The sequence below is a fragment of the Leucopleurus acutus genome (assembly GCF_964270905.1).
Source record: "Leucopleurus acutus genome assembly, chromosome: 5".
NCBI lineage: Eukaryota > Metazoa > Chordata > Mammalia > Artiodactyla > Delphinidae > Leucopleurus > Leucopleurus acutus.
Window position 1 is genome coordinate 141,731,423 of NC_139147.1, and position 72,089 is coordinate 141,803,511.

At 43.4% G+C, this 72,089-nt stretch overlaps 1 protein-coding gene across 1 annotated transcript; it reads left to right on the top strand.

Moving 5' to 3' along the window:
* The first annotated feature begins 8,879 nt into the window (after positions 1-8,879).
* On the top strand, positions 8,880-34,996 carry NR1D2 (nuclear receptor subfamily 1 group D member 2). The gene is made up of 8 exons (XM_082839069.1): positions 8,880-9,149; positions 15,137-15,397; positions 16,317-16,405; positions 18,291-18,435; positions 20,266-20,888; positions 22,621-22,806; positions 25,200-25,410; positions 31,895-34,996. Exons 1-8 carry the CDS (start codon positions 9,134-9,136, stop codon positions 32,089-32,091), a joined length of 1,728 nt encoding a protein of 575 aa, XP_082695195.1. The 5' UTR covers positions 8,880-9,133; the 3' UTR covers positions 32,092-34,996.
* The last annotated feature ends 37,093 nt before the right edge of the window (positions 34,997-72,089 follow it).

Genomic DNA, 72,089 nt, shown 5'->3' on the forward strand with positions numbered 1-72,089 from the left:
TTCCATTATATGTTATTACAAGATATTGAGTAGAGTTCCCTGTGCTATACAGTAGGTCCTTGTTGGTTATCTAGTTTACATACAGTAGTGTGTGTACGTTAATCCCAAATTCCCAATCTGTCCCTCCCCCATATGCTATTTTTAGAAGCAAGTTACTACATCCAGTTCACACTCAAGGGGAGGGGGTTACACAGAGCGTAAATACCAGGAGGTGGGGATCGCTGGGGACCATTCAGAAGGCTGCTACCACGGCCCTCCAGAGAGCACTCCTGCTGCAAAGCCTCTGTCTTCCAGCAGAGTAGAGCGGGGCTTCTCAAACGTCACTGTGCATTCAAGTCACCTGGAGCCCCTGTTCGCATGCAGATCCTGATTCAATAACTGCTGTGGAGACTGAGATGCTACAGTTCTTACTGGACGCCAGGTGTTGCCACCGCTGCTCATCCAGGCCCGCACTTCGAATAGTGACGTGGCAGAAGAGCAACGTGCCTCTTGGCTTGATCTGAAGAAATTACATTTGGCCTCTTTTCTAAAATTCTCTCCTAAGAGCCTCTTCCCATACATAAAAGACCAACGCTAGTCCAAAAGCCCAGGACGTTAGTCACAGATTATAAAGTCTTTGGACCTCCCAGTACGTATCTGCATTGCCTTACGACAATGGAATTCGATCAACTATACTTCAATTAAAAAATACTAAAAATTTAGAATGGAAAAAAATGGAATCCAGACATAAAACGAACTGGTATGCAGTCGGTGAGTTAAGAGGTGAGGAATTCCGTCTCCAATTTTCTTTCTTTCCAATATAGAACTGTTTGATGAGAAGGAAGAGTGAGTTTTTACATGAATTGAGAGGCAAAGAGATGGTCCTGGATATTGCCTGAGATTTCAATGATCATACTATTCTTACCACTATTAAAACATTTTGTTTTTCCTACACAGTCAGAAAGGAGAAGGATCTCAACCTTAGAGATAAATTAATTTTCTTAGAATGTAGATAAATGTATAAATAATTGGTAAAGGCTCACTGGTGATAAGCATAACCAATTAATGAGAATAGCAGGTTTCTCCTATAGTCTATGGGCAGAAATGCACCCAGCTCTGAACTGAAATCAGAAATGCACCCAGCTCAGGAACTGAAATCAGAAGCCCAGTCATTGCAGGCTTTGCATTAGTGCAAAGAATTCTGGCATGAATTAATACGAAGAATTCTTTGCATTTAGAATTTTATCCTGTCATATTACATATACATATTACAGGGCAGAGATACTGCTCACTGGAGACATGGTGCAGATAACCTGGAAGGAGGCAGCCTCTAGCCGTATACACTTATAACATGGGTTATAATCAACATGGGCTGATCAATTCTCTGGTGGTAGATGCTACCAGTTTCTAAGCCAGTGTTCTCAAGCTTGAATGCACCAGAATCACCTGGAGGGTTTGTTAAACTACAGATTGCTGGCAACACCTGCAGAGTAACTGATTCTCTATGTTTGAGGCGGTACTCAAGAGGTTGCATTTCTAACAGCATCTAACATTGATGCTGATGCCACTGATTGAGGGACCACACTGTGATAACCACTGGTCCAGATTAACTTCCTCGGGAGGGAAGGAAGCCCTGAAGAATCCACCAGCTGAGAAGAATTGCTGATAAACTGAGGTTGAGGGGAGAGAAGCTGATTGCTGGAAAAGGAGACACCTGGGCCTCTAAGGGCCCTCTGAGTGTTGGTGAGAATTTGGGTTGGAGAACTTAGGAGAATGGTTAGTTAATGGCGTCACACCAGGGCAGATGCCACTGCTGGGAGGGATGCTCAGCTAGAGAAGTTTTCAAAAGAATAAATAAGAAGATTAGATGGGAAAATCAGTGAGAGGGTCAGCAATATGTATTGTTCCTCTCGTGAGATAACATGCCCTGTTGTTAGAGCTAGGTTTTGTACTTGATGTTTTTGTTTTCTTCACCCCAAACCCAGGAAAAATTATTGTAGGGTTTTTTTCTGTTATTTTATTTTTTAATTTATTTTTTAGTGAAGTATAGTTGACTTACAATGTTGTGTTAATTTCTGCTGTACAGCAAAGTGACTCAGTTTTAAACGTATACATATTCTTTTTTATATTCTTTTCCATTATGCTTTATCCCAGGACATTAAATGTAGCTCCCTGTGCTATACAGTAGGACCTTGCTGTTTATCCATTCTATATGTAATAGTTTGCATCTGCTAATCCCAAACTCCCACTCCATCCCTCCCCCACCCCCCTATTGTAGGTTTTTTTCTTTTCAAACTATGATACAGTCTTGAAGATGATCAGGTGTTTCTTATAGCCTTTTTATTTATTGAACTGCCATGCAACTTTTTCTTCTTTCCACTCTTATTTTCTTTTCAAATTTGCTTAGTATGTTATTAAATCAATGGAGCATTTAACAAAATTCAACTAGGGTGTCCATTAGATATTTTTCCACTCTATTCAATGAGGCATCTTGGCCAGATGGTTTCTGTTGTGAATGGTCTTGGAGTTTTCTATAATGTTGTATAGATTGCACTCATCATGTATAGACATCACCCTTTCCCTACTAGATTCTTCTCTGAGGGAGCTGTCCCATTCCAGTGCCGTCAGATATTATTGATGGTGGACAATAAAGGACTCAGAAGAGGCAAGAGACTGGGTCTGTATTTGAAAGGTCATCCCACGGACCTTCAGCTCCACAGAGCTGAACCTCAACTGAACGAACCATCATGTCGAGTGGGAGCCTATCTGTGCCCTCTTTTTGTCTGATTCATTCGTTTCTCTGGAGCATTCTTTCTCCTTATACTAAGCCTTAGAAAATGCCGCCAGGTAGAGGGGGTAAAAATATTCACTTTGAGAAATACACCATCTTAAAGCTGACACTGTAATGTGGTCCTCAAGTCAAGGTGGACTGTGTGTTCTTTAAAATTGTTCCCTGTTTCAACAACAATAGCTGCACAATATTTTCCCTCTCACATGCTATTTACAATAGGACCTTGATGCTCCTCTTATGAAGACAGGAGGTCTGTGCCCTCCCCTCACATCTGACTTCCTTTGTAACCAAGAATACGGCAAAATTGATGCTGCGTGACTTCTGAGGCTCGGTCAGAAAAGGTGATGCAGCTTCTGCCTTGTTTCCTGGAACACTTGTGCTGCCCTGTAGACCGTGTGCAGAAGCCCTGTAACTACCTGAAGAGACAGAAAGCCCGGGTTGACCCTCAGAGCTCCAGCTCCTGCTCTCTGGGCTCTGCCTACTGTCTGATTGCCATTCATGAGAGACTCTGAGCTAGAAATGCCCAGACAGGAGCAACTCCTGACCCATAGAAACCATCAGAGGTAATAAAATGATTGCTCCATTTGAAGCCACTGAGTTCCGAGGGGTTTTGTGACACTGCAGTAGTAACTGGAATACTCCCTATAAGAGGAGAGGATGTTAAAGCAGCATCAGTGAGGGGTCCTTAGTCACTCACAGGAAAAATGGGCTCTGGCCAGCCGAAGCAAACTTAATGAGATACAGGTCTAAGTTAAGAAGTTAGAATAGAACTGAAGACATATACTGTACAGTGAATCGATAAAGCCAAAAATCGAGGCTTTGAAACAGCTCATAAAGTAGATACGTCTCTAGTAGGACTGATTAAGGGGGAAAAAAGCACAAAAAAACAAAATTAAGAATGAGAAACTACAGACTTGATAGAGATTAAAGAGAATTAAATAACTTTATTCCAATAAATTTGAAAACTTAAACATCACGGACAAATTTCTATAATAATAATTTATCACAGTGATTCAGGAAGAGTAAGAAAGTCTCTAAATCTGTAATGATGAATATGGTTACCATTAGTTACATGTGACTCTGACCCCTGAAACATAGTGAGTGTCACTGAGGGACTAAACTTTACATTTTAGTTAATTTTAACTAATTTAAATTTAAGGACGGGAACAGTATAAAGTATTTTTCTGTTCAACACAATTTGACTGTTTTGGTAGACTATATTTCGCTTTATTGCATCTCATAAGATATCATCACTGCCTCGGAGTGTGTTAAGATGTGTGCCTTGTGGGCTTCCCTGGTGGTGCAGTGGTTGAGGGTCTGCCTGCCGATGCAGAGGACACGGGTTCGTGCCCCGGTCTGGGAAGATCCCACATGCCGCGGAGCGGCTGGGCCCGTGTGCCATGGCCTCTGGGCCTGCGCGTCCGGAGCCTGTGCTCCGCAACGGGAGAGGCCACAGCGGTCAGAGGCCCGCGTACCGCAAAAAAAAAAAAAAAAAAAAGGAATCTGCTTGCCAATGCAGGGGACACGCGTTCGATCCCTGGTCCGGGAAGATCCCACAAGCCGCGGAGCAACTAAGCCCGTGCGCCACAACTACTGAGCCTGCGCTCTAGAGCCCGCGAGCCACAACTACTGAGCCCACGTGCCACAACTACTGAAGCCCCCAGGCCTACAGCTCGTGCTCTGCAACAAGAGAAGCCACCGCACTGAGAAGCCCGCGCACTGCAATGAAGAGGAGCCCCCGCTCGCCGCAACTAGAGAAAGCCCGCGCACAGCAACGAAGACCCAAAGCAGCCAAAAAAAAAAAAAAAAAAAGTGTGCCTCGTAAACACATCACTCATCTTGATGGTGTCAATGGATTAATTCAGTTTGAATGACTTTTTTTTTCTATGCACAGATATAATATTTCATTGTGTTTAACTGAATATTTTATGAAGATATTAAATGAGAAGATGTGATTGACACAGTGATACCTATGTAAGTCATCATTGGTGATAAAGTTGAAATGTTTATTATTTATGTATGATATAATTAAATTATTTTTCTAGTTAAAAAAATAAGTATAGAAAAATTTTTGCTTACAATAAAGGCATGATTGGGCGATGATACAGAAGCTCGTATTATGACCAGAGCAGTAAAGAAAACAGTAAAGAAAAGAAAAGCAGTAAAGAAAAGAGCCCGGAAGAAGGTACATTGCAAATAGCATAAGGTTGAATAGCAATTGCAGTTTGCTGCGGGCAGAGGAAACCACCAAAGCTGTCTGTTGACATGTGATAATGTTGCTGCTCTGTGACATATATGATGTGTGTGCTTGTGTGGGTTTTTTTTTTCATTTTATTTACTTTATTTTTTTGGCCGCTGCACGTCTTGGCTTGTGGGATCTTAGTTCTCCAACTAGGGATTGAACCCGGGTCCTCGGCAGTGAAAGTGCAGTCTTAACCACTGGACCGCTAGGGAATTTCTTGTGCTTGTGTTTTAAACATTTCTCTATTTTCATTTCTAATAGGTGGATATGGATAAATATAGTCCATGAAAAAAGCACTCTGTGGTCTTCAATAATGTTAAGAGTGTAAAGTGGTTCTGAGTTGGAAATGTTTGAGAACTGCTGGTCTAGGGCACAGAGAAGGCAAAGTTGAAGTGGAAAGTTACTGTGGCACTGGGAACTAGCAGGGTTCATTAGAACAGTTTAGAATGAGGAATAACCTTAGACATTTTTCATTGGCCTTAACTTTAAGGAAACTCCATCTTTTTTCCTTTCTCTTTCTCCCCATATCTCTCTTTCATCCAGGTCCTCATACGGAAGTGCCCCACTTGGACTGTTGTACTCGAGTTTGGGATTAGAGGACTCCAATGTTTAGGCTCTCCTCTCCTTTATCCACATCCAGATTGAGCTGTCCTGTGCTCAGTTTCCCAGGGCCCTGGTGTCAGTGGGATATAAGGCCCTGGTGTCAGTAGCCTTCCCAGGAAACTTGCATTTTCTAGCAGATGACTTTTGAGGACACGGTCACTTCATCCAACAGCGTTATTATTTTCGTCAGAGGAAAGAGGAAAGCGTTAAGTAGAGACCCCCTCTCAGTAGCCTGGGACTTCCTATGGACTGAGCCATAGGCTCCAAAGGAGTAACAATGGAGGCTCCTTAGGATGACAGCAGCAGAGGCAATTTCCACTGCAGCTGTGGGCACTCTGGGGACCGTCCAACCCGGATGCCGCTCAGCATCTTCCTCTGGCACTGATGAGACCCACGCGTTTCCAGTGGCCAGAGGTGTGGCTGGTGACTGACCTGGGCTATAGCTTTAGAGTCTCTGATAGTTACCCCACAAAGCCTCACAGGATGGAAGCGGCCTTTAAGAGGTGTGAGGCCCATAGACACGAATTTTCGTCCACACGCATTATCGTGGAAGAGAGGGGCTTACTTCCTGTGCCATGGCTTATTTTTACTTCCACTCTTCTCCTTTTCAAATTTAAATGGCAGTATCTTCTCTCTCTCTAAGACAGACTTTACTTTTTAGAGCAGTTTTAGGTTCACAGCAAACCTGAATGGCAAGTGCAGAGTTCCCATATACATTCTGCCCCCCAAGACACACACAGCCTCCCCTCACTATCAACATCCCTCACCACAGTGGTACGTTTGTTGCCACTGGCGAACCTACGTTGACACATCGTCATCACCCAAAGTCCATAGCTTATCTTAGGGTTCGCTCTGGGTATTGTACCTTTGACATGTAGTCCCATTGTAATATCATCCAGAACGCCTTCCCCGCCCTAAAAGTCTTCTGTGCTCTGCCTTTTCATCCCTCCCTCCACCCCAACCTCTGGAAACCAATGATATCGTTACTGTCACCATCGTTTAGCCTTTTCCAGAATATCATAACATAGTTGGCCCTCTGTATATGTGGGTTCCACATCTCTGGATTCAACCAGCTACGGATCAAAATTCTGTACTACATGTTCATTGAGGGTTGGTCGCGTTCCTCACTCCAGAAACCAGGCTATTGGAATAGCCACTACCTGGAACACTGCCAGGTGCCCACGGCAAAGGGGCGAAGAGAGCACGGTACAGCATGCTGTTCGAGCTTTTGCTCAGAAGCTTGTAGGAAGCAAGTCACAAGGCTATACGGTTGGCCCTCCGGATCCGCAGGTTCCACATGCACGGATTCAACCAACCTTAGATCGAAAGTATTCGGAAAGAAAATTCCGTAAAGTTTCCACCAGAATGCTGGAAACTATTTCCGTAGCATTTACATAGTATTAGGTATTATAAGTAATCTAGAGATGACTTAGCGTATACGGGAGGATGTCCATAGGTTATATGCAAATACTACACCGTTTTATATGAGGGGCTTGCGCATCCGTGGATTTTGGTGTCCACAGACGTCCTGGAACTGACGGCCCGAGGACACGGAGGGAACCATACGGCACGGCCTTTTCAGAATGGGGTCCTCTTTACGACTTCTACCTTCTACACTGTTCACATCTGCCTCATTTTACCCGTGCAGAAGCAGGTGGTGGTTGGCACATAAAATAAAAAAGCAAGCTACGAAGTGTAGCCCGGGGAAGCCTTGCTCCAGCATCACAGAGGGTGATAAAGCCCTGAGGTAGGGAAGGAAGGAGGAGCACATTGTTCAGAGAGCTGTGCAGAGGCTGCTGGAGGGCCTGGAGAGAAGCAGGGGAGTGGGGGTGCCCAGAGTTTGTGCAGGCCTTTGCAGGGCAGCTTAAGGCACTGGCTTTTTCAAAAAAAGCAATAGGAAGCTATCGGAGGGTTTTGAGCAGAGGAATTAGATCTCATTTACATGTAAAAAACAACACTCTAACTGGGGAGAAGTGACTGTAGGTGGATACAGGCAGGAGTAATTCCCCTGTTAGGGAACTATTACAGTAGCCCAGGCAAGAGATGAGGATGGTTTGATCCAGAGTAATAGCAATGCTGATGGTGAGAAGCACAAAGACTGAAGGGAGAATAGCTCAGATCTGTTCGTGGATTGAATGGGGGTATAAAAGGCAAAAGAGAGAAAGACCGACGGAGGGGGAGAGACAGGAGAGTAGAGAAACCTGACTTGCTGGCTTCAGGAACTGGCAGATTTACCAAAAAGCAAAGATTGAGTTGGGGCAGTGTGTGTATGTGTGTGATGGGGGGAGGGGTGGCGGGGGGAGAAGAGATGGTGCACACGTAAAAGAGTCTCACACAGTACAAGTCCCTCAACGTTTTATACCGCAAATTTTCAAAAAGCAACTGGGAAAGACTTTTACAGTGAATACCCACAGACAACATCTCAACTACCACCTTACTGTACTTCTATCCATCCGTCCCTCAGCCCATCTTACTTTTGTAATGCATTTGAATTGCAGACATCAACGCACTTCCCTCTTCATACCTCAGCACGCGTCATTTGTTTCCAGCTTTTTCCTTGTGATGTAAAATTTGCATACAAGGCGAAATGCGCAAATCTTCAGCGTGCATTCGCCGAGTTCTGACACATGCATACGCCTGTCTGCACCTTAAATTTGAGCTGCCTAAAGGACATCAAGGTGGCATAATCAAACGGGCTGCTGGATGTCGGAGAGTGGAGCTCATTCAGCACACAGGTCTGTTTGAGCTCTTGGACTGGATGAAGTCACCGAGGAGGTGTAGAGGGAGGAGATGTGGGCAGTGTCCGCAAGGAGCCCGGCGTTCTGAGGTCTGTCGCGAGGAGAGCGGACCTGCGGGGCGGTCTGGGGCTGGCCCTGCCCGGGGCCTGAAAAGCGGGTCTGCTCGGCGCCACCCGACGGTCCTAGGTAACCATCGGAGGGGCCCTGAGGTGTCACTAGACGGGGGAGGGGGCGCAGGGTTGGGTAGGGGAGCGTGGCGGGGGACTCCCGGCCAGAGGCGGGAAATCGGGAGGAGGAGGGGAACCGGGGTGAGCGCGAGCGGGCGGCGGCGGCGGCGACGGCGGCGGCGGCGGCGGCGGGAAGGAGGGTGAAGAGGGGGAGGGGCGGCGGCGCGGGAGGGGCGGAGTCGCCGCAGCGGCCGGCCGCGGGGCGGGCGGAGGGAGGGGGTGTGTGCGCGGGTCACATGGTCGCGGCTGCCCTCCCCGTCAGCCGCCCTCGCCGCCGCGGTGCGCTGGCTGCAGGAAGCCGCCGCGCCGCCGCTTTGTTGTTAGGGGCCCCGCGAGGAGCGCCGTTCGCCGCCGCCGCCGCCGCCGCCGCCCTCTCTCCCCGCAGCCCGCTCTCCGGCCGCGGGGCCCGAGTCCGGGCGCCCCGCCCGTCCTGCCCATGAGGGGGCCCAGCGACCACCGCTGCCTCCGGCCCGGGGCGGCGCGGCGCTGAGGCGGCGGCGGCGCTGCCCGCTCTGCGGGATCGGGCGGCTCCGGCCTCCTCCCCGAGAGCACCATGGAGGTGAATGCGGGTAAGAGCCGACTGCGGCGGGTGGGGCGCGGCCGAGGGGCGCTCGGAGCCCGTTGGGCACTGCGAGGGCGGCGGCGGGGCCCCGGGGTGGCCGCCGCGCGCCGGGGACCCGCGTCGGGCTCGGCGCTCGTCGCCCGCCGGCCCGGCCCGCTACCGCCCTGCTGGCCGACCGCAACGCCGCAGCGCTGCCTGACGGCGCCGGCCCGGCCCCCCCTCACATGGCCCGGCCGCGCGAGCCACGTGCGCGCTGTGTTTACGTTCGGCGGCGCGCGGGCGCCGGTTGGCTGGGCGGGCGCGTGACGAGGCATTACATAATGGGTGCTGGGGCGGCGGCGGCGGGCGGGGACACGTGAGGCCGCGCGGCTCCGTGACCCACATTCCCGGGGCCGCAGGGACACGTGGGGGCGGGGGCGCGCGCCGGCCGTGAGCGCCGCAGCCCGTGGAGGCCCCGCCCCCGGAGCCCTCCGGGCTGTGACGTGGCCGCGGTCCCCCTCTTCGCCCGCGGGGCTGCTTGCCGCGGAGGGGGCTGCGCGTGCGCGCCCCGGGAACCCGCGGCTCGGCGGCCCCGAGCGGGCGCGGAGGCCGCAGTGTCCTCCGCCGGCGTGCGGAGCCGGGGCCTGGCAGGCGGGCGGGAGAAGCGCGGGGCGTGGGCGCGCTCGGGCAGGAGGAGGGCCCGCGGGGCGGTGTGGGGCTTCCCCGACACGAGACCCTCTGGGGTCGCCCGGCGGACGGGCGGAGGAAGGCCCCGGTTGTAGCGCTGCCTCGTGTTTACCAAAAAGAAAAAAAGAAAAATATCAGTTTTAACGATCTGCGGGGACGCGACTGACCTTGCACACCTTCTGTGATGAATACGCTCGAGGCGCCAGTCGGGACCGTGAGGGATTCCACCCTTAGCGAAGCCCTTGGCTCATGTGGGCGGTGACCCGGGGTGACTCCTAGGCCTCCTGTACAGCTGGTCCTTGTCAATTCGCTTAATTGCTTTAAACCCATGGGTCACTGGTCTTTCCTGAAACCGGTAACAGATATTTTTTTTGTCTGTGCTGCGTGGCATGTGGGATCTTAGTTCCGGGACCAGGGATTGAACTGGGGCCCCCAGCAGTGCAAGCACCAGTCCTAAACACTGGACCGCCAGGGAAGTCTCAGGATAACAGAATTTGACTCCGTCAATCCCTTTCTTGCTGCAGTTCCTGTTGCAACGCCACAGAGCAATACCAGGCTCGCTTCTGCCCTTTTAGCTGCCGCCCCTTCTCCCAACGAAGGGTAGCCCTTTACCTAAAGCCAGTGAGGTTGCAGAAACAGCCAGTGATTATTTTTTAAGTTATTATGTGTACTAAAACCATCCCTTGATAATAAATTGTTGTGAACGTTCCATGAACATTTTAAAAAAAAAAGCCATTTTCCTGTGTTTTAATTACCTGTGGGCCTACTTAAGCTTTGAGGATAGTTTAAAAATTTAAGTAACTCTTACGGAGTTAAACTTTTACTTGGTAAGGATTTAGAGTTTATGAACTTCTACCTCGTCTAACCCAGCGTGAATGAAGTCTTCCAGCTTCGTGGTCGGATAAGGTGGGCCGGCTCAAGTGATTAGAAAGTTTTTGTCTGATTTGAGCCTTCCTGGAACATTATCAGTGAACTTAATTTTGATTTTAAAGTGTGGCTACAAATTATAAAATTTCCTTACGATGATTGCTGACCCCCACCCCTCCCCTGTCGCCAGTTCACATCCCTTGGTCAGTGTTGTTTTTTTCTGATCATCATCCTTGTTACCCTTTGGGATGTGGCATCCAGAAGTGGAAGTTGTTGGTCGGTTACCAAGTTCCAAGCTGGGGATGCTGCTTGTAAATGAGTTCTCTGGCAGGCTCGGCTTTTGTAGCATATTGCTTTGCTGACTCACAGTAGCCTTGCAGTCAGCTATATTCTTCTCATGTGAACTGATTTGAAGCTAGGTTTCATCCGTTGTGCAGATAATTGTTTGAGCTGAACTGTAGGGGCTTGCCATTATCATCCTTAAATTTTCTCTTTTTCCATTTGGCTCCAAGTTCAAGCTGTCGCAAGCTGTCATCCAGTATACTATTTCTGCCATCCCTCTGTCTGAAGGAGTGTTGATAAGCATTCTCTTGAACTTCCTTCACGTTGTTGTAAATGTTGGCTGGGGTGGGGCCAAATTCAGTGCTGTGTGGCAGCCTCTGACCCCTCCCTTTGGGTCGATAACATTTTATTAGTCAATACTTATTCACCCAGTGACCATTTCATGTAACTGTCCTGTAAATCATGACTCACTGTGTCTCTGCCCTCTCCATGACTAATACAGAGGGGAGACAGTAAAGCTGTAGAAATTGACTCTATACATTTTTGTCACAGATTTTGATTGAGTATACCAAGTTCTTTAAAATAAATAACATATTGTACACACTTCATAACTGTGGCGGTGATGCACATTTGAAAAATTAGGAAAACATTCCCACATAGGCCATCGTTATCTTTACAAATCTGTAGTCTACTCTGTTTGTCACTTGGAAAGGGAAACAGTAAGATAATGGGAAGAATCAGAAGTGAAGAAGGAAGTTGCCTGACTCGTTGTTGGAGTTGAGGGAGTCAGAAGGTGGCCTGGAAATAAGAACCTCAGAGAAACCTCTGGGTCCATGCGACACGTTCAGAATTGAAGGCAAGAAGCGTGGAGAGAGAGGGTTAGTTTTGTTTGAACTATCCTGAGCCAACTCTTCCAGTATAATGACGGTAAAATAATAATCACCAGTATCTGTTGAGCATTTATGTGCCAGGCCCTTTACATGTGTTGCTACTTTGGTGCCTCACGTTAACTCTATGAAGGAAGGTGCTGTTGCCACCATTTGAAGATGAGGGTCAAAGTAAACTGAAGTGAGTAACTTACCCAGGCAAGTGGGAGAGCCAGATGCACATAATGCACTTGGGGAGCACAAGCTGTGCTATAGGTTGAAGCCCACATAACATTTGAAGGCATAGGCAAGGCTTGGTGGTCCTGTCTCCTCGGGGGTCCATGTGGTTTGCCGTGGTACAGGGTCATAGCTGGTGGAAAAGGAAGGGGTCAGTAGAGCTTCCCCATTTCATCATTCCTCTCTTTTAATCTTGTTGCTAGTCAGTAGGGGTTTTTTCCCCCAGACACTAGATTACACTTGCCCCCCTACCCCTTCCCAGGAATTTACATGGAGACAAGAACACTGTTTTACAAAATAAGACCTATTTGTTTTTTGTCACCATGGTTTTTGTTTTCTTAAATAACGTCTTCTGTAGTACATCATTTAATAACTTACATATTCTTTAAGATCCCACTTATTGTCACCTTGCTCATGATCTCTGCCCTCTATAGTGCTCTTGTGCTGTCAGCAGTTCACAGTAGTTTGTATGAAACATTGCTCATGTTGCATTGGAATGCCTGGTTAATAAGGCTGTCTCCCCAGCTGGCCTTTAAAGCCGTTTAGGGAAGGGACTATCTTGTTCTCTGGAGCCCTGACACTGGGATACAATTGGAAGTTTAGTGCTTCATTAGGTCCACTGTATCATCTTGTGAGTAAAAATTAGTAAAAACCTACTTTTAAAATGAGAAAACTAAAACTTCTTAAAGGTAAAAACGTTTGGTTCTAAGTCACTAGGCAGAAAAGTACACTCATGAGTTGAACTCAAGCATATTTTCCAGGATGATGGGCAGTGGGGGTGGGTGATGATGGGCAAGCCTAGAATTAGGGTAAGAAAACCCCAATATATGCCAGTACAGTAAGTGCTTCCCAGCAGTACAAAGTTTGATACTGTCTGACATTGACCACTGGGTAAGCCCTAGCCTGGGAACCTGGCCCAGCTCTAGGGTCCTTTTCAACTAAAAATAGAGAAGACTGTGCCTCAGCTAATTTTAGCTTGAGGCATCTAAGAAGTACATTCTGCCTGTTTCTGGAGCTGTTGGGACTTGCTGGTTCAGGGATTTTACCTTTCTTGTGTTACCATTAAAAACTGTCTCTGTAAAAATCACTTATTTTAATAATCCCCTTTTATGGACACCATTTCATTTCAATCTTATCATAACTCTGGCAGATATTGCCATTTTATAGAAGATGACTCAGGTTTAGAGAGATTGAAAGTAACCTGCTTGCCCAGGTCTTCTCAGTAAGAACTAATACTCTGTACTCTGGAATTAGCCTTGACTTTCAACCCTGGCCCTGCCACTTAGTAGCTGTATTAACCTCTCTGAGTTCCTCTTCTGTAGAATGGAAAAATGGAAGTTAATTTTATAGGGTTCTTGTGAGGATGAAATGTGGTGTGAAATTCTGTCATTTTATTCTCGGCATTCTTGGTGTCTTGTATTTTTCACTTCCCCTTCTTCATTGGGTTGAGGAACTGCTAGATGTACTCCTTACCTTCTAGGAAATGAAATTTTAATGTTTTTGGGTTACTAACTATCAGGTGGGTAGATTGGTGTCTGGTACATGCTGACACAACTAAATCAGTGTTGAAGGTCTTGCTAAGAGAATGTAGCTGCTTCTTGATGGGTCATCTTTGGTTCCATGGTTCTTGGCACAAATGCTTCCTGTAAATGACTGTTGATTCCCTAAAGACAGGAGTTGGATCTTAACTGGATTGATAATAGCCCAGTAATTTTTCTTAGATTTGATTTTGGAGCTTTCGCAAAGGAAGGTGTGTTCTGGGTAATTAGTACCTTCTATTGCCCAGTCAGTGCTTTAATCTGGTTCTTAAGCCATCAGGATAGCTCTGATCTCTAGAAGTTTATTTCTAAGCTGAGGTAGTTAGAAGACCTCATGGGTGTAAATGGCTGACTCAAATGCTGGCCCTGGGCAGGTCTAACTTCCTCACCTTTTATCCTCTTGAGATGTTAGTGAATTTACTACCTAAAGTGTTCTTTATAAAAGATAAATAGATGTGAGACCTTCCTGTGGGAATTTATTGAAGACTAAGGATAATATTTTTCTTTGTATCCTGTTCCCAGTGGAGGTAAGTGAGAAAAAAGTAGCAGTTTACTACCACCTGGAATTTCTAATATGACCTTTAGATCTATGAAGTTTTATGAAAACAGAGGGCACAGTGGTTTTACCCAGTAACACGACATTTGATAGACTTCCAGGTTAAAATCGTTTTTCTCTGGATTCACAGTGTATTAGAGATATTCAGGCAGTTAAGTCGGTGAAAAAAATCAACCTTGAAAACTATGGGCCAATTTGTGCTTGAGTTTACTAGTTATAGCCATTCTTAAACTTTAATATGACAAAGAATCGCCTGGAGAACTTGTTCAGAATGCTCATTCCTGAGGGTGCCTTCTCTAGTTTGGGCTTTGCGATAAGGGTGTCTGCAAGTCCAACGTCAGAAGTAGGTGGAGAAGGCAGTGTGTGGAACTGGGGTTTAGTGGATAGTCATAGAGTCTTTGGGGAACATCGCGACAGAAAGATTCTGGGGGCAACAGCTATGAAAGGTTTTCCATTTCCAGATAAACTACTTTATCCAGAGTTCCAGGTGTTACGTCTGTTCCTGGTTGACCTGTGTTTTAGCCAAGTGCTGGGGGAGCTAAATGATGAACCCATTGTTCTGGGATTGTTCCATGTAAAGGTATAATGAAGGACGCAGAGACAGGACCGGAACCCGATTTCTTCACGACCAAAACAACTTGATTACTCTAAACTGTGCTGTCGCTCAGGAAGGTTTTTCATTCCTTTTAGTAATAGATTGGAAAATGAAAAGCTTTAGGTTTGGATCTGCATGTGCTCAGAATGACAAAGCCAGTGAGAACCTGCTCGCATTTTAAATCAGTGGGAATTGTTTGGCTTTGAACTTTGTGGAAGCAAGAAGAATAGTAGGAAATAAGGAAGAAAATAAGTTACTTTTTCCTTGTGCAGTAATTTTAACCGTTAACCTGTCTCTAAAGTTAGTGACGTTACTGTTCAGATTTGCAAAAATAGAAAATATGTATTATCGAGTATCTAATAGTCTGATTTCCCCCATCTTTTCTAGGAGGTGTGATTGCCTATATCAGCTCTTCCAGCTCAGCCTCTAGCCCTGCGTCTTGTCACAGTGAGGGCTCCGAGAACAGTTTCCAGTCCTCCTCCGTCCCATCTTCTCCGGCTAGCACTAATGCTGATAACAACGGGAATCCCAAAAATGGCCATCTCTCCAATACTGAAGGCATCCTGAAGGATGATCGGATAGATTGTTCTATGAAAACAAGCAAATCGAGCGCACCTGGGATGACAAAGAGTCACAGTTCAGTGACAAGTGAGTTATTTAGTTTTCTAAAGGTTTGTGCCACCGATTGCAGGTGGGGCTTGTTTTATCAGCTGCTCATTTGGGGGGCCATTTTATTTTGGGGTATAATTTTCACTCCCTTCTGGGTAATCATAGTTCAGTAGTTAGGTAAGAAATCAGTGATGATCTGAAAAGTTGCAGCCTAGGGGCTGTCATAATTGGTTCTTGCTGCAGAGCAAGATCTGTGCTTATGTACTCTGTCTGACCATGTTTCCTTCGAGGGTAACCTCTTACCCCATTTCACAGTTATCTCTCTTCTGCACTCCTAGTGCCGAATCTGGTTTCTAGACGGAGTACTTACTCATGGAAAGGGGTTTGCTTTCATGAAGTTGGAGCTAGGAACATTTAGCGGATTGGGATATCCAAATGAGTCGTGGAAATTAGGATCCCTGAGTGACTGTGGAGGTGATGGGCTGGTACAGGGCAGGATCAGGCAGAGATGGGGCCTGACTGGGACCAGCAGGTGAGTTGAATTGAGTATTTGTACAGCAGCCTGTGGAGACACCCCTTTGCACCTTTTGTTGATTGACACCTTTGGCTAACTTCTTAATTCTTATCCAGCAGGATTGTTTTCTTAGCTCTGGTTGCATGTCTGATGTGAAGTAACTCTAGATTTATAAAATTTCAGTGTATGTTTAAAATCATCGGGGAAGGAAAAACTAGCTCTCTGAGATATTTTTGGCAGTGCCATAAACTGTTTAAAAGAAATTCATGATTTCTTTTGATATATCAATTTGCTGTAAAGATTTTTCTTTTACGTTATAAAAGTAGATTTGTATATTTTTAAAGTACTTACAGGTTGAACAAAATAAAATATTCAGTTGGAAAGAAAACAAACAATTTTAGTTTTTCTTCCAGCATTTCACTTTTGTGTCTGTTTGTGCCTTAGAATTTAGTGGCATGGTTCTACTGTGTAAAGTCTGCGGGGATGTGGCATCAGGATTCCACTATGGAGTTCATGCTTGTGAAGGCTGTAAGGTAAAGCATTCTTTTGTTTCTTTAAGCTACCGATTCTGGGATTAAAGAAATTGCAGTTAGTATTGCCAATTTACACAGTTGATAATCTGGGAGGAGGAGAGAAGTCAGCTGTTCCTCTTAAAGTTTTAAGCATTTTATGTAGTGTATAAACATAACTTGTTTTGAAAAATATATTTTAAATTCAGTGAAACTATTTCTTTTTTCTTTAAAATTTTGATATACATAAATTTGCTATCTCACTCAAACTTAAGTATAGTATGAAGTGTTTATTCATTAACGTGTCAGGCACTGTTCTAGGTGGTGGCGGACAGCAGGGAGCAGAGCAGATGAGGCGCTACTGCCTTTCTGGGACTTAGTTTAAACCAGACTTCGAGTAGGTCTCATCAGATACTTTGACATTCTGACAATGTCGGGTGCTAGGAGTTGGGAATAATTCCTAGATGTTTGTAAAAATGTGCTGTCTTCAGAAGTGATGCCAAGTAAGTAAAAGAGTCTTGAGTATAAATTGAGCCCTTGGGAAAACTCATTTATAAGTTTAGTTGAATATTCCTGAGTCAGATAATTCCAAGTGAGAAGTCTGTACCTCCTACTTATATCTAGGGAATCTCTCTTTTCTAATCTGGCACAGGCCTTTCTCCTGAGTATCTAAAATTAACATGGCCAAGACACGTGCTCTTGCTGTTCTCTGACTGAAGCAGGAATACAGTTTGGCAGGATGTGGTGGGTGAGCAAAACAGTGAATGTACATGATGAAAGAGAATATTTTCTCGGGTGGCTCTGAATGAATTGTGAATTTTGTAGCTCTTAATGGCTCGACCACCTCACAAGGCTACTCAGTATTTTGTACAGATGTAGCACTTTTCCACTGTTTTAAAATTCCATAAATAGTTCTTTTTTTTTTACAAAAATATGAAATAATGTGGGACAGGCATTAGTCTCACTTTATAGCTAGAGAAACAAAAGGACAAGCACATGAGCCTAGTTGTGTATTCCTGATAAATACCACGCATAATTGCTCTTAAAGATGTGTCTAGCTCAGATATTATAGTGTCCAAGTATAGTATTGCAGTAACAAAATATAAAAATGCTGTATCCCGTAATTACTAATATAGATTCATCAAATATGTGGTTAGTTATGATAGTCAAGGGAAGTACAGTTTAAAATAATTTTGGTAATTTTGATTTTGCTGAAAAAGTCAGGGGAACCATTAAGCTGGAGATCTTTGAAGACCACTCACAGAGCATGAACTTAAATCGTGTACTGAAGGCAGTTCTGTGTAGCCATCTAGCTGGGAACTGTCTTTCCTGGATCCTTAGTTGGTCTGTGGCGTGTGGTGTGACACTTAACCTGCTGCGGACAAGTAGCCAGGAACATCTGGCACATATAAGTAGGCCTTGCTGGTGTCAGCAGGTAATAATCCAGGAAAGACCGAGTTCTACCAACGTAATGCTTAGTTCTAGTGAGGAAGTTACGGTATGGAACACATTTCTCTGTCAGCTTGTTGAAAATGTCATTCATGTTTCAAGGGTTTTGGAATTTGTATGTGATTAAAGCGTGAGCCGGAGGGCATGCTGGCAGGCAGGGCTGGTAACAGGGTAAAGTGTAGGACGGGGGTTGGGTGGGCAGGGGTGTTCGGCGGTACTGAGATTCTCCAGCGGGAAGCATGGAAGAAGGGCTCTGCTTGGCTAGTAGGCACAGGTGCTTGCTGATGTCGGTAAGAACCCAGTTAAACTCTGTGTGTCAGTATTCTGCTTCCCTCAGCTCTAAGCCAGAGTTTCTTCCTGGTGGCTAGCAGTGTCCTGGCTGGTTAGGTGTGGGAGGACGCTCACAGGGAGTTCATCTGGATGTTTTTAAATGGATGGCTACGTCTTCCTTTGTTCTTAGGGTTTTTTCCGGAGAAGCATTCAGCAAAACATTCAGTACAAGAAGTGCCTGAAGAATGAAAACTGCTCTATAATGAGAATGAATAGGAACAGATGTCAGCAGTGTCGTTTCAAAAAGTGTCTGTCTGTTGGAATGTCGAGAGATGGTACGTCCCCAGTTTAAAGAGTGCTCTCCTTAAAGCGCGTGGAGCTTGGCCCTTATTTCTCAGCATAAACCGGAGCTATAAGCCGATTACCAATGGCCCCCTTGTGCTCAGGGTGAAACAGATTTTAGAAAACACATTTTGATGCCTTGTAGGATGCCAAATTCATTCAAGTCAAAATTCTAGCATCATCACCCCAGAAACAGCTTTTGGCTCTCTTCTTTTTTTGTTGCTTGCCTGTGAAAAGACCCATTTTTTCCCTATGCAATTTGAGTACTTTTTCTTTTTCCTAAAAAAAAAAAAAAAAAAAGAGAGAGAGATTTACTTTTTCTTGATATAGGAGTCCTTGGATTTTTCCCTGATCTCTTAGCAGTCCTGAGGAACCCATTCCTCCCTACGTGAATCAGCTCTATCACTTCTCAGTCCTGATATGACACAGTGCTTTTCGGGCACTGATTCTGAATACTTTGAAAGGAGATGCAAAATTGAAAGAGACATCAAGGTCTGGAGTGGAGGTGGTCGCTCATTTCTGGCATGATCCACTCCCGTGGAAAATAAAGGTTGTGGTGATTTGCAGGACCTTTAGTATTATTTATGGATGACGTCCCTGGAAGATGTGACTCTTCCGTCCGTTGTTCTTGGGAAATCATTTTTGGATAGTCTCATTGTGTTCTAAGTAACATAATAGAGGAGTATGAGGTTTTCAGAGGGATTGGCTTCGTAGAGTTAATTAAGAATTGCTAAGAATGAACCTTGTATTTATCTAGGGAAGGGTCATTTAAGCAGTCCTTTAGATTACTCTAGTATCTTACTGATGCAGAAATATAGTATTGTAATAAGGAGGTTCTCGAATGACAGGTTTCAGCAATTGATGTTTTGTATTTTCAGTTGCTTGAAAATTTTTTTTATAGCACTAGAAATACTAATCCAGAGTTGGTGGATATTGTGATTTCCCCAGAAAGAGTAAAAATGGCCATCAGTTGTACAGGAGGGAGCAGAGGTAGAGTGTGCACCATGATAAAATTGTTCGTCTGTGGTCATGACAGTGTCAGAGGCTGCAGTTAGATTAGTGAGGCTTTCTTGCTGGGTGGATATTTAATTTTTGTTATCTCTGTATAAATGTTAGGTGGAAAGAAGCTTTTTCCCCTCAGGGATATGAACGTTGGAAACAGGACTCATTCTAAGACTAGGCTCTAAGGTAGTGCAGGTCGAATGATTTTATTTTTGTTTCATTGATTTTAATTGAAATCCAGCAAGTTTATTTTCCAATAACTACATTTCTATTGACTGTGATTTTTCTTTTCTTTTTTTTTTTAAACATTTTCTCTTTTAAGAAGTTGGAAAAGGAGATCCCTTCATAGTTGGGTCTTGAGAATAAGGTTACAGAAATGAACGGACAGAGGTCATTCAGGGAGTGATTGTACCTGTGGGTTCCATCAGCGTTGGTGGATGTGGGTAGCTGAATCACGTGTGCCTTCTTGAGAACAGAGCCTTCCGCTTTCTTAGTAAGGTGCTGTATAGGAATGCTGGTCTGCTGCAAACTGATTTCCATCAGTTAATTTCAAATTTCTTTCTTAGGCTTTGTTTATAAAATACCCTAGAGATCTTCTGAGCTTTATTTTGAGAGAAAAGCGAAAAATTGTCTTCCTGCTCCCACTTCCTGTGGTACCAGAAAAACATAACCAGCAAGTTTAGGATAATTTGGGCCAGACACAAATGGATGTTCTTTACTCATATGACCAGAAGCCATAGCTATCAGAGCCAGTTTTGTGTTATTTTGTATAAACGGGTCTTATTTAGAAGGTAGATGTTAAATATCTTTTTCTTCAATAGCTGTTCGGTTTGGTCGTATTCCTAAGCGTGAAAAACAGAGGATGCTAATTGAGATGCAGAGTGCCATGAAGACCATGATGAACAGCCAGTTCAGTGGTCATCTACAGAACGACCAGTTAGTAGAACATCATGAACAGACAGCTTTACCAGCCCAGGAACAGCTGCGACCCAAGCCCCAGCTGGAGCAAGAAAACATCAAAAGCTCTTCTCCCTCTTCAGATTTTGCAAAGGAAGAAGTGATTGGCATGGTAACCAGAGCGCACAAGGATACCTTTATGTATAATCAGGAGCAGCGAGAAAACTCGGCAGAGACCTTGCAGCCGCAGAGAGAACGGATTCCTAAGAACATGGAGCAATATAATTTGAATCATGACCGTTGTGGCAGTGGGCTTAGCAGCCACTTTCCTTGTAGTGAGAGCCAGCAGCACCTCGGTGGACAGTACAAAGGGAGGAACGTAATGCATTACGCCAATGGGCATGCCATTTGTATTACAAATGGACATTGTGTGAACTTCTCCAATGCTTATACTCAGAGAGTATGTGATAGAGTTTCCATAGATGGATGTTCTCAGAATGAGAACGAGAATAGTTACCTGTGCAACACTGGAGGGAGAATGCATCTGGTATAGTGAAATCACTTCTTTTGCTCACTTTGTATCAAGGAAAGCTTTGAAGGCTTTCTTTTATTCAGAGGACAGGGGCGGGGGTGTCAGAAAACCTAAGAGATTTACAGAATCAATTTTGCACAGTACTTTAGGTCAAATATTTTTAATAAACATCATTTGTTGAATGAGCTGATTTCATACAGAGCTAGGTACAGGCGTGTTATTTGATTGGTACTATGATTGGGATTAGGATTTTATGTAAAATATGGATCATGAAGAATCGGTCCTAATTCTTAGAAATCCTTTTCAAACTTGAAGCGTTCAGGTTAAGCATTGCCTTCCTAGCTTTGGGATTTTCTCAGAGGGCTGATCTTTTAGCTTGCCATGGTCAGTAATTCCTTGATTTAGAAGGAAAGTGTTTTCTTTAACCATTATGATGCAAAAAGGTCTTTGGATATAGAACATGGATGTTTCGTTGTTTGAAAATTTAGGCATAGTTTAATATAATTCGCTGGTTTCTAAGGATTTTCTCCGACTTCATCCCATGGAATGAGTTAATGTTACTCATCTCATTTAAGCGTTTTCATCAAATACAATAGTCTGCATGAAAGCACATTGTTTATATTCAGCCCCAATTTCATCTAAAACAGCAGTAGCACGGCACTTCCAGTTTACACAGTGAGATCCTTTGATAGTGCTTGGTATTTTCTACAGCCAGGTAATGAAAATCCTCTTTTTTCATTTCAAGATAGTTGATTCTACCCCAGTCCTAATGTTAGATTTTTTGGGGTCACTTACAATATTTGATTCCATGGATCTGGAAGGTAGCCTCATATTTTTTTAGGCTTAGTGGCTCTGTTAAGGAGGGAAAAAACGTGTAAGCATTTAGGTTCTGATCTGTGATATTCTCCATGGTTATAGAATCGTCCCATTACTCGATCTCCTATGGATTTAATGAAAATTTAAAGGCTGATTTTACTAATAGACTATACAGTGTATGTTTCATAATCTTTGTAGTGTCCTAATACCTTCTTTGGCTTCCTATTTTTTTCCCCTCCAATTCTTATTTAGAAGGTCCATCTTGTATGTCCAGTCCTTGTGTCCTAATTGAACAAGTGGAGGCCAGTGGTCACACCAGCGTATATGAAATAAGTGGTCAGTGACCTTTTTTAAAAAAGTGAGGCATCTCACTGTCTTTTCCTGTTTGAAATTACAACAGTGTAATTGTGCCTATTTAGAAAAAATGAGTTTTGAAATACTAAGTGTGGGGTTGGACTCTAGGCCTGTGACTTCTAGCTGTATTTGGATAAATCACTAAACCTCATAAAGTCCCATTTCCTTATCTAAGAAATGGTAATTATAAAGTCTGCCATGACTACATAGTAGGGTTGAGAATCAAGTGAATGAATACGTATGAATTTGATTGAAAACCATAAAACCCAGTGCAAGATGGCAGCAATATTACAAAGTAATCTCTCAAACCTCTGCAACAGGTTTTTGAACTAGCTTGTGATAGATGTACTTTTTGCTTAGGCTACCTCTTTTATGATAAGTTAACTGCTGTTTAAGTTAGGTTGCTCTGAGGCTCTCTGTCACAAGGCAAGTAGCAAATGGAGAGAGTGCTAACATTAGTAGATTTTACTGGTGTCGGAGGGTATATTCATGGGGTTTCCATTGATTGATATGCTACCTTTGAAATTTCTTTACCACCTCTCACAATTCAGTAGTTCTTCTGTTTTATGCGTATTAGGTTTGTCCAATGAATAAGTCTCCGTATGTGGATCCTCATAAATCGGGGCATGAAATCTGGGAAGAATTTTCGATGAGCTTCACCCCAGCAGTGAAGGAAGTGGTGGAGTTTGCAAAGCGTATTCCCGGCTTCAGAGATCTCTCTCAACATGACCAGGTCAACCTTTTAAAGGCTGGGACTTTCGAGGTAGGTTTTATTTATCCTGAATATTGATACAGGGCAAGGTAGTATTTTATTTTATTTTATTATTATTTTTTTACACGAATTTATTTATTTTGGCTGTGTTGGGTCTTGGTTGCTACATGCGGGCTTTCTCTAGTTGTGGTGAGCAGGCTTCTCATTGCGGTGGCTTCTCTTGTGGAGCACAGGCTCTAGGTGCGTGGGCTTCAGTTGTTGTGGCACGCGGGCTTCAGTAGTTGTGGCACGTGGGCTCTAGAGCGCAGGCTCAATAGTTGTGGCGCACGGGCTTAGTTGCCCCGTGGCATGCGGGGTCTTCCCGGACCAGGGCTCAAACCCTTGTCCCCTGCATTGGCAGGCAGGTTCTTAACCACTGTGCCACAGGGAAGTCGAAGGTAGTATTTTACTTTGATTCTTTTCTCAACAACTGTTTATAGTCCAGAGGCTGAAAATATCAACAAAAGAATGACCATCTCAGGATCTTGGGAAAAGACAAGGTAAAGGCCGAGTTACTTAGGACTTTAAATACAAATGGACTGTATTTGCAGCACATGAACTCCAAGTTCTAGAATCGCTTTCAGGTGTGGACTTGGTGGGTTCCCCGAGTTAGACACCTCCTGATAGCCTAACCCAGCGTTTACTATGTTCAGTGCTGGACACGAAGGGTAAATAGATGGTGGTTTTTGTCTCCTAGGAGATGGTAGGATGTTTGGGAGTTGTTTCAGACGTCTCTTATGTACCACTGTGGATCTTCAGGGCCTCGCCTCACTCCAGGATCCTTGGCTACTTTTGCTACTCCACTTTCTCTGCTGTGGTGCCTTCTGCCTGGGCCTGGGGCAGCCCGTGTTGCCAATCTGAGTAGGATGCAGACAGAGCCTCTCGCTGTGCTTGCTTAGGGACCTCTCACCTGTCTGCCCCGGGGCTTCCCTGCTGCTGCTGAGGTGGGAGAAGTCTCAGCACTCACTCAGCACTCACTCAGCACTCACGTAGGCATTATCCTGAAAGGCAGGGGGTGGGTGGGACGTTGATGCCGGTGGGCCCAGTCTTTGATCAGCAGGGGAAGGGAGCTGGGGGAAGATCTTCACTTCCCCGGAGGGTCCCACGGGATCGGGCTCTCAGTTGTTCTTGATGTCAGGTGGTGTCCAGCTTAGCAGTATGTCCTCTGATACTGACTCTCTTTCCTTTCCATCTCATTTCCTTTTTCTTAACTCCTGTTGTTTTCACATGTGCCAGTGCACATCCCATAGAAACCCTTGCCTTCGGTTCTATTCTCTGGGGCACCTGAGCTAGAACAGAGAAGATGTTTTTGTAAATAAAATAGCTGTGATAGAATTCCAAAGAAACACCTATAGGTTAGGGTTTTCAGTTCAAAGGAAAATATTAGACTTAAGGTTTAAAGTCAGAAGGGATGTCAGAGATCAAGTTCAATTCACCCAGTTTTGAGGTTAGATAACTACGGCCCAGAGAGGTGAAGAACTTTTCTTTCCTGGGTTACCAGTAAATTCATAACACAGTCAGGACTAGAACACAAATCTCTCGCTCCAGGACTTGTGTTCTTTTCACCTTGTGATTTGTCTGAGGATTGCTGTGTTGTAGAGCTAGCACCATCTTAGAAGGCTCACTCTCTTTTGGGTTGTCTTGGGTAAAACAAGTCTTTGCTTGGGAGCATTGCAAAGGGCAGGTGTTTGTTCAGTGTTCCTCTGGTTATGAGAGGAATATGTGACCTAGATGTTACCGTTTACTGTAGTGGAGGGAGTGCTGCAGGTTAGCAGCTGTTGACTGGTTTGGTCTGGATTTCCATTATACCTTGATGTCTGGAGCACCTGCTACCATGGTTTTCTTTGTGTATTGTCTCTTTGGGTTATGCTTTCTTAAAATAGACTATGATTAGAGTTCGTCTGCTGCATTTGCCTTGGTTGCATTTGGTGTTTGTGTGTTTCCAAGCGGTGTTGTATTGAAATACTGCTCTTTTTACTTAGGGCTTAGAGACCATATGATACACTTGGTAGCTTAAAGAGTTTGCTAAATGCCTTTGGCCAAGGCCCAGTTTCAAATTTCTTGGCATTATTGCCTGCTTTAATTTCGGGTTTTGGGCTTTTTTTTGCCTGCTTTAATTTTGAATTTACATTTCAGAATCTTTATTAATAGTTTCAGAGTATCACAGGACTTGAGTATTTTGCCCCTGGTGGCTGGAATTTTTTTGATGCTCTTCCTAGAGTATTTATCGCTTTGGTGGAGATTTTGTCTTAAGCAAATGGTTCTGGGTAAAAATAAACTCACTTTTTCTTCTACAACTCTTTTTTTATGTGTAGGATGTCTCTTAACTGACTTGAATACTGAGTTATTTTTTAGTATTACTATTGAACTTCTCCAGATACATTTAAGTCTTTCTCTTTTTCCAGGTTTTAATGGTACGGTTTGCATCATTATTTGACGCAAAGGAACGTACTGTCACCTTTTTAAGTGGAAAGAAGTATAGTGTGGATGATTTGCACTCAATGGGAGCAGGGGATCTGCTAAACTCTATGTTTGAATTTAGTGAGAAGCTAAATGCCCTCCAACTGAGTGATGAAGAGATGAGTCTGTTTACAGCAGTTGTCCTGGTTTCTGCAGGTAAGGAAGCTGCCTGACAGTTGTGTGACACCTGGAATATAGTGACCAAGTGGGGAGAAGGTGGCAGTCGGCTAGGTTCTGGCAAGCTATGTAGAGGGGAGAAGGCCTTAGGAAATATGCTAACCTATGAATCTGTTATTTTTGCATAATTAATTTTTTTTTTTTTTATCATGGCAGTAAAAGTCAAAAGTGCTGTATAGGGATAAAAGGATGTTTAGATCTGGGCCTCACATATACCACTCTTAGTCTTTAGCTTTTGTTCATAATTTTTTATGAGTCTAAAGTGTTATTTCATAGATTTATTTTTTGGAACATTGTGTATTTCTAGGTAGATGGTTATAATATGAATCTAAGTTTTGGTTAAAATATTATGTGGGTTACTTGAAAATGTTACAAGTATCAAGATGTATTACTGTGTTTTGTGACAAAAATCAGATAATTATGAGTTGTAGGCTCTCACCCAGCTTTGCTACTGAACTTTCTGTGTGACTTGGTAAGTAATTTTCTCTCTTTGCGTCTCGGTTTCCTTATCCTGTGAAAGGAAGGGATTGTACCATGGGAGCCTCCAAGGTTGTTGAATCCTATCATTTAATGTTTATTTATATGAGTCATTGATGGTGTTTCCCAATTTCCCTGCCACCTTGAATTATATTGCAGTTATTTCTGACCAAAGTATTTCAACTCTGACGGTACTTAGTAAGGCAGAGATTATTCCCCATAGCAAATTGGAAATTGAGCCGGTGACTTTCTTGGGGACATGTAAGAAAGTGCCAGCCATTTTTAGGTATCACTAACTTTATTTTAAACCATTTGTTGAGAATTAGACAGTTTTTTTTTTTTTTTTGGTACGCGGGCCTCTCACTGCTGTGGCCTCTCCCGCTGCGGAGCACAGGCTCCGGACGCGTAGGCTCAGCGGCCATGGCTCACGGGCCCAGCCGCTCCGCCGCGGCATGTGGGATCCTCCTGGACCAGAGCACAAACCCGTGTCCCCTGCATCGGCAGGCGGACCCTCAACCACTGCGCCACCAGGGAAGCCCTAGACAGTATTTTGATATGACTTGCTTTAAGTTTCCCATTTGCTTCCTACTGTGTAAAAGACCTTGTGCTGAACACTGTGAGGGTTGTAAAGTATAAGTTGTGGCCCCTGGTTATGTGGCTGGACTGTAAGTCAGTAACTCTTACGTCAGCAATCCTTAAGGAGAGGAAGCTCTTTGTATATCTTAAAGGGCCTGTTGCACGTCAGTGGTATAAAAAACTTACGCCATTTGCAGGCATTATTTGGCTACCTTTTCTGATCAGCTCTACCTGGGTAGCTAAAAATGCACTTATGGGAGTAGTTTGGATGGACTGTGTCAGTGAGGGATGCCTGGTTTCTTAGTAACCTTGTAATGCTTCTTGCACTTACCTACCATTTCGCAGTCTCTTCATGAGTAATTAGTAATGGTTTGAGTTGTCATCAGATTACTAAATCTTTAATTGTGAAATAAAGGTAATCCATACTCGGTAACTTCTTTATCTGATGAATATGCCTTAAGTGCCAGGTGCTCGGGGGAGACAGAACAAGCATTAAGACACCGGCTTTGTGTTCCATTTGGAGAGACAGAACCAACACAGAAAGCTTTGTGTTACTAAACTGCTTGGTTCTGACTGAGGTAGGTAGGAGTTCAGGAAGGGAGATGAAGTCATCTGAGAAGGCTTTGTGGGGAGGATGGGGTATTAGGTTTTCCCAGCCAGAGGCGAGGGATGGCATGGGGCGGGGCCAAAGCCTGGGGTGCACGTCGAGGAGGAGGGGTCAGAAGGCTCGGGGTGAGGGGAGCACCAGGTTACAGAGTGACAGCTGGCGAGCTGAACAGAAGAGCTTTACCTGAAGTACGGGGCAGTGGGAAGTCAGTGTAACTTCCTAAGTAGGGGAATGGTCTGGCATGAACAAAGCCATGCTTTAACCTTACTTCTGCATTTCTTTCCTGGGTGGATTAGACAGGTGAGTCATCAGAGCTGGAGAGTCAGGTCGAGGGGCTGTTGAAATAACTCCAGGAATGAGGCAGTGGAGTGAACTCTCCTGAAATAGGTTGTGGCAGAGGAGGGGGGAAGGAGGGACTGTGTCCCCGAGGTAGTTCAGGGGAAGAAAAGAAGGCCAAGGGGTAAAGGGGAGCTCTCTGCCGGCACCGTGCTACTTCAGTTGTGTTTTCCACCAGGAACGTGATTTTTATGTTTCAAATTTTAATTTCGAAAAAGCCTTCTTTTGTTATCTGATCATAAGAATAATATGGGTTCTTTGAGAAATTAGAAAACATTAAGATGAAAATAAAGATGATAATATCACTACCAAGAAAGACCACTGTTAGCATTAGGGGTCTGCCTCTCTCCATTCACCCATCCATCCATTTGTCCATTTGCCTGCTTATTGATAGATGGTACCAAAGGGGAGAGACTGACTGTAAAAGATGGTAAGGCATTCTTGTTTGTGTTGTGTTTATATATGAAGATACACAGGCAACACAGCATGCATGCATTTTAAAATGTCGAATTTAAAGCTCTGTCACTTAAAAAGAACTATTGTTGTTTTTAAAGCAGGAAAATAAAATTCCATAACTATAGAAGGGTATAAAATGGAAAGCCTTCCTTCTTCTATTCCTAGCCTGTCCTTCAGAGAACTAGATTTCTAACCATCTTTCTTTTTAATTGTTCTGATGGTTGCTGACCCAACTCTAAATACTATGCTTGTACCTCTTTTTATTTAGTAGATGTAACTGATAAATAAAAGTTCCCTCTCGGGGCTTTCCCTGGTGGCGCAGTGGTTAAGAATCTGCCTGCCAATGCAGGGGGCACAGGTTTGAGCCCTGGGCCGGGAAGATCCCACATGCCGTGGAGCAGCTAAGCCCATGCGCCACAACTACTGAGCCTGCGCTCTAGAGCCCGTGAGCCACAACTACTGAGCCCACGTGCCACAGCTACTGAGCCTGCGCTCTGCTCTAGGGCCCTTGTGCCACAACTATTGAAGCCTATGTGCTTAGAGCCCATGCTCCACAACAAGAGAAGCCACCGCAATGGGAAGCCCATGCACCGCAACGCAGAGTAGTCCCCGCTCGCCGCAACTAGAGAAAGCCCGCACGCAGCAAAGACCCAATGCAGCCAAAAATAAATTTAAAATAAATAAATTTTTTAAAAAAAGTTCCCTCTCACTTTTCCCCCTCAATTTTTATGTTTTATTTCTTGTGCTACTTTATTGGTTTTATTTATAAATTTAACATGCTCACAGTCTTTGCTCACTCACTCTTTCATAACCTCTCAGATAGTTTAGATAGAATATTCTGACCATCCAGGGACACAGGGCCCTCCTTTCTCCACATCCTGGCTTCTTCTGCGCTAACATTTCTTCTGCGTTGTCAAGAATGAAAATATTTACGTGCTGTTCTATAAATGTGGCTATTTCCCATGCTTTATTTGTCAGTTGATTCTAAACATTGAACAGTCAAACATCAGCATTCGTAGTAGTGGGATCACGTGACTAGTGCTCTTAGTGTTCACACAGTGGGACTGAAAGGGTAACAGGCAACATAGACTCTCCCCTAAGCCTGCCCTTCCTGAAGGGCATGTTCCACGGTCAGATAACAAATGGGTTATTTATTTATGTTCTCTGTTAACTGTTTAGAATTAACATTGTAGTTTGCTTTATATTCAAAATAGCTTTTGTTTTTCTTGGAATCTACACTTGCCTTCTGGTTCTTGTTCTCTTCTGGTGGTGGTTGTCCGAAGAAATGCTAGTTAATGATCTCATTATATAATTTTGTATTCACAGCAGACCTTGGATGTGAGCTAGGACATGTTATCCTCAGTTATGACAGGCAAGGAATTTGAGGAACAGGGGGCTTGAATAATTTGCCCAAGGTCACGTCTTTCATAATGGGCTGATCAGGCATTTGACCTCCTGTTAGTCTAGCTTCAGGAGCCTTCCCACTCTGCCGCTTGTTAACAGAATAGCTGTAGCTGCTAAGGGAGAGAGCAGTCTCAAGCATGGTATTTATTTGCCTGTGAGATTGGAAGACTTTTGATACCATGGAGAGAAGAGGAATTACACCTGGAAGGTAAATTCTTTTTCAGGTTGTGTGTAATGGCCGCAGTCACTTCCAGTTGAAGATGAGAGACTGGCCTGTGGGTGTGAGACCAGAGCTCTCCTGGATGTAGGTTTCAGTTGTCCTCATGGAGGCTTTGTTGAAGGAACTTAACTTGCATCGTGTAGGAAGTGAATATGCATCAGGAGCACAGTTGGTGAGGAGGACAAGCTTGGGAGCTAATTAAGGAAGTAGAAAGCCGTATCATGAATTAAATTCTGCAGGTGGTAGTATAGCACTTAGGGCATCCTTTGGAAGGTGAATTTCATTTCAGTCTGTGCCTTCTAGTGTTGCAGTTTCTAGAGGATCGTTGTTTTATGATCCAGCTAGATTTGTAGTTAGGTCCTCTGGCCTTCAAATCATGAAAGCATGGTTTTAGAAAATTTTAATATGATTAACATTTTTAGGTACAGTATAGGCATCTGTTTCCCCGAAGGGGGTTGACTACATAAGCATAGGTCACCGAAACACAACATATTCACTGGAGGACCAACCACGTATAATACTAACTCAAATGTCCTCTCCCACTTCCTGTCTGTTTCTTTCTTTGCCATCTAGATTATATTGTTTGTGGGGATCACCGTCATTTTTTCCCAGTTATTGTAACTTACTGATGATACAATGTAAACCTATTACTTTCTTCGGCCCAAATATGAGCTCTCTAAAGGAAGGAATTTTGGTTTGTTTGTTATGTTCACTGCTAATTCCCTAGCACCCATCACAGAATAAGTGTTTGGTGAATGAATTAGTAAATTGCAAGGCTGTTAAAGAAAACAATTACTTGAACATTAAAGGCAAGGAGAGTCTTGGAAGCATGATTGAAAGCTTTAAGTAGGTTTGCAGAGATGACCCTTATGATTGTATGGGCAGAGATCTTTTGTCCATCTCACAATTTTGTGTGATAAATCATGACTCCCTCCGCCCCCCCAGCCCGGAGTCAACATTCAATTTGTCTCTTTTCCTGTAAGAATTAGCACACAGTTGTAGTCATAATCCAAATTTTATTAAATGTAATATAAAACTATTTTCATCATTTTTTCCTGCATTTAAGTTAGTCAGACTTTCCCCCTCTTTACTATTAAATTTTAATCCTTGTTCTGAGTGTTTGCATTGCAAGTAACGTTTTTCAGCTATCAGTTATAATGTAAGACCTCCTTGATTTCCTTGTAAAAAAAATGAAAAAAGGGTGTAAATGGCCAGAGAATTTTGCTTCTTTGGAGAAGTCCTTTTCTTGTTAATTACAGCCCCCTGTACTTGGAGCCATTGAATATTTCTTGTGCACTACGGTGTCCTATTGTAAAGGGAAGAAATGACCCACGCTGATGAAAAAAGTCCATGGCAAACAACATAAGTTCGGCTCATTTAAGGATACTTTCCTTTATTGCTGGTTTATGCTAAATCACTAATTTATTAACATTTTTGTATGATGAGTTTAATAAACACAGTATGCTAAGTAAAAGTGAATGCAAGTTAATATAACTAGGTAATAAATTTGCATACTATGTTAGTTATCTACTACTGCATAACAAATTACCCGAAAACTCAGTGGCTTAAAAATGCATACGTTTATTATCTCTGAGGGTTAGGATATGGGTGCCTCTGGCTCAGGGTTTCTTAGGGGGTTGCAGTCGAGCTGTGGGCAGGCTGTGGTCTCACATGAAGGCTCCACTAGGGCAGGATCCGCTTCCAGGCTTATTCACGTGGTGGTTGGCAGGACACATTCCCTGCAGTCGTTAGACTGAGCACCTCAGCTCCTGGCTGGCTGGCGGCTGGGGACCACCCTCAATTCCCTCGCACTCAGGCCACTTCACAGGGCATTTCACATGGCATCCGGCTTTCCTCAGGGCGAGCGAGTGAGAGCTCGCCTAAGGTGGAAGCCACCGCTTTTTCTACAGTGTTTCATTCCTTAGTAGTGAGTGAGTCTGGCCCACCCAAGGGAAGAGGGATCCACTCGTGGGTCCCAGGTGCCTGCCACCTACGGTGACGTGCCAGTGTGGTATGTTCCACATGAGATGAAAATACACTGCTAAACCACATGACCCATTTGGTTTTGCCAATCAGAAGCAGTTGAAATTAGATAGCACCTAATTTTAAAAATCAGAACCTCTAGATTTTTGTGAGTAGATACCTAATCACTATAAAGAATTTTGATTTATCAAATGAACTATGTGATATATATTTTTATAATAAATAGCTACAAAAATTTGCCATTGGGATTTAAAAAACTCTGTCAGTTATCTTTTGCCTCTGTTCCAATGTGTAAAACCTTGTTTTGAATTCATTGATGAGACCGACAGCACGGATTATATTTGTATTTAATGTTAATAACATGTCCTCTCCTCCATCTCGCTCTCTTCCTCACTCTCCCTCAGATCGATCCGGGATAGAAAATGTCAACTCTGTGGAGGCTTTGCAGGAAACGCTCATCCGCGCCCTAAGGACCTTAATAATGAAAAACCATCCAAACGAGGCCTCTATTTTTACAAAACTTCTTCTAAAGTTGCCAGATCTTCGATCTTTAAACAACATGCACTCCGAGGAGCTCTTGGCCTTTAAAGTTCACCCCTAAGGCCTTGGTTTATTTAAACATGGACTGATTCATGCTGACTGTATATTTTGTGCGGAAATGCTTATTTACGTGTGTACCATATGTGGAGGTAGGAGAGACCTCTAGGACAACGTGAGACTGCAGGCCGCCTCTGTGACCAGGCACAGCTGTTTGAGATTTCTTCAGCCATGCTTAGACATTGACCGCAATTCCCCGGTAGACCAGTCAGCGGTGTTGCACTTAAACTGGAGAAGTTACACTGAATTATAGTCACACTGAATGTTAGACTTTTTCATCTGCCAAAACCAAAAACCATTTTGATCTCCCTGTGGTACAAATATAATGCACAATCACAAGTATATGAGGACTTAAAAATTAATCCTTTGTGGTGGAAGTTCTCTTGTAAGATGGAAACTTGATTTCACCCCAAGACTGTTTGATCTGGTGTTTGGAGACTTTGCAAGTTAGGAAACCTCCTTGTCTGTGCTCCATTCTGCCACCGTGAAAGTGCGTGGTCCTGGACAGGCTCGCTGGTTGTGGAAAATGAGACTTGATCGTGTTCCCAATGCCCCGCCTCACAGAGATGCTGACGAATGTCTAGAAAGCATATTTACCTCCTGGGAGATAGGCACTATGTAAATACGGTAAAAGTTTTGTTATTATAATTATTCATAATAATACTCTTTTTATTTCTATGCATTTCTGAGAAATCATTTCACAGTCCACACCAATCTATCATTCAGGGTTCCTGCGTATGTGTGGGTTATCCTTCTGGCACACACATATTCAAAGTTTATGGGTACATTAAATACATAGTATGTGTACATAATATCTATGTGAATATAGTTATATATAAATATATTTCTTCACAATATTTTAAACTGTGAAGAACTTTATCATACAATAAACTTAAAGCAAGAGGTGTCAAAAGACCCAAATTAGGTGCATTTTACCTGTTGATGACATAACCATTGCTTTAAATCTTTAGATAGTAGAGTAATGAATTTATGCTCTATTTTTGTTTATCTAAGCAACACTTAATGTACAAGTGCAACAGGCAGTTGGGTCCAGATTTCAAAAAACATGTATTTCAGAGTTCATCTTTGGCAAAATCTTTGGTTCAGGTACTAGTTGTTTAAAAGTTGATTCAGATTCTTACTTTGTGCTAAGAAAGTTGCATTGCTGCCCCTTACACACATGCTGTAGCTTGATGACAAATATTTGGAGTCTTTCTGGAGAACCAACCAATGTTTAAGAAAACTGTTCAATATGTTGATGTGTGCCTGTGTGTGTGAGTGTGGGTGTGCAAGTGTGTTCTGAATCCACTTGGGGTTTTTTTTCCCCTAAATAACACTACAGGGATTTTGTCAAATTAGATTTAATGTATAATTTGAAAAATCGTTTAGTGTGTGACCTGCAGGCTTAGAAATGGCATAGTCAGAGACATTTCATCCGTATTTCTGATACTGGGCTTTATTAAATAGATAAGATCAGCCTCTTTATGGCAGTTGGAGAAAATTGCCAAAAAGTTGAGGATTTTATGTATGTTTTTCTGTTGCCCTGGAAGATAGCAATTAATTGGGTTTTTGGGTAAAATTGCCTTCTATATAATTTTTGGATGGTATAAAATTACAAAAACGAAAAGATCCCATTTTACTGTACTCAGCCTGTTACTTTAATGACATGTGAGCAGAATGCCTTATTTTGTAATAACCTTGTTTAACTTGTTGCTACTGGGACTTGAATTTCTGTGGCACTAGTTAAGTTAAAACAGAGTTAAACCCTCTCATTATTAAAGAGGAAAGGTGATGGTGATGTCTGTAATACAATATAAACCATAATCGTGATTTACCTTAAATAGGTATGACTTTTATGGGATATATAGTGTAGTTTTTGTGAACTCTTCACATGATACCATTATCTTTTTATAATTTTTTTTTCTAAGATAAATGCACAGTTTTCTTATATGGGGAATAGAAACAGCTTTTTTGAAGTAATACTGAAAACCTCAAAGATCATGTTGTTTCTTAATTTTTGCCTTTTGCATAAGCCTCTTTATAACATATATCTTTAAAACAGTTACTAAGTCTTTAGGAATGTGTAACCAGAACTATGTTAGTATTGCTTATAAAACTTTAGTTAGGTTCAATATATACATGTATACATCTATATATAGGTATAGAGATTTGCATTTTGTCTTGTAAAATTTTATTTGAACAAATTCTTCCTGTAGGTAATGGGAAACAAAATTAATAGTTCATATGCCACTTGTAGCATTTCTGTATTTGAAAATAGCCCAAGATTGAAACTTCTAATTCTAGAATTAAACCAGCAGCCTATTACAAGCACATTCTTTGATTGAGTCATTGGTTATAAACCTACTAAATGCGGAGAAGACGACCAGTTTAGGGAACTTCTGAGTTGGTGGGACACTGTTGATTAATGAACAATGTACTGTATGAATTAAGTGACGCTTTAACTCTGATTTTACATTTTAAAGTTAACATATGGGCATTATGTCAGCAAACTTAAGGGCATTATGTCAGCGAGCTAAAACATTTTTTCCTGTGCTTTTAATGTATCTCTTTACATGATCTGAGAGAGGGTTCAAGCCTTTAGGGAGAAAGAGCTGAGGAAAAGGGGGGGAACATCTTCTTGGGATGAAGCTTTTCCTTATGGCGATGGTTTAATTACAGATTCAGAAATTAGAAGGAAATTTCAGTGGATTAAGTGTATAGCTTTCGTAACTACATTTCAAGAAATTACCATTGTAACTTGATAAGATATGATTTATTTTATGTAGACATCATTGCAAAGCAAGGTGTAGAAGCTCAGCTAGATTTATTACTGTGCACGAGAGTAAGTACCTATCTCAGTTATCCTTTTCCAATATAAAGTTTGCTGAATGTACAAGAAGAGTTTATCACTTAGGATATAGAATTTTTTAGGGGCTGGGGGGGAGGGGCTCTGTCAGGAAATTACCTAGAAACAAAGATTGTCTTGATTTGATCTGAAACATAAAACTTGAAGCTATTCTTGAACTAACATGGAAAAATAAAATGGCTATTGTTTTAAAAAAATGATAGAACTATATTGTTGACAAGATAGGAATTACGTTTATTTTCTACAAACTGTTACCGATGAACACATGGATAATATCTTCTTCTTTCTGAAAAGTGATCTGTACATGGGGGGAGGGAATAATAAATATTATTTCTAACCAGCTGTGGTTTTTGGTATCTTTCTATCCTGACTTTTTGGTAAGACCATCTATAATTTAACTTACTACTTTCCCTGGAGCAGAGCAGGGTCTCCTACGCATTGCACAGATCTCTGATTCAGTGGGGGGAGGGGCCATGTCCGTATGCAGGGCTGTTTTAAAAAGAAGACTGTCGTAGGATCGTTTTTCTGTAATGCCAGCTGAATGGTGGTTTGCCGTATTTGATAAGGTGGTCTTTCTGGGAAGGAGATGGTGAGAGAGGAATGGGTAGGGAACCTGATGTAGCTGAGATTCAGCCTTGGCCGTGAATGGGATAAGGAGCGTCAGCAGGACCACGACCTCCTTTTCCCTTTCCCAGTGGTTGCAGCCAGGGGGGCAAAGTTAAGGTAGTTACTTAACTCAGCACTCCCTGCGGTTGTTTCCAAGACCAGTAATATCCACTACTTTTCTGTGAATATTAATCGATGTTAGGTGGGACAAATGGGCTTCTTGATTAAACAAATGTGGCAATACTGGGTTAACCAAGGTTACTGAGGTGTCTTTGTGGCATTCCTGTGCTCTCATGAGCAAATGTGCGTCGTGGCTCCTGAGGAAGGATTTAGTGGGTTGTAGTTTTTCCCAAACTTTCTCCACCAAATGACCCCTCCCCCCCCCCTTTTTTTTTTCTGTGCTGAGCTCCTCTGAGGGCTCCTTGGAAAGTGTGCTTTTCTGGAGAAAATATCCCTGTTAACCCACTTTGGGTTTTCATCAGGATGTTGGTCTTATTCTGTGGATTATTGTACAAATTTGCATTGTATTTTGCCCCTTTTTTGCACAGTGTAAGAAACATTGAGCTCTAAATAAATGTGTGGTTGATGGAAAACAAAAGATTAAAGTCCTTCCAAATTTTGGGAACGCTACAGCTGAGTAAACGAGTAAAGACAGCCAGTTCACGGATCTGGTTTTAGTTTTTACACGCATTTCAGCCTGTTAAAATTTGTTACATTTGCTTTTCTTAACTCTTACTCTGTCTAAAAGTGTAAGAAAACTCTGTGAAAGTCAGAGTTGCTCTTCACAGTGTGAAAGTTGGTGGCTTTGGGGTGATTTTCAGACATCAGAGTAGTAGATCCATTTAGAGCAACAGTGCGTCGAACGGGTGTAGGATCCATAAGGGCAGCCTCCGAGGAAGCTCAGAACCTCTCCAGAACGCTCTATGTGGGGCACATGCCCCAGAAGGTAATCATGCTCTCAAAATCAGCATTTCCCCTACATCTTTTTTTTTTTTTTTTTTTTTTCCTGCGGTACGCGGGCCTCACTGTTGTGGCCTCTCCCGTTGCGGAGCACAGGCTCCGGACGCGCAGGCTCGGCGGCCATGGCTCACGGGCCCAGCCGCTCCGGGGCATGTGGGATCTTCCCGGACCGGGGCACAAACCCGTGTCCCCTGCATCGGCAGGCGGACTCCCAACCACTGCACCACCAGGGAAGCCCTCCCCTACATTTTAACAAATTACTAAAGAGGGTGAGATCAGTGTTTTTCAGAAAACTCAATACAAAACACCTGGGGTGAATATGGCGTTCCTAAATCTTTTTTTCTCCATTTTCCTACTGGTGTACGTAGAATTGAGTGTGATCTTCTGAGGTCTCGAAGGTAAGCGGTTTTCTCTTCTGTTGTTTCATTTTTCTCTGAACCCTCCTCACCCTTAACCTCAGCAGTTTCCCCACCCCCCCCCATTACTTTGTTGCTTTGCTTGTAAATTTTCATCTATAATTTTCCCTCCTACAAGAGGCATTTCATTTCCTGAGAGATTCTGCAGTTAAACACAAGTAGGGTAGTTTCCAAAAGTGGAAAGCACCTACACTTCCATTCTCTCGATCACCTTTTTGCCCCTCCCCTGCCCCTGCAATTGCTGTTCTTTTTCTGAACTGTTTTATCTGACAGGATTTTTGAGGAATAGACTGATGGTTTAGTTCTTCATTACTTACGTTTATTGAACATCTGTGTCTCAGGATTTTTATTATTTTTTTAATCCAAATGTAAAGGGAGGTTCCATGAAAATCCAGGGCACTAATCCGGACAGCGTTGTGAAGTTGTATGCCAGTACAGCAGGTGGCTGTCAGTCACAGCACTTGCACTGGTGGATGCCAGCAGCTCCTGTTCTAGCCGTGCTGTGCCGGAGCCGGCTTCTGGGGGCTCCTGAGGTCTGGTGTGACATGTTCAGGAATTTAGGGACCTGGTTGTTAGAAACACAGCCATTATTAAAAGTTAAATCATATAAGCTTACAGTTGAGTTATATTTGAAAGAGAATACTCAAAGCTCGCCTCTTCCTAATTCTTCTAAGTTTATTGTTAATGCTTTATGTGTATGGTGGGTTATGTGTATGGTGGGAATACTTCATGACGCTGTGTTCCTGCACATCTCTTCCCAGCTCCCTGCCAAGGGATTATTTATACCGTGAAAAGCTGCACATGCTCTGAATCACGGCTTGATTTATTGTTTTGTTGATTTTCTAGACTTAAGAAAGTGATGGAGAAAATGTTAATAATACAGGTTAAAAGTCTGTTGCCATTAACCATTGCAAATGGCACAGAGAAGTGAAGAAATTGTCCAGTAGTTGAAAACTATTATCTGATTCAGCAAAGAAGTTTCTCATATCACTGATAAACAAGTCAAGTTCTAACATAGTTCTTATTGTTTGTTTTGTTGTATTAATATACTTAAAATATCAGTCAACATTCATGCCAGAACTATACTTGTTTGTCAGTTGCAGCTCTGGCAAAAATAAAAGAATGCATTCTATGAGAATTAATTGTTTATATGGAATTTACAGTAAAGAGTATTGTATGGTTTATATATTGTGTGCTGCATAGCCTTTCAGTAAGAATAATACATACATACACACTCACACGTATGTTTTTCCTTCCCAGGGAGCTGGTTGTTAAACATTAGCAGCACACCACTATTGCTTAACCCCAAGAGGTGATTCTGAAACCAGCGTTCAGAGTTTCAGTAACTTATTGAAGGTCGCACAGCTACTGAGTAGAGAGTCGGATTGTAAGACCCAGCTATTTGGGCCTTAGGATCTGTTCTCAGCTGTTATGTGTAACAGAGAGGCACTGGGCTTGGGGTCTCCTTGGCAGAGTGGTTTTTCGTAGGTCTACTTTGATCTCTGCAGATGTGGGTTGTTTGGGAAGGGGTAAAGGGGAAGCTCTTAGGCAAGGATTCAGTACATAATAGTCTAATGTTATCCCCCCAACCCCTAAGTAAAATTTTCTCTCATCTGTAAAAAGGGTAAACTCAAGTGGCTGCAAGACTAAATGAGGTGTGTTAAAAACTTTGCAGACAGTGAAGCCTATACAGACCCTAGGTCCCTGCCATTAAATAGAACGAGGAGAAAGCGGGAGTTGTCCCTGGGGCAGTGAGGCACCCTAGAGGGTCCTCTGCCCGCTCAGCCTGGGTGGTGGGTCTCTCACAAGCCCTCTGGGCTGGAGTCACTGAGGGGTGACTCTGGATTTAGGCCTTCTCAGCTAGAAACTGCCCTGTCAGTAAAGACTGACTCAGTGATGATCTCAGCCTTCAGACACTGCTTCCTCAGGAGAATCTGAAACACGGGACAACAGATAACCGAGTCCGTATCTCATCACCGGTCCCCCAGATGAGAACATACAGGGAGGATCCTTAGTGTTCTAGTTGGTGCCGGCATCGTCCAAGGTGAACTTCTACGTCAGAGGGCAGGAATCATTGGCTTAATGCTTCTGGACAGTAAAAATAACTTCCGTATCCTCAATGGTCTCTAGAGGTTCCCTTTCCCGTCCTGGGTTCAGCGCTCCTCTGCGAAGTGAGGGGATTGAACTACGCCCTCCAGCATCCCTTCCAGGGCCGACCTCTGTGATGTGATGGTACGCAAACAACACAGTTAAAAGAGAAAGAAGGGCCAGAGTGGAGAATGTGTTGGGGATTGGGGTGGGCAGAGACCCTGCAGCTAAAGGGCGACACCTCACCTACCTTAACCCGGGGTGAACTGGCACCCTGCCGGCCTGCCGTCTGTCCATGGTCCTCCCTCGCCCGCCATTAGCTCCGAGTCACCTCTCAAGGCTCAGGGGCAGAAGTGTGCCGGGGAGGGGGTTGTGTCGAGGAGTTTCCCTTCCCCCAAGATTCCTGTGAAGCTGGGGGGGGGGGGGGTGCCCAAAGCAGGAGCAATGTCAGGAGCGCCCGGCAGGGGGCGCCGGGCTGACCTGTCTGCTCCAGGCGGTCCTCAAGTGCTAGGGGAACGCGGGATGCTCAAGACCAGACCTTTCCTGCACAGCAGTGCTTTCCAGTTTTCGATACTAACAGAAATGTAGGTTTTGTAGTAAAAGTGTAAAAGAGCGTGAAGTATTTTGTAGTTGATTCTCTTACCTCTTCCCCTAAATCCTTTTTTTTTTTTCAAGGCAAAACCAGACCAAGATTTATTTCCTCATTTTGGAATACCATTCATTATGGCAAGGACATCTGTGGTTTTTGAATTACAATACAAAACACCGTGTCAGTTCAATGTTGTAGCTGCTAGGAGTCTACATATGGGTTCAAGCAAATAAGTATTTCATTGTGTCATCTAGTATAGTCAATAACACATTAAAATTTACACTATATCATTGTAATTTATATTATTTGTGGCAATCATAACTATGTAGTTAAAATAATTAGAAACTACTTTTTTTAATGTGGCATTTAATTTTATTTATTTATTTACTTATTTTTAATTTTTAATTTTATTTTTTAACATCTTCATTGGAGTATAATTGCTTTACAGTGGTGTGTTACTTTGTGCTTTATAACAAAGTGAATCAGTTATACATATACATATATCCCCATATCTCTTCCCTCTTGCATCTCCCTCCCTCCCACCCTCCCTATCCCACCCTTCTAGCTGGTCACAAAGCACCAAGCTGATCTCCCTGTGCTATGCGGCTGCTTCCCACTAGCTATCAGTTTTACATTTGGTAGTGTATATATGTCCATGCCACTCTCTCACTTTGTCCCAGCTTACCCTTCTCCCTCCCCATGTCCTCAAGTCCATTCTCTAGTAGGTCTGTGTCTTTATTCCTGTCTTGCCCCTAGGTTCTTCATGACCATTTTTTTTTTTTTTAGATTCCTTGTATATGCGTTAGCATACGGTATTTGTATTTCTCTTTCTGACTTACTTCACTCTGTATGACAGACTCTAGGTCCATCCACCTCATGACAAATAACTCAATTTCGTTTCTTTTTATGGCTGAGTAATACTCCATTGTATATATGTGCCACATCTTCTTTATCCATTCATCTGTCGATGGACAGTTAGGTTGCTTCCATGTTCTGGCTATTAGAGCTGCAATGAACATTGTGGTACATGACTCTTTTTGAATTATGGTTTTCTCAGGGTATATGCCCAGTAGTGGGATTGCTGGGTCGTATGGTAGTTCTATTTTTAGTTTTTTAAGGAACCTCCATACTGTTCTCCATAGTGGCTGTATCAATTTACATTCCCATCAACAGTGTATGCGGGTTCCCCTAAATCCTTCTAATTTTACTCCAGCCCTCAAGGAAATCAGGGAAATCTTTACAATGTAAAACCCAAATTTCACCTACTGTCACTTTCCAACACCCTTAACTGGTGAAGTCAAAAGAATTTTACAGGGAACACCAGACACCTACCACCTGTATTTTACCACTGTTTTGTCCTTGTTTATTACATATCTATCCATCAGTCCATCTTGGGTTTCAAAAAAATAATAAAGTAAATTGCAGTCATCAGTAAACTGCCCCCTAAAATTTTCAGCTTGCATATAGTTTGCTAGAGTTGAATATTAATTTACAGTTTGTTCTTTTGATGTAAAATTTATAGACAATGAAATGCACACACCTTTAGGTACATTCATCACTCTGTTTGACAAATGCAGTCTCCCTGTGCAACCCCAAACCCAACTGAGGTATAGAACATTACTGTCACCCCAAAAAGTCCCCTGAGACCCCTTTCCAGGCAATCCTCACCTCTATGGAGACAGTAACTAAGCTCTGATTTCTTCTACTATAGATTAGATTAACCTGTTCTAAAACTATATGTTCCTATTTATTGCTGAATAGTATTCCTTTGTATGGATGTACCACAGTTTATTTTTCCTATTGATGAATATCTGGGCTGTTTCCAGTTTTGGGGTTATTATGGGTAAAGGTTTTATGAGCACTCCTTTGTATTTGTAGTAGCTCTATAGCACTGCTTGACCCTGGGGTAGAATTAGTGTTAGGTTCCAAGAGTGCGGAAAGCAGCACATAACGGAAAGCATGAGAAACAGAATTAAATCATAAATTAATCCTTTTTGTTTGAGTCCTCATAGAAAGAGCAGTGCATCAATTAGAAGATGCTTAAGACCTACGGAAAAGGGAGTAAAACAGTAAGGATAGTTATTACTTATTTCCTGCTAAAGACCTCTGGAGGCAGGGCAATTACAGGCTGTTTCAGTGGCTCCAAGTGCCATCAAGAACTCGAGTACCGGGCGTCCCTGGTGGTGCAGCGGTTGGGAGTCTGCCTGCCGATGCAGGGGACGCCGGTTCGAGCCCCGGTCCGGGAGGATCCCACATGCCGTGGAGCGGCTGGGCCCGTGAGCCATGGCCGCTGAGCCTGCGCGTCCGGAGCCTGTGCTCCGCGACGGGAGAGGCCACAGCAGTGAGAGACCCGCGTACCGCAAAAAAAAAAAAAGAACTCGAGTACTCCTCACACCCATTAGATTGGCTGTCATCAAACAAACAGGAAAACAAAAATAAAAGAAAATAAGTGTTGGTGAGGATGTGGAAGCATTGGAACCATTGTGCACTGTTGGTGGGAATGTAAAATGGTGCAGTTGCTGTGGAAACAGTATGGCAGTCCTAACAATAGGATTGCCATATGATCCAACAATGCCGCTTCTGGGATTATACCCCAAAGAATTGAAAGCAGCATCTTGAAAAGGTATTTGTACATCCAGATTATAGCAGCATTATTCATGGTAGCCAAATATGGTGGAAGCAACCCAAGTGTTCACTGACGTCTGAATGGATACACGACATGTGGCACATGTACATGCAATGGGAATATTATTTAGTCTTAAAAAAGAAAAAATTCTGACACATGCCACAACTGGGATGAACCTTACGCTGAGTGTAAGCGTCACAAAATGACAAATAGTGTATAATTCCACTTATATGAAGTACTTTAGAGTGGCCACATTCATAGCGATAGAAAGTAGGATGGTGGTTGCCTGGAGATGAAGGAGGGGCAGGATGGAGAGGCATTTCAGAGTTTTAGTTTTGCAAGATGAAAAAAGTTCTGGAGACAAAACTATAATTCAAAAAGATACATGTACCCCTATGTTCATAGCGGCACTATTCACAATAGGCAAGACATGGAAGCAACCTAAATGTCCATTGACGGACGGATAAAGAAGATGTGGCACATATATACAATGGAATATTACTCAGCCATAAAAAAGAATGAAATGATGCCATTTGCAGCAACATGGATGGACCTAGAGACTATCATGATAAGTGAAGTAAGTCAAAAAGAGAAAGACAAATATATGATATCACTTATATGTGGCATCTAAAATATGACACAAATGAACCTATCTATGAAAAAGAAACAGAATCAAGGACATAGAGAACAGACTAGTGATTGCCAAGGGGTGGGGAGTGGGAGAGGGACGGAGGGGGAGTTTGGGATTAGCAGATGCGAACTATTATATATAGGATGGATAAACAACAAGGCCCTACTCTATAGCACAGGGAACTATATTCAATATCCTGTAATAAACCATAATGGAAAGGAATATTAAAAATAATGTATATATATATATGTATAACTGAATTACGTTGCTGTACAGCAGTAATTAACACAACATTGTAAATAAACTATACTTCAAAAAATACTGATAAGAAAAAAGTTCTGGAGATTGGTTGCACAACAATGTGATTGTACTTAACACTACTGGACTATACACTTAAAAATGGTTAATTTTATGATATGTGTATTTTATCACAATTAATAAAAACAAAACCAAACCCAGGAGCTTCTGATCCTTCTTTGTCATCTTGTGAATGTTTGTAACATTGCAAGAGGACACCACCATCAGGCATCACAACAGAAGCACTGTGTCCAGAGAAGAAGAGACCTTCCTCTTGATTATTAAGGGGGAACCTTTCTCAGGAGGCCCTAGCAGACTTCACGTCTCAGCTGCCACTGGCCGGTTGGGTCTCATGTGGCAAAGGAGCCTGGAAAGCTGGTATGTAGTGTCTTTCACCCTCTGTAGAGAGCAGCAGTCTCTCCCAGAAAGAACAAGGGGTTGGAGAATGGCTGTCGGGTAGGCAACCAACGATACTGTCTTCTGCATGGAACCCTGTTAGGGAGGAAGGGTCCTCCTTTGTGAGCTTATCACTGATAGCTACAATCAGTCGTGCCCAGAACAGCATCCTTGTCGATGCAGAAATGATGCTCTTGGCTTACCTCTAACATATGCAGGGCTGGGACAAAAATACAAACGAAGGCCACTAGCCTGTCCCTGTCCTTTGCCCACTCCCGCCTTTGTCCCATAGCAAGAGGAGCTATTCTTTTGGGAATTTTGTGAGCCTGTTGACTTCACATTGGTATCTTGAAATTGTCCCCAGTGGGAGTGTTGATACCTGTGGAAATCAGTAAATGCTACAGCTTAGGGCTCCTTCCACCCCAGGTACCAATGCACTGCTCAGCTTCTCACACATCCTGGCTCCTAGGTCCAAGCTCTGCTCATCCCCCTTCACCATCCCTGGGGCCCAGAGCTTTGGATACTGGCAGTGTAGTTCGGCTGTGTCATCCAAGGAAAGAGGCTTGTGCAGGCCTGGGAAGCAGCCCAGGGCCATGCGGGCAGGGGGTTCAGATCTGGAGCTGATCTAGAAGCTAGGATGGGTTCTGGGCATACTTGGCCGAGGAGAGGGGCACAGCCAGAGGAGGGATAGGCTTGAGACTTTAAAGTGTGACTCGGGGGCAGAGGCCCAGTAAGTAGCTTGGGTTGTAGGGAGGGCAAGAGAGGAATTCTTTTGTCCCCTCCCTCCAGTCTTCAGCCTCTGGTTGGATGGGAGACAACACCTCTGTCCCACAGCTACTCTCCTGACGACCTTCTCAAGGCAGGTGTAATAGCGAAGAAAAAATCTGACTCCATGTTAGATCTGTTTCTTTTACAACTTTTGTATTCTGTTGCTTCTGCTTTGAGTTAAGAATATTGCCTAGGGACTTCCCTGGCGGTCCAGTGGTTAGGGCTCCACGCTTCCACTGCAGGGGGCACGGGTTCGATCCCTGGTCGGGGAACTAAAATCCCGCATGCCGCGCAGCGCAGCCAAAAAAAAAAAAAAAAAAGAAAAGAAAGAATGAAAGAATGTTGCCTAGAGCCTGAAATATAGAGCCCATTCTCAAGGCTCTGACCTTTGAGGGTATAATGCTTTTCCATTCATACAGAGATAAAAAGCAGAATAGAGAATAACATTTGTCTTGGAGGTTTACAGGAACATCGTGACCTGACCTACATGGACAGCTGCAAGAACAAAGGATTCTGACACCAAGAAGTCTGCAACAACCAACCACGCCCCTTCCTCACCTGGCCTTTAAAAATGCTTTGCTGAATCCCTTCGGGGAGTTCGGGTTCTTTTGGGCACAAGGCACCCATTCTCCTTGCTTGGCTCTATGATAAACCTTTCTCTGCTCCAGACTCCGATGTTTCAGTTTGTTTGGCCTCACTGTGTGTTGGGCACACGAACTTGGGTTTGGTAACACAGGGAGGATTGAACTGCATCCCCCATCTACCCTCCTGACGACCTTCTCAATGCAGGGAGGATTGCCGGTCTTATTGATCAGAACCCAGGACTCATTCATGGCCGTGTTTTAGTAGTGGACAGGGTTACTGTTTCCCAAGGTTTGGGATTGCTGCAAGGTGCAGCTTTTTGACTGTCCTCCAGTGGGGTGAGCATACCTGGGCAGCTCACCTCCTGTTCCTGCACCTTGGTGTGAAGCTCAGGTTTGAAAACGTCCCGTTTTAGTCTCGGGGCAGGTAGGAAGCAAGAGGTCTCCTGTCTTGATTCTGCCCGATTGGATATAGCCTTTATCTTGAATTTGTACCCCTAAAACAGTGGTTCTTAGGGAGGAGTGCTCAAACCGGCAGCAGCAGCATCACCTGAGAACATGTTAGAAATGCAGGTTCCAGGGAATTCCCTGGCGGTCCAGTGGTTAGGACTTCTCGCTCTCACTGCTGAAAGCCTGGGTTCGATCCCTGGTTGGGGAACTAAAATCCCACAAGCCGTGTGGTGTGGCAAAAAAAAAAAAAAAAAATTGCAGGTTCTAGAGTCCCCCCAGAACTCCTGGATCAGAAACTCTGTAGCTGGAGCCTAACAGTCTGTTTTAAAAAATCCGCCAGGCGACTCTGATTCAGCAAAACAATTGCACACCACTACTCTAGAACAGGGGTCCCTAACCCCCAGGCCGTGGACCGTTAGCGGTCCACAGCCTGTTAGGCACCGGGCCGCGCAGCAGGAGGTGAGTGGCGGGTGAGTGGGCGAAGCTTCGCCTGCCGCTGCCCCATCGCTCCCCATCACTCGCGTCACCACCTGGACCATTCCCCCTCCCCGTCCCGTCTGTGGAAAAATTGTCTTCCACGAAACCGGTCCCTGGTGCCAAAACGGTTGTGGACCGCTACTCTAGAATATAGCTCGGAGTATTAGTTTGCTAGGGCTGCTGTAACAAAGTACCACAGACTGGGTGGTGACAACAGAAATTCATTTCTCACGGTTCTGGAAGCTGCAAGTCCGAGCTCAAAGTGTCAGCAGGGTTGGTTCCTTCTGAGGACCGTGAGGTAAGGCTCTGTCCAGGCCTTGCCCCTGGGCTTCTAGACGGCCGCCTTCTCCCTGTGTCTTCACAACATCTTCCTCCCGTACTTGTCTGTGTCCAAAATTTCTTCTTCATATAAACATGCCAGTCAGATTGGGTTAGGGTCTACCCTAATTACCTTGTTTTAATATGATTACTCCTTTAAGGACCGTATCTTCAAATATGGTTACATTCTGAGGTACTGTGGCTTAGGACTTAACATATGGAGTTTTGGGGGGACATGATTCAGCCTGTAACACTTGGGAATCCTGGTCATATAATTTATGTATGTTTCCCCCACCCCCCCATTCCCCGATCGTGAGCTTATAGAGGTCAGAGATCGGGTCTTCCCTGGTTTTCATTTTTTGGCCGCACCATGCAGCATGTGGGATCTTAGTTCCCTGATCAGGGATTGAACCCGTGTCCCCTGCAGTGGAAGCATGGAGTCTTAACCACGGGACCGCCAGGGAAGTCCTTCCCTGTTCTTGTAGCTCGAGTGTCTTACAAAATGCCCCAGTAGGCTTTCAGTAAAGGTTGTTTAAATTGATTGACTATTGGTGGAGGAGCTTTTTGATGTTTTATTGGGGTTATAATCTTTTTTTTTAAGTAAATAAATTTATTTATTTTTGGCTGCATTGGGTCTTCGTTGCTGTGTGCGGGCTTTCTCTAGTTGCGGCGAGCAGGGGCTACTCTTCGTTGCAGTGCGCGGGCTTCTCATTGCAGTGGCTTCTCTTGTTGCGGAGCACAGGCTCTAGGCACGCAGGCTTCAGTAGCTGTGGCATGCGGGCTCAGTAGTTGTGGCTCGTGGGTTCTAGAGCATAGGCTCAGTAGTTGTGGCGCACAGGCTTCAGTAGTTGCGGCACGTGGGCTCAGTAGCTGTGGCTCGCGGGCTCTAGAGCACAGGCTCAGTAGCTGTGGCACACGGGCTTAGTTGCTCCGCCGCATGTGGGATCTTCCTGGACCAGGGCTGGAACCCGTGTCCCCTGCATTGGCAGGCGGATTCTTAACCACTGCACCACCAGGGAAGTCCCCTGGGGTTATAATCTTAAAATCTCTTTTTGGTGTGCAAAGCACACATGTGGAGGCTTAGTAGGGTCTTAGGCCTTTTTTCAAGCAAGTCTGATGTAGCACACTTACTGGCTGAGGTCTTACCCCTTCCCGTTGCCATACATTTCTGAATTGCCTAATCCGGCTTGCTTCTTTCGTGCAGTGTGTGTGTACTGGGAACATTCTTCTGGGGCCACAGCAGAGGCTTGACATCTAAACTCTCTCAGAAACTTGTTTGTTTGTTTTCTTCTTTTCTGTCTGAGAGCTTTTGAAAGAAAAAAGAAAAAAACAATAGCCTGCTTCATTCACACATGGCCAAGGATTCTAGGTGTTTGTCTTTTTCAGCACTCAAAGCCAGACTGTAATAAACAGATAATTGTCATTGAGAGGTAGCACACTTTGTTTGCTAGGGATTTTCTATTGTTGCTTTTCAATTTAGTTGACAGTAGAATTACCGGTTGCCATGGCAACCTATCTATTGCCCAAACTGCCTGGGCTTTAAAGACACAGACACCACATTTGATTTTATTCCATAGAGCTGACATTATTATAAAACAGAGCAGAGCAAAGCGAATGCGGAATTAGGGCAGACATCCTGCTCCGGTCTCTCTTTCCTTCCCTTCCCTCTTGTGGTTTCTGTGTTTACCAGGCCCCTGAATAGCCCAGTGTTAGAAATTGTATAATTTGGTCTCTGGAGTTCTTTCAAGAAAACAACCAGGTTGCTGTCTCCCAGGCAGTTTTGTTACTTCTGTTGGTAACAGTCAGTGGGAGTTAAGAAGTTTTGGGGGTGGCTGGCATGGATGTATTAAACTCCCGCTCCGATCCAAGGCTGGACACATGAGAAACTTCTGTCACTTCTGTGACTACACTTCTTTCATTCAGGTAGGACATAAGAGAAGGCTCCAGAGAAATGGAAGGTTCTCGAGACATTTCCAACCTAAGGGGAGCCAGAAAGGCCTGGTGGATCTGGGGACCCATTCTTGATTATGCCAAGAAATTGAATTAGCCAGCTAAGCTTGAGAAAACGCTGGAACTCCTGGCAACGGCTCTAGATGGATTTTCTCACTCTTCTGAGCTTTGCGCACAGCCACTTCTGCATTATGTTACAAAGTTAGTTATAAGAGATCCTGCGAGACCAGGGAAGGCTGATTCATCTGATACGCTAATTCCAGAGCATAGCTTTCCAGGAGGCAAGGATGAGAAGCGAAAGAGTAAAATAAAATCCATCCATAAAACCCCACCCTTCACGGCAGAAATCGTAATTGCCTGAAGTTTGCTGGCTATGAAAGTTTAGATTTTACCGGGATCTATTTATTTTCAATCTTGCTTAATTTCTTTTCAGGCTTTAGAACATTGTTCAGTGCTGACTTTTATGGCTGCTTTCAGGGAGGCCCGGCTTTTAGGTGCAACGAGTGCTTTCTTTCATTGGGAAGGTGGGATCCACTAAGGGAAACTTGGTTGTCCCCCCCCCCTCCCCCGGCATGGGGGTGATTTTGGCTTTACCCTGTGACTTCTTTGAGAACGCAGGGCAGTCTCAGACCTTCTCATGACCCAGTTCATGAAATGGATGATGACAATAGCAGGAATTTGGGGTGGGGAAGGACTTTCAGACCCTCTGTTGCAAGGATGCTCAGGGTTTTCTCGCCAGGACACATGTAGTGAGTGTTTTAGTTTGCATCCTCCTAAAAGCCGAGGACAGGAAGTTGGGTACTGGGAAGGGATGCGAGGAGGCAGAAGTGACCAGGAAGAGCCGGAGAGGGACAGGAGGGAAGCCTGTGCAGGGTGTGCTCGTGAGCTGGCCGCCACACCGTTGTGTTGGGGACCACCTGAAAGTGCCTCGGAACTGTCTCCCCAGAAGGACAAGGAAGTTGGGTATTTACCCGCCGACCCTGTCTCTTCTTGGTTGGGGGTTACCTTAGGGCTGAGCTCCTTCCCACACCCCAGAGAAAGCCCTCAGGCTGTGGGACAGAGCGGCCTGAGCCCCTGCAGTGGGTCACGGTCAGCAACCCCGGAACTGCCCTCTGCACTTGGAGGTGGACCCAGACGTGGACCACGGCAGCAGCAGCGTTGGCCTCAGGGGTAACTTTTGGTTACATATTTCCGTGGGAGTATCCGTAGTAATTGGGGTGGTTTTAAAGTCTCATTTGCAAATTTTTGACACACCTCCCATTGAGACGTGGGGATCTATGGATTCTTTCCCTAGAATCTAGGCAGGCTTGTGACTGCTTTCACCAATAGAATAGGAGAAAAGTGATCCTGTTGCCAGAACTTGGCCTCTGTTCACTGGTGCCGAATAGAAACACGGAGACAGAGTTTTGGGTGAAGTATAAAGAGCTTGATTGCTTTGCCAGGCAAAGGAGAACACAGCGGGCTCATGCCCTCAAGACTGTGTGCCCCGCCCTGGAGGGGGTCGTGAGGAGTCTTACGGTGTTCAAGGAGCAGGGCGTGGTCAGCTCGTGGACATTCTTCTGATTGGTTGGTGGTGAGGTAATGGGGAGTCGGCATCGTCAGCCTTCTGGTTCCAACCGGTCTGAGGTCTACATGCCTGTGGGCAGCAGTTAACTTCCTCCACCTGGTGGGGTTTTCAGTACCTGCAAAACAGCTCAAAGGACACGGCTCAGAATATTCTCTATAGCCCTGGGGGAAGAACTAAAGGTCCTTGACTTTGTTTAATGGTTAAACTATTATTATTTTGTCTTGCTTGACTGTTTCTCCTTTCTGTCTACATTTGCTCACTTCTCGGATTAAATTTATTCTTTGACTCAAGTTTTTGTACAGACAAAAGTCAGGCGGAGGACATGGGTGGGGAGGGTCTATTCTGGGAAGGCCTCCTAGGGTCCTGCTCGGTTATAATCTGTCACTTCCAAGGTTAGGTCATCAAAAGCCATGCAACTTCCACCTTGCCTGCTGGGATGCCTGCATAAGGAGTCCAGCTACCCTGGGACTGCCACAGTGGAGGGGCCATGGGGAAGCTCTTTGGTCAATAGCCCCCGCTGAGCTCCCCTCCGATGGCTAGCGTCAGCTGCCGGCTGTGTGAGTGAACCATCTCCGACGCGTAGCCCAGTTGAACCTGCAGATACCTGGGGTTTCAGCCAGTATCTGACTGCAGCCTCTTGCATAACCCCCAGTGGGACCGTCTGTCCCAGTCAAGCTCTGCCTGAATTCCTGACCCACTGGGAATCTGGGAGCAAAATAAAATGATAGTGTTTTACATGTTGACATTTGAAGTACAGTGTTATGCAATAATGGTAACTGGAGTAATGCGCACATAGCACCTTTGGGGGCAAGGGCAGCCGTCATTTCTCAGAGAGGTCGTGGAAGCCAAGGCCGGTGGAGACCCTCCCCTGAGTGCACACTGGCAGGTATTTCCAGCTGTACCGTTAGCAGTTCCTCATCTGCCTTCTGGGGAGATAATATTTTGAAATGGGCTTTGTGAAGAGTCTGGTAGCACCTTGCACTCATATGGTGCCTTTTCTTTCCTTACTATGGAAGTCCCCAATGGCATCCTGTTTCATTCAGTTGCTGAGAGGGTTGCAAGATTGTACCAACCGCTGCTTCACAGAGAAACAATTTCATTCGCTTTATCCAAAGCAGCTAGAATCGAGGACAAAAGAGAGAGGGGGAAGTATGGGTTTCCCTAATCTGGAGATCTTTCCATCAGATCAATATTAAACTTGGACAAACCTTTTTAAGAATCGGATGTTCCTGGTGGTTGCCAAGGGGGAGGGGGGATGGGGGAGTGATGGCCTGGGAGTTTGGGATTAGTCGATGCCAACTATATATATATATATATATATATATATATATATATATATATATATATATATATATATATATATATGTATTCAATGGATAAACAGCAAAGTCCTACTGTATAGCACAGGGAACTATATTCAATATCCTGTAATAAACCATAATGGGAAAGAATATTAAAAAAAAGAATGTGTGTATATATATATATATATATATATATGGTGTGTGTGTGTGTGTGTGTGTGTGTGTGTAATGGAATCACTTTGCTGTGCAGCAGTAATTAACACACTGTAAATCAACTATACTTCAATTAAAAAAAAAAGAATCTGATGTCCCAGTGAGGAGTCAAGAGTATGGTTTACAAATTCTGGGGCTCTTTGAGGGACTGAGAGAGAGAGTTCTCTAAAATTTTAGCCTCAGAATCATTTGAGCCCTGAAATGACTCCTACAGAAGAGAATGTCAGTGTCCTATAATGTAATGCCTATAATGAACGGGGTGTAAATACATTCAGCAGTACATGGGTTCCATTTTCCTCGATAAGACATGTGGGCTTAGAAATGAAGGAGAAAATCCTTAAGAAAATATGTTATGGGTTTAAAAAAATGTATAATATTAGTTAAAAAAAATTTCAGAACTCCCAACCACTCCTGATGTCAGATGGACCCACATTCTGGTCATACTTATCCATTTCTAGTTCAAACTCCTAAGGCTGATTAATTACCTGCATCTTGCAGAAGCTGATAATAAATCCTTCCTTGTGTCAATGAGAATAAAAATTTTGAGATGAAAAATGGCCAGTCTGATGGTTTTCCTTCACTCTGTGAGTCACAGACACTGTACAGCTGGGCTTCAGAAGCTGGGTGTTAAAATGGTCCTAAAAAAGATTTAACTGAGAAGTGGTCAATTCAGAGACTGTATATAGATGAACTTTTGTCACAGCTTCTAAAGTGGCTAGACTTCAACTTTCTTCAGGGTTCCTGAAATGCAACTGCACATCTTCGGTCTACAGAACCCTGTAAGCAGTGCTGCTGGAACACTGGTATGATTTTTTATTCTTTTTAAGACTAATTTAGGTTTTAGGCACAAGAAAGTTCTGGGAAAATGTCCCCCAAAAGTTCTCAGGGAGTTCTCTAATGTAAAACACTACAGCAAGGGCTTCCCTGGTGGCGCAGTGGTTGGGAGTCCGCCTGCCGATGCAGGGGACACGGGTTCGTGCCCCGGTCTGGGAAGATCCCACATGCCGCGGAGCGGCTGGGCCCGTGAGCCATGGCTGCTTAGCCTGCGCGTCCGGAGCCTGTGCTCCACAATGGGAGAGGCCACAACAGTGAGAGGCCCGTGTACCGCAAAAAAAACAAAAAAGAAAACAAAAAAAAACACACCACAGCAAGAGTGTAAAATGATGTGTATAGAGTATGCATATGTGTGTGTTTATTTATGTATACCTGCCTCATCCCCAAACAGAAGTTAGCTTGTTCCTTTATCCTGTATATTTCCTGTAAATTGGAAATTAGATCTCAAGACTTGATTAGATGTAAGTTAATTATTTATGTCTACAATACACTGTAGGTGACATTGCAGCTTCACATAGTATCGTACCTAGTAATTTAGCCCATGATTCTGAATCAGTCTTCAGTTTGGGCTGAGTTCCGCTGGGAAGATCTGGTCTTGGCCGGGCTTGGTTAATCTCGGCTGGGTTCACTCATGTATCTCTGGTCAGCTGGTGGTTTGGATGGGTTACCTGGCTTATTGATGGGTTCAGCTTGGGGGCTCGGGTAACTGTGATCCATGTGATGCTGGTTTGGGCTCACTCACCTGGCAGCCAAGGTTCCAAGAGCGAGAGTGAAAGCACACGAGGCCTCAGGTTCTGAACTAGTACAATACCACTCTGTCAAAGAAAGTCTCAAGACCAGTCCAGGGTGGAGAAAAAGAACCTACTTCCTGATTTAAGGAGCTACTGTGTCACCTTGCTAGGGTGTAGGTATAAGGAAGGAAAGAATGTGCGGCCACTTTTTCAGTCTACCACATTGGGTTTGTAATTTTGGTCAGTGCATGTTTTCCCCAACTTGCATATGGGCACCAGCAAGAAAATGTCCAAGGCTACTGCTGAAAATGTAAGTTCCTGGGAAAGCAGGTATATCAATGTGTCAGAGTAACAGAGAAGCCCTGAAAATGAGGATTTTGAGTTCAGTTGAGATGGCAAGTCAGCAGTTGGTGAAGAGCTTTTTCAAAAACCATTATGGCAAAAACTTGCTGTGGCATGTGCCTTGGTGAGATAAATAAATAGAGCATTTGCCTTGAAGATACCATCTTCAGTATCTCAGCTATAGAACAGGGACATCTAGTTAGCTCACTTGAAAAAGTAACTACCTTGATAAGTTCCGTGCCTCCATTTGTCATCTGTTAAATTAGAGGATTAAATGAGATGAGCTTTAGTATTTACACTTTATGATCTAAAACAGATTCTTAACCTGAGATCTACCAAATTTAGATGATCCATAAATGAGCTCCAGGAAATGCACGAAACATCGTACCTAACGTTGCGTGAATCAACTTATGTGCCTTTTTTTCCTTGGGAGACGATCCATACATTGTATCCAGTACTTGAACTCCGGTTCTCCAATACATTTAGGAACATCTAATAATAAAAAATATGTAACTACCAGGAAATAAAACCTGTAGAGTACAGAATATGCTATGGACGATTACAAGACATAATAGTGCTATGCAGAGTAGGATCACTATATAACAAAATACCACAGACTGGCTTAAACAACAGAAATTTACTTCTCGCAGTCCGGCGGCTGGGAGGTCTGCGATCAGGGCGCCTGCGTGGCTGGGTTCTGCTGAGGGCCCTCTTCCTGGCTTGCAGACACAGGTTTACATTTACTGGGGAGTGAGCAGTATTTTGAATGTCTAGGGGGATATGGTAGCACATTTCAAATAGTTAAAGGGCTCACCTGTGGAAAAGTAAGTAAACCTTGTAGTATCTCAGAGGAGGAAGGGAAAATTACGGATAAAAGCTATGAAAACTATATTAAGCTGAGTTCAATTTATTATAAGAAAGAACTTCGGAATCATCTGGCCTCCCTGTCATACGAGGTCACACGTTCCATATCATTCCCCTTGTTGGCCATTCTATTCTATGGGGGGCATTTTGCTGAGTATCTAGTAGGCGGCGGTAAAAATATATAGTTTTATCATACAGCAGTGTGATTTTATTGGAGAGCATGGGACTTCTGCAGGACAGTTAGAGGAGGGACCATATCAAGAAGAGTACCCCAGTCATTTCTGAAGAATTTGTACCCGGGATGAGAACATGGCCACTCAAATTCAATATTTCATCCTCCGCTGAACCAGAGGCGGAAGACCTGCTAATTCTCATTTACCCAGCAGGGGGCGCTCTAGCACCAGGGATGGCATAGAAAGTCCCACTAGCAAAACAAGGACTTCCCGGTTAATGTTTGTTTTTCAGACAAAATAGGAAAGCTGTTAGGAAAAATAAACAGTTTATCAGTCATTGCGACAAAGCCACTTGAGGAGAAAGACAAGCTGTCACTTCATAGGAAGAAAACATAGGAAGAAAAATCCCCTTATTTATAGAGGCATCAGATGCTGTGTGAGTGCCTTGTAAGGAAAAAAAATCATGAAACGAGGAAGGAAAGAAAAACAGCAGAGATAAAAGAGAAGAATAAGAAAATAGAAAACAATTGAAATCATCTGCAAGCAAGGAGGTATGAGTACAGCCTTGGGAGAGGGGTGTGGAGGAAGATTCTACAGTTGAAAAAATGAAAACGACTGAAATATAATTGAGAATCATTCTAAGTATTCAGATGCACCATTTGCTTCAGATGCCAAATTTCCTGCGTAATTGGTTTCAGCTGCCCAGCCCACATCCAGGTTTTGTTTTGCAGCTTTCAATATTTTGAGGTCTTCAGCACATAAACGTTTGCACCTAATAACAAGTGCCTGATTTCTGGATGAAAACTGCTTCACTTCCAAATTTTCAAGTTAGGAAAACAAAACAGCTGAATTAGGAACTAAGTTTTAGTTAAAAGGATTGGGACAGGAATAGCTAAATTAAAGGAAAAAGCGTATTCACTGTGAAAATGGCTGGGGTTTTGAAGTGTCGTGTGTGCTAACCTCTTATGGGAGTTAAGGAAGATGCTCCCAATTTAGTCACTTCCTCCCCCGGGCCATTAAAATGACTTTTCTCAAGGAGAACTTCTCTACGTTTATCTTTTTGTATCAAATCAATAGTTTTGCGAATCTCTTTTTATAAGGTTTTTCATGTAACGCCATTTCCCTTGGTTTACTCTTTCCTATAGAGAGATGCAATCAGCAGAGTACGTTAAAGTAATCTGAAAACAATCCATAAAAGACAAGAGGATGAACAATTGTTAGATTGGTTATTAGGATCTAAACACAGTCTATGCAGTATTTTAATTAAACAAACTAACGCAAAGGTAAAACTATTGTACACGTGGTTCTGAAAATGTAGCGTGCATCGAACTCACCCGAGGGTTCCCGAAGGTAGATTGCTCGGCTCATTCCCATTCAGGAGTTGTGGGGTGGGGTCAGAAAATGTGCATTTCTAACAAATTCCAGGTGATGCTGATACGCTCCCGGTCCAGGGACCTCCCTCTGAGAACCACTGACGTGTACGTTTGCTGAAAAACCTTCTCTATGATTTAGCTGTGGCTTTGTTATTCACCCTCCTACCAATGATGTAAGATCTACCAGAGGCGGAGGATAGTTACTGAACACCTACTGTGTGCCTGGCTCTATTCTGGGCTCTTTACATTCTTCATCTTCTCACTTAATCTTCCCTATGATCTACTCTCCCCACGGAACACGTGTAGAACCTGAGTTTTCAAGAGCTGGGGAACTTTCCAAAGGGAAGGCTGTCAAGTGACGAACAGGATTTGGACCCAGGTGTGCCTGACTGCAAAGGCTACCCACCACAAGAGGACTTCAAAACACTCGACACAGTTTATCGAATTTTCGCAGATTTCAGTTCAAACTGACCTTACATGTATGACCCCAAGCAAACTCCTTAATTTCTGGATGTAAGTGTTTCCATTTCTAAGGAGATAAGTAGCTGTCTCTCAGGCTAGTAGAATTCAGTGAAACAATGTATGTCAGAGTGCCTGGCACATAGTAGGTGCTCCTTAAAGCTTAACTCCCTTTTCTTTCCTTAGAAATGCAAGTATTTAATCCAAGTTCATCTTAGACATAAGTGAGAAGCTGTAACGAGAAGAGAGACACTCAGATTCTGGCTGAGTCCCAGGGAACTTGGTACCTTAGCGGGAAGGAAGGCAGCCATTCTGTCAGTTGACAAGACCTACACGAGCCTTCGACATTTTTTTAATGGAGGTGCCCACTAGATGTGCCTCATGTCACCCAGCCCCTCTGATGATAGTGGGTGTCTGTCCCGAACAGTTCTCACCAGAGCAACCAAGAGAAACTGGACAGTCTCCAGGCCAGCTGTCCAGAAGTCCTGTGTATTCCAGCTACTCTCCTGGCTTGGTATTCCACCTCCTTCCTACACACCTTCACTTGGTAATTCCATTATCTCTGTTATTTCTGAGTCCGTTTTTTGGGGGTTTTTGGACTGATTTTTCTCCTAGATGTGCGTCACATCTTCCTGCATGTCTAGTGATTTTTTTAGATGTTGACCTTATAAATGATATTTTGTTGTGTGCTTGGATTTTGCTGTCTAAGCAGAATGTTGACATTTGTTTTGGTAGGCAGTAAACTTACTCTGCAGATCACCTTGATCCTTCCTAGGCTTGTTTTTAAGCTTTGTTAGGTCTGGTCTACTCTCCTACGAAGGCATGACAATTTCGGGGTTGCACTGAATGCCCTTGTATTCAATGAGTCCACTCAACTCCGGCTGGGGGAACTCAAAATATCTCCCAGCCCTGAACTGGCTCTGGGAATTGTTCAACTTTTAGCTACCTGGCAGTTATCCTGTCTCTGGCTTTGTGGAGCTGTACCTAAGTGTTTACAGATAAATATTCAGTCAAAGACTTGAGAAGACTCCTATGCAGATTTCTGGAAAACTTTCTCTGCATAGCTCCCTCCCCTCTGATGCCAGCTCTGCCCCATAAATTCCAGCTGCCTCAGCCTCCCCAAGTGCATCTTTGTCTCCTCCTCTGGCGAGTCTCCCAGGTTCTGTCTGGGCTCATTTCCCTGCGCCAAAGTCCAGAAATTGCCTCCAGGCAGAAAACCAGGGCACTTGTAGGGAGGCCTCACCTTGTTTATTTACTTTCTTTCAGAGATTACAGACCTGACCTGCCAGCTGTCAACGGCTTCACATATTTTGTCCAGTGTTCTCGTTGCTTACAGCGGGAAGGTACGTCGCGTACCACTTACTACTTACTTACACCCATGGGTGGATGTAACAGTCTGCGCATCTTCACTTGGTGGATTCCTACTGGCTCCACTTCGAAGGATCAGGCTCAGCCAGCATCTCCCCTGGGAAACCTTTCGGGGTTCCACCAGTTTGAGCTCTGGGCTACACCGTCATCTGCTCATTTACGCCCATTTATGCTCCTTTTACCCCACCCGCATCCCTACCCTGGACTGCGACGTTCTTAGGGCGAGGACCGCAATACCCCAGGGTCTTCCGCGTCTGGCACGGCACTGAGGACACAGTAGGTGCTCAATAAATACTCACTGACGAAATGGGTAAACTGTGCAGAATTGTGTTTTCTGACTTAAAGGTTTGCCAAGAGCGCTCCGCGCTCATCCTCTAAGTCGCCCGCTCTCTAGTCGCTCAAACTCAGTCACAACTTACTGCAAACGCCCCCTCTTCCCCCTGGACTTTAGCCGCAGCAACACTAGGCGGAGGCGGCTACGCAGCCGCAGTCCCGGACTCTCCTCCCCTGTGGAAGTCGGTGACCTGCAGAACGTGGTGCGTCACTTCCGGCGACGGCGTCCGGGGGTGTGTTCCGCACCCTCTCCTTCCGCTTCTGCCAGGACTGGAGGGCCCCGGATAAACGTGGCCCCGAGTTGCTCGCGGCCGCCGCCTTCGAGGCTCCACGAGGACTACACCCACTTCGGGGGTGTAAGTCAGCACAGCCGAGGGGCGCGCTTGTGCGAGCAGCTAGTATTGCTCCATCTCATGTCTGTTGGAAAAGTGACGTGTGAGTATTTCCCCTCAGCTTCCGTACTGCCCACTTGATACCCACAGTGGGCATTTCGGGATGCGCCAGACCCTACCTGTCCGAGCGTGAACTCGTGGTTTCCCCAGCGCAAACCTGGGCCTGTGCTCGCCTGTGCTCCTCATGTCTGCAAGGGGGAGAACCGTCCATCCATGCGTTTTTTTTTTCTTCAATTTTTATTTTGTATTGGGCCATAGTTGATTTACCTCTATCCATTCTTGACACCTTCCTTTCTGTCACCCTCAGCATCCAGTCCACTATCAACTCATGTCCATCTTACCTTCCAAATACGCCTTTTATAAGCCTCCTCTTTATTTTCATTGTGACCACTCTAGACCAAGCTATTCACAGCTTTTGTGAGGACTACACTGCCACTGCCCACATACTGTTTATCCCCTGACCCAAGACTGCTTTCTTTAAAAAAAATTAATTATTTATTTTTGGCTGCATTGGGTCTCTGTTGCTGCCCGCGGGCTTTCTCTAGTGGTGGTGAGCATGGGCTACTCTTCGTTGTGGTGTGCGGGCTTCTCATTGCGGTGGCTTCTCTTGTTGTGGAGCACGGGCTCTAGGCGTGCGGGCTTCAGTAGTTGTGGCTCGCGGGCTCTAGAGCGCAGGCTCAGTAGTTGTGGCGCACGGGCTTAGTTGCTCTGCGGCATGTGGGATCTTCCCGGACCAGGGGTCAAACCCGTGTCCCCTGCATTGGCAGGCGGATTCGTAACCACTGCGCCACCAGGGAAGTCTCCAAGACTGCTTTTTAACCAATCCATTTTTCTGCCTTGCAGCTACACTTGATCTATCCAAAGCCTTCTAAACCAATGCCCACTCGTTGAGTTCTCGTAACAGAGAGTAGCACTTTTTAGTAGCTTTTGCCATAGTAGTAATTTTTATTTATCTGTGTGATTCTTTTTTTTTTTTTTTGCGGTACGTGTACCTCTCACTGTTGTGGCCTCCCCCGCCGCGGAGCACAGGCTCCGGACGCGCAGGCCTAGCGGCCACAGCTCACGGGACCAGCCGCTCTGCGGCATGTGGGATCCTCCCGGACCGGGGCACGAACCCGCGTCCCTTGCATCAGCAGGCGGACTCTCAACCACTGCGCCACCAGGGAAGCCCTGTGTGATTCTTTCTTAAAAAAGTTTTTATTGCAGTATAGTTGATTTACAATGTTGTGTGAGTTTCAGGTGTACAGCAAAGTGAATTCAGTTATGCATATACATCTATCCACTCTGTTTTTAGATTCTTTTCCCATATGGGTCATTACAGAATATTGAGTTCCCTGTGTTATACAGTAGGTCCTTATTAATTATCTATTTTATATATAGTAATGTGAATGTGTCAATCCCAATCTCCCAATTTATCCCTTCCCCCCGGTAACCATAAGTTTGTTTTCTACATCTGTGACTCTATTTCTGTTTTGTAAATAAGTTCATTCTTACCATTTTTTAATAGTCCACGTATAAGTGATATCATATGATTTTTGTCTTTCTCTCTGACTTCTATCTGTGTGATTCTTTGAGTTAATTTCTGTTTTCTCACCTGTTAGCTCTATGAGAACAGGAAATGTCTTTTTTTGATGCTTATCACTAGATCTTCAATAAGCCTTTGTGTCCAACTTAAATGTTTCGTGAATGAGTACCCAGTTGTCCCTGAAATATTTCTTGAATAATCCTTTTCTCTATTGACCTTAAATACTTTTTTCCCTCATCCAGAAGATAGTTATCAGTTTGTCAAATTTCATTAAAAAAATCATATTGGGACTTTGGGTGAATTTGCACTGAGAATTTTTGGATGAATTTGGAAAGGAAATGACATCTTTACAAGAATGAGCGTTCACATCCAGGGACATGGAATGGATTTCTCTTTATTCAGGCTACTTTTTAAATCCTGGACTACATTTGTATAGTTTTATTCATATAAGTCTTGTATATTTCTTTTCAAGTAAACTCTTAGACATTTAGTAATTTCTGTTGCTACAGCGAATGGAATTTTTAAAAATTACAGTTTCTAAGTGCTTATTGCTGGTATAAAAGAACGTGTTGTTTTTTAAATTTTTTTTTTATTGAAGTATAATTGATTTACAATTTGTGTTAGTTTCTGGTGTACAGCAAAATGATTCAGTTATACATATATATATTCTTTTTCATATTCTTTTCCATTATGGCTTATAACAGGATATTGAACATAGTGCTATAGAGTAGGACCTCGTTGTTTATCCATTCTATATGTAATAGTTTGCATCTGCTAATACCGAACTCCCAATGCATCTCTCCCCCACCCAGCCCTCCCCTGTGGCAACCACAAGTCTGTTCTCTATGTCTGTGAGTCTGTTTCTGTTTCGTAGATAAGTTCATTTGTGTCATATTTTAGCTTCCACATATAAGTGATATTATATGGTATTTGTCTCTTTTTCTGACTTACTTCACTTAGTCTGATAATCTCCAAGTCCATCCACGTCTCTACGAATGACCCGGTTTTGTTCCTTTTTATGGCTGAGTAATAGTCCATTGTATATATGTACCACATCTTCTTTATCCATTCATCTGTCATTGGACATTTAGGTTGTTTCCATGTCTTGGCTATTGTAAATAGTGCTGCTATGAACATGGGGGTGCGTGTATCTTTTAGAATTAAGTTTTGTCCAGATATATGTCCAGGAGTGGGATTGCTGGATCATATGGGAATTCTATTTTTAGTTTTTTGAAGAACCTTCTACTGTTTTCCATAGTGGCTGCACCAATTTACATTCCCACCAACAGTGTAGGAGGGTTCCCTTTTCTCCAAGAACATGTTTGGGTTTTTTTATATGTTTTTTATTTAACTGGCTAACTTACTGAATTCTTTTTTCATGGTTTTTTAGCTGCTGTCTTTAGGTTTTCTAGGTTGCTTTCTGGAGTATTTTCTTCTAGATTTTCTATCATTGCCTCTTTATTGCCATTGTTTGTACATTTTGTGTTATTCCTTGTCTTGTTAAATTGGCTACCACCTCCGTCCACAGAATGTTTAAAAATAGTGGGGGTAAGGGAAGCGAGCTACAGCATGGTAGATATTTCTTGATGTAGTGAAGCTTATAGTGTAGACAATGGAGGGATACTGTCCCCTTTTCACCTTTTTCTTTTTTTCAACTTCTTCTCTGATATCTCTTCCTTTTTGTTGTCTTACTACTGTGAAGTTTTCCTGGTTTGCCAGGGATTTCCCCAGTTTTAGCACTAAAAGTTCCATGATCTGGGAAATCCCTCAGTCCCAGGCAAACGTTTGATCTTCCTAGCTCTTAGCTTGTGTCATTTCTAAACCTTAGCCTGAGACAAAGACTTGATGCAGGTAGTTTATTTGGGAGATATTGCCAAGAGGCAGAGGTGAAGGGGCAGGGTGAGCAGGTGAAGAAGGGAAAAGCTGCATTAATGAGGTCAGTGGCGAGAGCAGCTGGGACGTGGTCCTACCTGGAGCATTCTGACTAGCGTTTCAAATGCCTCTCCGAAGGGTCTGCCTGAGGAGTGGCTGGAAGAGTGTTTCTCCGTCAGCTCCTGTCCCCAGTAGTTGAGGCTTGCCTGGGGATTGGTAACGGCCCCACGGGAGTGCTTGATGAAGCCTCTGGGGTTTGGAATATTGGAGTCCCAGAGCTTGCTTGAGGCCAGACACTGTCTGTGTGAGGCGGGGAGAAGCGCACAAAGGTCTGAAATGAAAGGGAGGCCGAGAGCACGAGCTGGGGCGCTGGAGGTGCCTGTACACGCACTAACCTTGGGGTGTATCTTGTGTGTGAGAGATGGGCCCCAAGATGTCCTCTGAAAGTGGAGCACAGAAAAATAGGTGTCTGACTTGCCCACTCCAGCCTGTCGGCTTTCTGTGAATCAAAGTGTGATTTAGATGGACGAGGTCCTCACCTTGAGGCTTCTCGTAGGCTGATGCATTGCTTCCTTTCCTCTCCTCTGCAGGATGCAAGTAAATGTGTACAAGTATATTGAGAGGCAAAGAGTAAATTTTTGTCCAGAGAGGGCAAACTAAATAATTGTGAAAGATGAGATGTGTGAAATTGAAGTGCAATAGACAGTGTCATTAATTAACTTGAGATTGAACCTGAAGGAATGACGTGAATGCAGGTGTGTGCCAGCGTAGCCATTGATCGGAGCCTGGGCTTGTTTTAAAGGGAAGGTGATGATGTTCCAGCTGGCCCAGAGGAAGAGCAGTTCATAATTGGGTTGCCTTGATGCTCCCCTCCAGGCTCTGTTGCGTTGAAAAAAGGCAATGGTACCTTTTTTTTTTTTTTTAAATAAAGAACTCTTTCTTTATTCCATTCATTATTAAAAATTAAATTTATTTCATCACCAAAGTTAAGAAAGTCAAATAGGACACAGTCTTAAATAACGATTCCCTGTCTTATCCAACCCCCTGCTCCTGCTTCCGGAGGGAGCCGCTTTCTGTGGTTGCTTCTGGGGTTCCTAGATATTCATGTTCCTAAGTACTCTCTTGATTCATTTGTCTCTTGATTAGTCAGTTGTGGTCATTCACTTATTGATTTACTGAGTCCCTCTTAGGGGAGATGAGCATTTAGCCTGGAGAGCTAATTACTCCCATCCCATCCTGTGGTCCAGCTACTCTGCTTTCCTGTTCTCCAGACACAGTCTAGGCAGCATTTCCGGTTATAATAATATCAGTGTTTACATGCCTATGCAAGTACTGTTTACATGTACATATTGTTTACCGCTACACCAAGTACTGCACTAAGATTACACTTCCTTTCGTTTTACTTTTTCCAGAGTTGTTAATTGCATCAGTTTATTTTGCTCAGTTTTCTCCGTACCTGTTGCTAATCTGTCCCACACCCTGCAGCAGATAACCCACTAATCCCAGCCCTTCCTCCTGGAGCCCTCCACCTTTCTGCTCGAGCCTGGACTCTGTCCTCCTGGGACTTCTTTTTGTTCTGGAAGGAGTCCCCCTTCTCTTCTTTCTTGGGTCCTCTGTTTCCCAGATTCTGTGCCTTCCTCTGCCTTGAGTGTTTTCTTCCATTTCTCTCCAGAAGCTTTTATAATCTCTTCATTATTTCTGGTGTTCTGAAATTCCACAGTGATGTATTGTGGGGTGTATCTTTTTTCATTCATTGGGCTGGGTTATAAATAGCAGTCTTCTATCAAAAGATTCACATGTTCCAGTTCTGGAAGTTTTCTTTTTCTTCTTTTTTAATTTCTTTCTCCCATTTTTTCCCTTGTCTTCATCTCTGGAACTCCGTATATTTGGGTGGTGAGCCTCACAGATTAAACCTGTAATTCTTTTACTCCTTTCTTTCCTTTTTGTTCATTTTATTTCCTTTCCTTTTATGTATCATCTAGGCAATCTCCCTGGTGGACTTTTCTAACCCTCCTATCAAATTTTCAATTTTGACTATTGTAGTTTCAGTTTCCAAGGGCCCTTTCTCTTTCTTGTTCTTTGTTGCTCTTGAAAAATCGTGGCCTGCCTTTGGTTTATGGACGTGACAGTGTCTCTTCTGACTCTGTGTGTATCGTTTTACGTTTCCTTTTTTACAAGTTGCTTTTCTAATGTCCTGCGTAGCTCAGTTTCTTCCAGTTTCTTTTTCTGTATCTTTGCTTTGCTCTCTGCATTGTGTGTTCGGGGCTTCCTTTAAATGTTAGGCACTGTGGAGCCAGGGATCTGTTAGAAAGAAGAGTGAAGCACTGCAAACTGGTAGGGAGACCTGTGTGCTGGGGGAAGCGTGTTCCTTGGTGGCCTCCTTTGTAGGGTGATAGGGGCGAGCTAGCTTTCCCACTAGGAGATGCTGAGATTGTCCTACGTGTATGGCTTTTCTCTGGAGGTGTCCAGTTTCTCCTGAGAAGGCTCTTTCTACCCTGGCTTTGGACGCTCTCCTCCTTGGCTGTGAGAGTTCTGGGTGCTGGTCTGGGACGCGGAGCTGGGGAGGAGCTCTCATCATTCAGGACACAGAATTTCACTGCATCCTCCACTGCAAACCCAGCACGTCACCCAGCTCGCCCACTGTTTCTGGTCTTGCTGAGTCTGAGCCTCCCTGGGGCATTTCTCCAGAGGGTAGAACATCCTCCCCGCCCAGGTCATGCACGGGTAGGACCCTGGGATCTTAGTGTCACCTGTGTAGCCTTTCAGTCAAAACCTTTCTTTCAGTCTGTATGGACCTGGTGATGTACCACCCAGATCCCCTTCAGGGAGGACTTGTTGCCCCAGCTGCTGTCAGCAGGCAGCCTTCAGCCTCTATCCCCTTTACGGCTTGCCTCAGCTCAAGGTCATGCCCTTCCCTGGTGGCCCACATCCAGTGATGGATGGAGGATGGAGGTGAGACATGAGGCTGGCTCCCCCTGGGGTGGCTCTGGTGGGCCATCCTGGCTCCAGAGCTCACTGGGCTTGGCGGGCCTGTATCTCGGACTTGACATCCCCCTCTGCCCATCCCTTCCACTGCTGTCGATCCCATAGGTGCGCCTAGTATACATCCTGCCCTCTACCTCCACCTTGGACTCTGCTTCCTGTGGATGCAAACCAGGCTCCTCCGTTTCCTGCTCGGTGACCCTCTGCTGCAGCTCCGGCTGTCCCTCAAGGGCTGCAGCTCGAGGCACCCCTGGCGGCCAGGCAGCAAGTCCTTCCTTGAGAGGCATCTGGAGGCACGTCCTCTCAGCCAGATTTGCATAATGCTGACGGGCCACTTAAAAACTGTGATTTTAACCAAGTTACTTCACCTTTCTCACGTGTGAAATGTAAAAAATAATGCCCGCCTCTCAGTCGTGTTGTGCCCTTAGAGTCAATAACTTGTGAAAAGTTCCTAGAACGGTGGTGCCTGGCACATAATAAAAGGCTCTCTTTCCTCCTAAAGGGGCTTCTACCAGTCAGAGATTCTAGAATCTTCCTGAGAAAGTATGAGGACTAGAGGCATGGTGACATACCAGGCTCAAAGCAGGTCTCAACATATGAAAAATGTTTATGGACCAATTTATAGGAAGGTTTCTGACAGTGTGTCATAGAGTCTATCCTTGTCCTTAAGACATTTTTTATTTGTTAGTTTTTCTTTTAAAAAGTTTTTTTTCTTAATTACACAAGCTATAGAAGAATATATTCTCAATATAATGTATTCCATCAGGTAAAGCTACAATTACTCTTGACAATCTCCTTGGAGGTGATGGTTGTTACTGGTTTCCTGTCTCATTTATCTATGTATCTATTATCTATCATCTATCTATCTATCTGTCATTTATCTAGCTAGCTACCTATCTATGTACTGTCTATTATCTATCTATGTATCTATTATCTATGTATCTATCTATTATCTATCTATCCATCACCATCTATTTTACCTAAAATTTCTTTAGTTAAGGACATGTTCCAGTGGTAGTGTGATACATAATTTTAGGTGGTAACATCAACCCAACATAAAATAACTTTGAATCAGGGTGAGATAGTTATTCTCTTTTTAAAAATCTTTTTTTTTTTTGTGAGAACATTTGAGTTCTTAGTAAACTTCAATTATTCAATACAGTTAACAATTATAGCCACCATTTTCCACATTAGATTCTCAGCCCTTATTCATCTTATAGCTGAAAGTTTGTACCCTTTTGCTAACCTCTCCCTATTTACTCCATCCTCCAGCCCCTGGCAACCTTTTTTTAGATTCCACATACTGGTGATACCATGCAGTATTTGTTTTTCTCTGTCTGGCTTAATGCCCTCAAGGTCCATCCGCGTTGTCAAAAATGGCGGGATTTCTTTCTTTCTCATGGCTGAATAATATTCCATTATATATGGTGTGTTTTTTACAGCTCTTTTAAAGATGTATTTACATAGTTTTTTGCTCTTAACTCAGCCTCATATTAATAAAAAAATCTCCTCCCTCTGTCCCTCCCTCCCTCCCTCCCTCCTTCCCTTCCTTCCTTCCTTCCTTCCTTCCTTCTTTCACTACTGAACTATTTCCCCAGCAGGGGAGGCAATGGAGTGGGTAATGCCCAGTGTTTCCTGCATCACAAATAGTGCTCTGAGGATTCTCCTCATCCCTGTCTTCTTGTGGACACAGGCCAGTGCTCCTCTGGTGTAGATACTGAGTAATGGAACTGCTGGACCAAAAGATAAGCACGTCTCAAATGTGAACACATTTTGCAAAGTGATCTCACCAAAACTCCATAATTTCATGAGAGTCGTGAGTTTTGCCCCATCTTCTCTGACATTTGATGTTATAAAACTTCAAATTTCACTAATCAAATGGGCCTCAAATGGTTTTCCATTGTTATTAATTTGCATTTTACTGATTACTAGTGAAATTCAGTGCCTTTTCATGTGTTTATTGCTCATTTGTTTTTCTGCTTCTGTGAATCATTGATGCGTTTTCATTTTCCATTTAGGTTGTTTGTGTATTTATCTGTAGAAGTCCTTGGTATATTGTGGGTATTGCTCTTTTGTTATAAACATTATAGTTTCTGTAGTCTGTCTCCTTTTAAACTCAATTGTGGTGCCTTTGTGGTATAGAAATTTAAAATTTTTGTTGTCAGATATATTAATATTTTACTTTCCAGATTATTATTATTATGAGGTATCATTGACACATACCATTATAATATCAATAGTTTTATGTGTACAACATAATGAATTGATACTTGTACATATTGTGAAACGATCACCACAGTAAGTCTAGCTAACATCTGTCACCATACATAGTTTCAAATTTTTTTTTCTCGTGATAAGGACTTTTAAGATCTACTCCTTTAGCAACATTCAGATACACAGTATGGTATTATTGACTGTACATTACATCCCTATGACTTCTTATTTTATAACTGGGAGTTTGTACCTTTTCACCCCCTTCACCCATTTCACCCACCCCCTCTGCTCTGGAAACCACCAGTCTGTTCCATCTGTGAGCCTGTTTTTTTTCTGTTTTCCTCTTGTTTTGTTTTTAAAATTCCACATGTAAGTGAGCTCGTATGGTATTTGACTTTCTCTGTCTGACTTATTTTACTTAGCATTCCGATTTAGTATTTATCTAAAAATCTTGTTCAAAAGAATCTTTTTGAACTCAGGGTTATAAACACATTCTTTTTTTTAAACTTTAAATCTTCATTTTTAAACTTTAAATTTTTTTAACTTTTAAACTTTTTTTAAACTTTAAATCTTCAGTTCACATGGAATTTATTTTTGTGGGTGGCAGGAAACCTAATTATTTTTTTCCAAATTGATAGTTGTTCTCAGAATTATTTATTGCATAATTCATCTTTTTGCCAATGATTTTATGTACAACATTTAAAAGAATCATATACTAAATTCCTGTCACACATGTAGGGGTGTTTAGGGTTTTTCTTTCTTTCTATTTCTGCTCCAATGCCCCATTTAAAAAAATTTACCGAAATCTTTAAAGTATATATTTGACAATTAGTATGGCAAATCCCCTTCCAATGCTCTTTTTCAAAATTATCTATTCTTGGACATTTTCTTATAAATTTTAAAATCAGCATGGCCTTCTCTGTGAAAATCTTTTGGAGATTTTAATTGAGATTTCTTTGAATTTGTAAATTATTTTGGGGAGATATATTGAGGACTGCTTTTATACAATAAATTCAGTAAATTTTTTAGATTTCTTTATGTAGGTATTATATATTTCTTGTTTATTTATAGTGGTAATACTTTTTTTTTTTTTTTTCCGGCTGTGTTGGGTCTTTGTTGCTGCATGCGGGCTTTGTCTAGTTGCAGTGAAAGGCGGGCTACTCTTCATTGTGGTGCATAGGCTTCTCATTGCAGTGGCTTCTCTTGTTGCAGAGCACAGGCTTTAGGTGCATGGGCTTCAGTAGTTGTGGCATGCGGGTTCAGTACTTGTGGCTCACGGGCTCTAGAGCGCAGGCTCAGTAGTTGTGGCGCACAGGCTTAGCTGCTCCGTGGCATGTGGAATCTTCCCTGACCAGGGCTCAAACCCGTGTCCCCTGCATTGGCAGGTGGATTCTTAACCACTGCACCACCAGGGAAGCCCAATAGTGGTAATAGTTTTAATTGCTAGTGTAAATGGGATATTTCTTTTCCCCCCCACAATTGGTAATTATTAGTTTATAGTAGAGCTATGGATTTTTGTATTTTGTAACAAGCTACCTTGTTGTGGCTTTCTGTCAGTTAGTTCTCATGGTTTCTTCATGCTACACAATTATATTACCTACAGAGCTTTTTTCTTTTACTTTACTTATTGAATTGGCTAGGTCTTCCAGTATGATTTTTTAATAGTTGCAGTGATAGAAGGCATCCTTGAGTTGGACCTGATTTGAGTGGGAAGGGTTCTGATTTTCACCATTAAGTACAATCTTTGTTTTGGTTTTTGATGTTTTTTTCCACTCTAGATTGTTGAGTTTTTTTTTTTTTTTAAGAAATAGGTATTAACTTTTATCTCGTACTTTCCTGTCATCTATTGAAATGCTTATACACGTTTTCTTCTCTGATTTGTTAATGTAATTCAATGTATAATAGATTTTTAAAATGTGATCTAACATTGCATTCCTGGAATCAGTCATATTTTTTTCATTATTTAAATATTCTAGTATGTATACATTCTGTATGTAGGTTCATACATGAGATTGGCCTGTGTTTTTTTCCTTGTATATTCTTTTTCTGGTTTTGTTGTCACTGTTATGCTAACTTCGTAATATCAATGAAAAATCTTTCACCCTTATCTGTCATTTGGACTTGTTTGTATAACATGGAAATGCTAACCTTCAAGGTTTGACAGAACCCACCTATCATATGGACCTGAAGCAGTTTCAGGGAGGAGACATTTGATTATCTTTTGTGGTTAGTGTTCTGTTTAGATTTATAATTTCTATTTTACTTTTTCTTTCACCTAGGCATTTTTTTAAGAGTTTGCATTTTTGTGGCTATCCCCATTCTTTGGTGGGAGGAGGAGGGAGGCACTGTCCGTTTTTTTGTTTTGTGAATTTTAAATTGTGTTATGATAATGATCTGCATGATTTTTGCCTTTTGGAGTGTTTGAGGTTTTCTTTGTGGCTTGATACATAGTTTTTGTAAATGTGCCATGTGTGTTTGCACACAAATTGTTGGCTGCAAAATTCTTTTTTTGCATCTTTAGTTCAAGTCTGATGGCTATGCGGTTTAAATCTGCCATGTTATTATGTTTTGTTTACTTTATTTGTAGATTTCTGAGTGGAGTGTGTAAAAGGCTTCAGTTCCATTACGTTTTCCTTGTCTCCTTTTCTCCTAACATCTTGGAACTTACATGTACTACTTCAGTTCTTCTGGAGGTTACCTTTACATTGAAAACAATTTAATTTTAATTTGTTTTTAGAGATACAACCCAGATGGTCCAGAACTATCTTTAGAGCCAGGTTCCCTGATTCTGTGTACTCTGGATGATTGCAACAGGAATAATTTAATTCTATAAACATTTAGCAAGCACCTGCTAATGCTGGACCCTGAGCCAACCCTTGTGGATACAGACGATGAGTGAGATAGTTCTTGCCCCCATGAGGTTTAGAGTCTAGGGGGGAGGCTGACACGTAAACAGATGATAACATCACATGGGAGGTGATAATAGAGGTACACACAGAGTAGTGGGGGAGTGTGGGAGGGTGGATGTCACAAGGATGCTCCCCATGGGTCACCCCTCCCAGTCTTGTGTGGTCCCCTCCCCTTTGCTCTGGGCTCAGTAACTAACCTGTGATTCATTTCTTACCAGTAGAATGCAGCATAAATAACACTGTGGCTTTCATTTCGTATTTTTGATCTCTGAAAATTTGGGCTGCATTCTGAGAGAATTTCTTGATTTCTTAATTGCTCCTCAGCTGTATCCATTGTGCTGTTTATTTTCATGTTTTTCCAAGATCTCTAGTTGGTTCTTTTCCCAGTACTTCTTTCAATGTTTCTGTTTGTTCCATTAACTCTGTTTCCTTAGGTATTACTTCTGTCTGTTGAATTTAGTACCTCTTTTTCCTGATGTTCACTTCCTTCAAATATTAGAACATTATTGCCTCTGTACTCATCTGGATATTTGAGATTTCCCGTCTTATGTCATATTGTCTTTAAGGAGAGGTAAGATATGATGCTGGTGGGATGCTGGTACACAGTTATCTGGTGGTGAGAGTTTGTGTTACTTCTGGGTCTCTCCAGCTACCCCAGGCACTATGTGGTCTCTTTCATCTGAGCCTCCATCCGTGTTTCACTCTTTTGGCACAGGTGGTGTGTAATGAACCACCTGGCTGCCTTATCTGTTAACTTCACTAGGCATGTGGTCATTTGCCCCCTCGAAATCCCAACTTTGCTCACCTTTTTTTTGGTCCCCTCCAAGCTTGGGCCTCTCCTGTGGCAGCTCCCACCTTGACAGAAGCCCTCTCCCATGCATGAATTGTGCTGGGGTTTCCATCTTTGATCGGACTGCATTTGCTTTCTGTCTTTGCTCCTGAGATGTTCATCATTAAGAAAAATGACTTGGGATAAACATATGACGTGGAATCGAGAGCTGGCATGACAGATAGGAAATTTTGATTGTTAATTTCAGCCCAGAATTCAGACCTGTTAAGATCATTTGGAAATTTGAGTGTAATAGAAATAAATGTAGGCCCTGGAATTTAGGTTTTTTTTTTCTATTCACAACCATTTTATTTTATTTATTTATTTTTAAACATCTTTATTGGAGTATAATTGCTTTACAATGGTGTGTTAGTTGCTGCTGTATAACAAAGTGAATCAGCTATACGTATACATATATACCCCTATCCCCTCCCTCTTGCGTCTCCCTCCCACCCTCCCTATCTCACCCATCTAGGTGGTCACAAACCATCGAGCTGATCTCCCTGTGCTATGCGGCTACTTTCCACTAGCTATCTATTTTACATTTGGTAGTGTATATATGTCCATGCCACTCTCTCACTTCATCCCAGCTTACCCTTCCCCCTCCCTGTGTCAAGTCCATTCTCTACATCTTCATCTTTATTCCTGTCCTGCCCCTAGGTTCCTCAGAACCTTTTTTTATTTTTATTTTTAAGATTCCATATATATGTGTTAGCATACGGTATTTGTTTTTCTCTTTCTGACTTACTTAACTCTGTATGACAGACTCTAGGTCTATCCACCTCACTACAAATAACTCAATTTCATTTCTTTTTATGGCTGAGTAATATTCCATTATATATATGTGCCACATCTTCTTTATCCATTCATCTGTCGATGGACACTTAGGTTGCTTCCATGTCCTGGCTATTGTAAATAGAGCTGAAATTAACATTGTGGTACATGACTCTTTTTCAATTATGGTTCTCTCAGGGTATATGCCCAGTAGTGGGATTGCTGGGTCGTGTGGTAGTTGTATTTTTAGTTCTTTAAGGAACCTCCATACTGTTCTCCATAGTGGCTGTATCAATTAACATTCCCAACAACAGTGCAAGAGAGTTCCCTTTTCTCCACACCCTCTCCGGCATTTACTGTTTGTAGGTTTTCTGATGATGGCTACTCTGACTGGTGTGAGGTGATACCTCATTGTAGTTTTATTTGCATTTCTCTAATGATTAGTGATGTTGAGCATCCTGTCATGTGTTTGTTGGCAATCTGTGTATCTTCTCTGGAGAAATGTCTATTTAGGTCTTCTGCCCATTTTTGGATTGGGTTGTTTGTTTGTTTGATATTGAGCTTCATGAGCTGCTTTTATATTTTGGAGATTAATCCTTTGTCAGTTGCTTCATTTGAAAATATTTTCTCCCATCCTGAGGGTTGTCTTTTCGTCTTGTTTATGGTTTCCTTTGTTGTGCAAAGGCTTTTAAGTTTCATAAGGTCCCATTTGTTTATTTTTGTTTTTATTTCCATTTCTCTAGGAGGTGGGTCAAAAAGGATCTTGCTGTGATTTATGTCATAGAGTGTTCTGCCTATGTTTTCCTCTAAGAGTTTGATAGTGTCTGGCCTTACATTTAGGTCTTTAATCCATTTTGAGTTTATTTTTGTGTATGGTGTTAGGGAGTGTTATAATTTCATTCTTTTACATGTAGCTGTCCAGTTTTCC

Excerpts from the sequence above, each read along its gene's own strand:
- NR1D2 (XM_082839069.1), top strand. Across the intron at positions 16,406-18,290 it reads ATGCTTGTGAAGGCTGTAAG|GGTTTTTTCCGGAGAAGCAT; the intron begins GTAAAGCATTCT and ends CTTTGTTCTTAG. Across the intron at positions 18,436-20,265 it reads TGTTGGAATGTCGAGAGATG|CTGTTCGGTTTGGTCGTATT; the intron begins GTACGTCCCCAG and ends TTTCTTCAATAG.